The sequence below is a fragment of the Salvelinus alpinus genome, chromosome 24, assembly GCF_045679555.1.
Source record: "Salvelinus alpinus chromosome 24, SLU_Salpinus.1, whole genome shotgun sequence".
In the NCBI taxonomy this organism is placed as follows: Eukaryota; Metazoa; Chordata; class Actinopteri; order Salmoniformes; family Salmonidae; genus Salvelinus; species Salvelinus alpinus.
In genome coordinates this window covers 31,474,104-31,543,777 of record NC_092109.1, presented here as the reverse complement: position 1 = coordinate 31,543,777, position 69,674 = coordinate 31,474,104, and the positions used below count along the sequence as shown (strand labels likewise).

General features: G+C 41.6%; 6 protein-coding genes, 1 long non-coding RNA gene and 1 other non-coding gene across 15 annotated transcripts; 4 read left to right on the top strand and 4 right to left on the bottom strand.

Annotated features, from left to right (window-relative positions):
- Positions 1-4,341: 4,341 nt before the first annotated feature.
- On the top strand, positions 4,342-11,548 carry LOC139551800 (serine/arginine repetitive matrix protein 1). Of its 4 annotated transcripts, XM_071363152.1 has the most exons (10): positions 4,343-4,603; positions 4,747-4,785; positions 5,493-5,554; positions 5,738-6,442; positions 6,759-7,412; positions 9,703-9,833; positions 9,984-10,089; positions 10,312-10,375; positions 10,591-10,692; positions 10,880-11,548. In XM_071363152.1, exons 3-10 carry the CDS (start codon positions 5,505-5,507, stop codon positions 11,015-11,017), a joined length of 1,950 nt encoding a protein of 649 aa, XP_071219253.1. In that variant the 5' UTR covers positions 4,343-4,603; positions 4,747-4,785; positions 5,493-5,504; the 3' UTR covers positions 11,018-11,548. The 4 variants fall into 4 exon arrangements, with proteins under 4 accessions (XP_071219255.1, XP_071219257.1, XP_071219253.1 ...); XM_071363154.1 differs by lacking the exon at positions 4,747-4,785 and having other exon boundaries at positions 4,342-4,603; XM_071363156.1 differs by lacking the exon at positions 5,493-5,554 and having other exon boundaries at positions 4,342-4,603.
- A 4,612-nt stretch (positions 11,549-16,160) lies between these two features.
- LOC139552630 (lipase member H-like) lies at positions 16,161-36,829 on the bottom strand. Of its 4 annotated transcripts, none has more exons than XM_071364519.1 (13): positions 35,745-36,822; positions 33,599-35,338; positions 33,369-33,457; positions 30,866-30,929; positions 30,224-30,594; positions 30,007-30,115; positions 29,755-29,856; positions 29,566-29,655; positions 29,251-29,418; positions 28,827-28,916; positions 28,408-28,516; positions 28,121-28,294; positions 16,161-18,858 (listed from the first exon to the last, which is right to left on the bottom strand). In XM_071364519.1, exons 4-13 carry the CDS (start codon positions 30,921-30,923, stop codon positions 18,774-18,776), a joined length of 1,356 nt encoding a protein of 451 aa, XP_071220620.1. In that variant the 5' UTR covers positions 30,924-30,929; positions 33,369-33,457; positions 33,599-35,338; positions 35,745-36,822; the 3' UTR covers positions 16,161-18,773. The 4 variants fall into 4 exon arrangements, with proteins under 4 accessions (XP_071220620.1, XP_071220621.1, XP_071220622.1 ...); XM_071364520.1 differs by having other exon boundaries at positions 34,014-35,338; XM_071364521.1 differs by having other exon boundaries at positions 34,235-35,338.
- Positions 36,830-42,857: 6,028 nt separating this feature from the next.
- On the top strand, positions 42,858-48,939 carry LOC139552626 (protein O-glucosyltransferase 3-like). The gene is made up of 8 exons (XM_071364515.1): positions 42,858-43,199; positions 44,505-44,702; positions 45,087-45,370; positions 45,577-45,793; positions 45,891-46,087; positions 46,247-46,441; positions 48,245-48,349; positions 48,476-48,939. Exons 1-8 carry the CDS (start codon positions 42,965-42,967, stop codon positions 48,617-48,619), a joined length of 1,575 nt encoding a protein of 524 aa, XP_071220616.1. The 5' UTR covers positions 42,858-42,964; the 3' UTR covers positions 48,620-48,939.
- A 730-nt stretch (positions 48,940-49,669) lies between these two features.
- Positions 49,670-49,741, bottom strand: trnac-gca (transfer RNA cysteine (anticodon GCA)). Its single transcript has one exon. It is a non-coding gene; the product is annotated as a tRNA-Cys (tRNA).
- Positions 49,742-49,871: 130 nt separating this feature from the next.
- Positions 49,872-52,031, top strand: LOC139552629 (uncharacterized). Of its 2 annotated transcripts, none has more exons than XR_011670459.1 (3): positions 49,872-50,129; positions 50,810-51,003; positions 51,304-52,031. It is a non-coding gene; the product is annotated as an uncharacterized lncRNA (long non-coding RNA). The 2 variants fall into 2 exon arrangements; XR_011670458.1 differs by having other exon boundaries at positions 50,114-50,265.
- LOC139552627 (coiled-coil domain-containing protein 82-like) lies at positions 51,483-54,864 on the bottom strand. The gene is made up of 7 exons (XM_071364517.1): positions 54,024-54,864; positions 53,632-53,857; positions 53,445-53,537; positions 53,221-53,345; positions 52,895-53,065; positions 52,448-52,636; positions 51,483-52,165 (listed from the first exon to the last, which is right to left on the bottom strand). The coding sequence occupies exons 1-7, from the start codon at positions 54,543-54,545 to the stop codon at positions 52,100-52,102; spliced, it is 1,392 nt and encodes a 463-aa protein (XP_071220618.1). The 5' UTR covers positions 54,546-54,864; the 3' UTR covers positions 51,483-52,099.
- Positions 54,865-55,153: 289 nt separating this feature from the next.
- LOC139552625 (sperm-associated antigen 16 protein) lies at positions 55,154-57,214 on the bottom strand. The gene has a single exon (XM_071364514.1). The coding sequence runs from the start codon at positions 57,148-57,150 to the stop codon at positions 55,252-55,254; it is 1,899 nt and encodes a 632-aa protein (XP_071220615.1). The 5' UTR covers positions 57,151-57,214; the 3' UTR covers positions 55,154-55,251.
- A 745-nt stretch (positions 57,215-57,959) lies between these two features.
- Positions 57,960-61,875, top strand: LOC139552628 (aristaless-related homeobox protein-like). The gene is made up of 5 exons (XM_071364518.1): positions 57,960-58,257; positions 58,826-59,360; positions 60,348-60,393; positions 61,064-61,368; positions 61,527-61,875. The coding sequence occupies exons 1-5, from the start codon at positions 58,077-58,079 to the stop codon at positions 61,750-61,752; spliced, it is 1,293 nt and encodes a 430-aa protein (XP_071220619.1). The 5' UTR covers positions 57,960-58,076; the 3' UTR covers positions 61,753-61,875.
- Positions 61,876-69,674: the final 7,799 nt, after the last annotated feature.

Here is a 69,674-nt window from a genome sequence, read left to right as displayed (position 1 = left end):
TGCAGGCTATGGTTAAATCTAGACTTGGTTTCCTCTATCGTTATCGCTCCTCTTTCACTCCAGCTGCCAAACTAACCCTGATTCAGATGACCATCCTACCCATGCTAGATTATGGAGATGTAATTTATAGATCGGCAGGTGAGGGTGCTCTCGAACGGCTAGATGTTCTTTACCATTCGGCCATCAGATTTGCCACCAATGCTCCTTATAGGACACATCACTGCACTCTATACTCCTCTGTAAACATCTCTGTATACCTGTTGCAAGACTCACTGGTTGATGCTTATTTATAAAACCCTCTTAGGCCTCACTCCTCGATATCTGAGATACCTACTGCAGCCATCATCCTCCACATACAACACCCGTTCTGCCAGTCACATTCTGTTAAAGGTCCCCAAAGCACACACATCCTTGGGTCGCTCCTCTTTACAGTTCGCTGCAGCTAGCAACTGGAACGAGCTGCAAAAAACACTCAAACTGGACCGTTTTATCAATTCAATTTCAATTCAATTCAATTCAATTCAAGGGGCTTTATTGGCATGGGAAACATGTGTTAACATTGCCAAAGCAAGTGAGGTAGATAATATACAAAAGTCAAATAAACAATAAAAATGAACAGTAAACATTACACATACAGACGTTTCAAAACAATAAAGACATTACAAATGTCATATTATATATATGCAGTGTTGTAACAATGTACAAATGGTTAAAGCACACTAGTTAAAATAAATAAACATAAATATGGGTTGTATTTACAATGGTGTTTGTTCTTCACTGGTTGCCCTTTTCTTGTGGCAACAGGTCACAAATCTTGCTGCTGTGATGGCACACTGTGGAATTTCACCCAGTAGATATGGGAGTTTATCAAAATTGGATTTGTTTTTGAATTCTTTGTGGATCTGTGTAATCTGAGGGAAATATGTCTCTCTAATATGGTCATACATTGGGCAGGAGGTTAGGAAGTGCAGTTTCCACCTCATTTTGTGGGCAGTGAGCACATAGCCTGTCTTCTCTTGAGAGCCATGTCTGCCTACGGCGGCCTTTCTCAATAGCAAGGCTATGCTCACTGAGTCTGTACATAGTCAAAGCTTTCCTTAAGTTTGGGTCAGTCACAGTGGTTAGGTATTCTGCCACTGTATACTCTCTGTTTAGGGCCAAATAGCATTCTAGTTTGCTCTGTTTTTTTGTTAATTCTTTCCAATGTGTCAAGTAATTATCTTTTTGTTTTCTCATGATTTGGTTGGGTCTAATTGTGCTGTTGTCCTGGGGCTCTGTGGGGTGTGTTTGTGTTTGTGAACAGAGCCCTAGGACCAGCTTGCTTAGGGGACTCTTCTCCAGGTTCATCTCTCTGTAGGTGATGGCTTTGTTATGGAAGGTTTGGGAATCGCTTCCTTTTAGGTGGTTGTAGAATTTAACGGCTCTTTTCTGGATTTTGATAATTAGTGGGTATCGGCCTAATTCTGCTCTGCATGCATTATTTGGTGTTCTACGTTGTACACGGAGGATATTTTTGCAGAATTCTGCATGCAGAGTCTCAATTTGGTGTTTGTCCCATTTTGTGAAATCTTGGTTGGTGAGCGGACCCCAGACCTCACAACCATAAAGGGCAATGGGCTCTATGACTGATTCAAGTATTTTTAGCCAGATCCTAATTGGTATGTTGAAATTTATGTTCCTTTTGATGGCATAGAATGCCCTTCTTGCCTTGTCTCTCAGATCGTTCACAGCTCTGTGGAAGCTACCTGTGGTGCTGATGTTTAGGCCGAGGTATGTATAGTTTTTTGTGTGCTCTAGGGCAACGGTGTCTAGATGGAATTTGTGGTCCTGGCGACTGGACCTTTTTTGGAACACCATTATTTTGGTCTTACTGAGATTTACTGTCAGGGCCCAGGTCTGACAGAATCTGTGCAGAAGATCTAGGTGCTGCTGTAGGCCCTCCTTGGTTGGTGACAGAAGCACCAGATCATCAGCAAACAGTAGACATTTGACTTCGGATTCTAGTAGGGTGAGACCGGGTGCTGCAGACTGTTCTAGTGCCCGCGCCAATTCGTTGATATATATGTTGAAGAGGGTGGGGCTTAAGCTGCATCCCTGTCTCACCCCACGACCCTGTGTGAAGAAATGTGTGTGTTTTTTGCCAATTATAACCGCACACTTGTTGTTTGTGTACATGGATTTTATGATGTCGTATGTTTTACCCCCAACACCACTTTCCATCAATTTGTATAGCAGACCCTCATGCCAAATTGAGTCGAAGGCTTTTTTGAAATCAACAAAGCATGAGAAGACTTTGCCTTTGTTTTGGTTTGTTTGGTTGTCAATTAGGGTGTGCAGGGTGAATACATGGTCTGTTGTACGGTAATTTGGTAAAAAGCCAATTTGACATTTGCTCAGTACATTGTTTTCATTGAGGAAATGTACGAGTCTGCTGTTAATGATAATGCAGAGTATTTTCCCAAGGTTACTGTTGACGCATATTCCACGGTAGTTATTGGGGTCAAATTTGTCTCCACTTTTGTGGATTGGGGTGATCAGTCCTTGGTTCCAAATATTGGGGAAGATGCCAGAGCTAAGGACGATGTTAAAGAGTTTTAATATAGCCAATTGGAATTTGTTGTCTGTATATTTGATCATTTCATTAAGGATACCATCAACACCACAGGCCTTTTTGGGTTGGAGGGTTTTTATTTTGTCCTGTAACTCATTCAAGGTAATTGGAGAATCCAGTGGGTTCTGGTAGTCTTTAATAGTTGATTCTAGGATTTGTATTTGATCATGTATATGTTTTTGCTCTTTATTCTTTGTTATAGAGCCAAAAAGATTGGAGAAGTGGTTTACCCATACATCTCCATTTTGGATAGATAATTCTTCGTGTTGTTGTTTGTTTAGTGTTTTCCAATTTTTCCAGAATTGGTTAGAGTCTATGGATTCTTCAATTACATTGAGCTGATTTCTGACGTGCTGTTCCTTCTTTTTCCGTAGTGTATTTCTGTATTGTTTTAGTGATTCACCATAGTGAAGGCGTAGACTCAGGTTTTCCGGGTCTCTATGTTTTTGGTTGGACAGGTTTCTCAATTTATTTCTTAGATTTTTGCATTCTTTATCAAACCATTTGTCATTGTTGTTCATTTTCTTCGGTTTTCTATTTGAGATTTTTAGATTTGATAGGGAAGCTGAGAGGTCAAATATACTGTTAAGATTTTCTACTGCCAAGTTTACACCTTCACTATTGCAGTGGAACGTTTTACCCAGGAAGTTGTCTAAAAGGGATTGAATTTGCTGTTGCCTAATTGTTTTTTGGTAGGTTTCCAAACTGCATTCCTTCCATCTATAGCATTTCTTAATGTTACTCAGTTCCTTTGGCTTTGATGCCTCATGATTGAGTATTGCTCTGTTCAAGTAGACTGTGATTTTGCTGTGGTCTGATAGGGGTGTCAGTGGGCTGACTGTGAACGCTCTGAGAGACTCTGGGTTGAGGTCAGTGATAAAGTAGTCTACAGTGCTACTGCCAAGAGATGAGCTATAGGTGTACCTACCATAGGAGTCCCATCTCTTCATTCAAAGACTCAATCATGGACACTCTTACTCAACAGTTGTGGCTGCTTCGTGTGATGTATTGTTGTCTCTACCTTCTTGCCCTTTGTGCTGTTGTCTGTGCCCAATAATGTTTGTACCATGTTGTAGTGCTGCCATGTTGTGTTGCTACCATGTTGTTGTCATATTGTGTTGCTACCATGCTGTGTTGTCATGTGTTGCTGTCTTAGGTCTCTCTTTATGTACTGTTGTGGTGTGTCTCTCTTGTCGTGATGTGTGTTTTGTCCTATATATATATATTTTTTTAATCCCACCCCCTGTCCCCGCAGGAGGCCTTTTGGTAGGCCATCATAAATAAGAATTTGTTCTTAACTGACTTGCCTAGGTAAATAAAGGTAAACTAAAATAAAAGTGACTTGAATTGGAAGGTGACTAGTGTGGGATGCATTTTTTTATGTGTGTATTTTTTATGATGTCAGCTTTTCCCACTTTTTATTTCAATGGATATTTTTTCTATAGGACCGCCATAACACCATAGAAGAAGAAAGTTTCTGAGTGACCGTTAACGCAAAGATGTTTAACTAAACCAAGACAACCCATCGTTTCAAATGGGAACAAGTGAGTCAGAGTGGGCGGAACAAGCAAGGAGGTTGGCAATGCAAAATCACAAGTTAGCGAGATGCTATTGGAGTATTTCCGTTAGGGGACGCCTACTCTGAAGTGCGCGTGTGCAATAACTCAATTCGCCTTTGCACTCCTATACAATGCAATTAGTTTTTTTTTACTTTGGCAAAGGGTAAATTGTACAAAACTTAGTCCACTGTTCGTTATATATTTTAGTTTTGGGAACTGAAAACTGTATTAACATCAAATGTTTAATCGATGAGAAAATTAGCAGGATGTCGGCCAAAATTCATCTCGTTCCATCTTCTCCCACTACCAGCCACTGGGCTTCTTCTCACTACCATAATTTGGTAGTGAGTGTAAACGCCAAGCGGATTGCTTCACATCTGGTGAAATATGTCTCATTGTTCTAACTGTGCCTCAAGCGTTTGCAGCACTGAGGGTTAGTTATACAAATATTTGACCGGGTATAATAAGGTTTGCAGCGGCACACCCTCCACCAAATCTTTTTTTTGTTTATTGCACATTTCTATGTCATCATTTAACTTTAGCACAGTGTTTTCGTTTCGACGGACCTGACTGTAGAAGAACGAAGGCGTTTAGTGTCGGTTACAAAATTGAAAGGTAAATTACTATTAAAATGTCCCATTACAAACAACTAGTTTTACGTGGTGGTATGCAAGTCAACTTTATAGAGACGTCGCTAGCTGGTAGCTAGTTAACGTTAGGCAACACAGGCTTTGGGAGTTTAGCTAGCGAGAACGTACAGTGTAGCACTGGCCTCTTAATTTATATTCAATAACAGATGGCTATTTAATCATGTAAACCGCAACGTTTGTTTATTAACGTGAGCCAACTAACGTTAGTTGATTTAGTTAGCTAGGTGGACTTGTTTTGCGAGACGACATCAAAATATAACGTTACTGATATGGCCTACTATAGTCGAAGTTGTTTGGTACACTACGTTTAGTCATAACATCATCCCACATTTCCCCCACTCGTAAATCTCCATTCCTATCAGATGACGAACTACCTTTTATAGCAACTGTTACATAACGTTACAGTTGTAACTTTAGCTAATTAGCAACCCGGGGTAGCTAACGTTAGCTAACAAACAAGCTACCGGCTAACATGTGCCTTTTTAAAATGGCCGCAAAGGTCGTTATGGTTCAGCTAGGTATTTATCCGAGTGTGTCACGTTAGTAGCTAAATCTGCATAGTGTACATTGGCTAACTAGCTATAGTTTCGCTAAATCGGCTAGCTAATTAGGCATATTTTTACAACTCACTGGCACCTCTGTCAATGCAAAAACGTTATTTCTTGTCTTCAGATTATTCAGTGTATGCCAAAGATGGTCAGACCTTACTCCGGACCTCCTCGGTTCAAACCCAGGTATGTGCAGGATTGTTGCAGAGTTACAACAAAAGGGGCAGTGTATACGAATTAATAATTGGTGATGTCAATTAATTTGGATTTTATTTTACTTGTGTAGACTAGATATGGCTAATGATATAAATAACATGAATTGTGTGGGTGTTTCAAGTTTCTTCAATACTTTTTTTTGTTATTCAACAGGCCTTACTCTGATGGCTACAACATGCCACATGAAGAGAATTACAGCCCCCACCCCAGGAGTCAGAGAGGATTCCGGGGCCACTCAGGAAAGGTCCCTCCAAGCTGGAGAGGCAGAGGACGTGCTCACTTTGCCAAAAGGCCCCCACTGATGGGAGAACAGAGGCCCCCACTGATGGGAGAACGGAGGGAGCGACCTTTCAATCAGTGGAGGTCCCAAAACCAGGATTCCTTCAACACATACCCCTCCCAAACGGAACCCCATCGTGGCCACAGGAGGCCTTCCCCTTCCAGGCCAAACCGTCCCCCCCCAGCTCAGCATAGGTCCTCCCCGCATACTCCTGGACAAGGGCCCCAGGGCCAGAGGGGTGCACTTATCCATGGAAACCACTCAGGTTACAGATCCCCCTCACCACGCCATTATCATAACCAACCTCCTGACAGGAGGCCACCACCCTCACAGTCCCCCCACAGTTCCTTCAGGGGCCCTCACAACCGCCCAAGTCCGTCCCACGAAGAGGACAGGAGCTGGGGTGCCCGGCTGCCTTATAGTCCCAGGGAGAGGCAGTTTGAGCGCCCAGGTCGTGGGGGGATGCGCTGGAATGGGCCAGGGCCCATTCCCCGACCACACAATGGTGAACGTGGGCCCTCTGGCTCCCCCCAGAGAAAGCCACGGGAGTTTCATGGCAGAGGTCCTTATCCAGAGAGGTACAGGAGTGAAGATACAGTATGGGCTGGGTAAATGGAGGGGGAAAAGTGTAAACCCACGTAGTCCTCTGCGTCAGAGGTCTAAATTATCGTTCAGTATTACAATGCTGATAAACAGTTAAATGCAGTGATCTGATGTTATTACACTACTAGTCACCTGCCACTGGAAAGTATATGCTCTCAAGGTTTTACTCTCCTACCTGTATCATGGCATAATGGTGAAGGGGCAGCATAAAGGAAAGCTAAACCTCCGTTTCACACGATAATGGATCTTCCAATGTAATCATTTTTTGTATTGTTTGTGATGGATGTGCAGGTGGTCTGCTGAGCGAGATCCCAGGCAGCAGCATGGAGTGGTGGGAAGGGAGAGGGAGGGCAGCGGACGCCGCAGTGCTGAGTGGGCACAGGAAGGCAGCCCTCACCACCCTCCCCACAGATCCCCCACATGGAAAGGAAGTTGGTCGTCGTCCTCGTCCTCTTTCCACGAGAACAGCCCCCAGGCAAGGCCAAGTGGACCACCACACAAGCGGAAGTTCCAGGAGCGCGGGATCCCTCCTGCAGGCCCTGATGTGGAGCATGGTCACCCAAAGCGCCCTCGCAGAGAGATTCCACATTACTTCAACGCCCCTAGGGGATTTGGCGGCCGTCCCTTGTCATTCAGGGACAAGAGTCGTTTGCTGAAGGGGCGTAAAATGAGAGCGGAGTCGGTGATGAGGCTCAAAGCACCTCCACCTCAGCCCCAAGGAGCAGAGATCCATGAAGAGGAAGTGCCTCATACGTCCAGGGGAAATGCGCCATCCAAGTTTGCTCTTCGGAGGGAGCGTTTCCAAGCAAACGCTGGCCCACTGAGGAAGAGGCCGATGCCCCATCAATCACCTCCCAACCCAGAAGCCAATTCAACCAAGTCTTCCAGGGACTCAGAGTCACAGAAGGAACAAGTGGAGTCTCAGCGAGCCTTGAGCACACACAGGTACGGTATCTTCCTTCTCACTCTGGGAGCAGGGGCGTGATGATGTTTAGAAGGTCAATCTTCAAAGATATCTGAATATGAAGGGAATGCCAAGTTACAGCCATTTTCCTGTGATGGAGGTAATGGAGTTACAGTGATGTCCTGTATCAGTTAAGTTTTGAAATCAAATATCCAAAGACCTCTGGGGTTGCACTTTCAAGTGTGCTGGCAGTGTACAAAATAATTCACAAGGGATTTTTCTGGGCGCCAGTCATTCAAAGTTGAATTAATATCTGCCTATTCGATACTATGTCATTGAAAGATACTAGAACATCTCTGTGTTGCGAGGCTTGTCCCTCTGTGGTGCTATTGGGGTCTGAAGCTAGAGGTGCTCTGAGGAGCTTCTAGAGGTGCTCTTCTCTGACCAAGTGGAAAAGTTGAAGAAACATGCTCACGATGCCAGACGCAACGTAACCCCCTGACACAACAGAAGTTCAGAAGAGCAGTTCATACATGAAGAGGACTGCTGATAAGAGAACTGGGGTCATGCCCTTTAAATCAGCTGAAATGCCACAGTCGTTGCACACCAACATGCATGACTCATAGGAAAGCAGGAGATTGATGTTGATCACCATATAGAAGACTCTGAAACTGGAAGCTGTCATACTGGTTCAGGTTACACAATCTGTCAGTTTGAGCAATAACATTCAGCAATAACATTCAGCAATGACATTCAAATGGCAAATTAATATGCACCAGCTTCCATGAAGATGATGTCCAGAGGAACTTTGGGGATAATGCATGATACTACCACTGGCAACAACAGGAAAAGCAGCAAGAGGAGAGGACGGTTCCATATTTTTTTTTTTTTTTTTTTACAACAACAAAAAACATTTGAATAATTTAGCAGACTCCTATCCAGTAATTTACAGTAGTGAGTGCATAAATTGTCATACTTTTTCATACTGGTCCCCCATGGGAATCAAACCCACAACCCTGGCCAAGTGCCACGCGCTACCAACTGAGACACATATAATACATAGATCATACAATACTACTTTTAATTCTTAGACACAGAATGCAGACGTGCAGTTGACTCAATATCTAAAAATGATGAATTACTCCCCAAATGAACAATTTGATCTTCAAGAAGCAAACCGATGACTGAAGAGATAATGGACCACACCTCTGTACGTTAACAGCACACTGAACTTCATCTGGCTAGGCCAGTGAACAGTGGACCTTTTCTGCATGCAAGAATACATAAAATCTGTGTCTATACAGAACATATGCAGTGGACTACAGTTCTCTACACTACATAGTGGATCTAGTCTACACAGCAAGTTTTGCAGAGGATGGCAGCCTTACAAGTACAACAATTGGAATGTTTACAAGCGAACAATGGATTCCATTCATACAAAGTGCAAGCTGCTTTACAACAATTGCTCTGTATATGGCTTGTTTATTCAAGCGTACAAAGTTTTGACTGAAGATGTACAAGTTGAACACTGACCGTACACTGACCATCTCGAGCTGAATTCGTCACACTACTTTCACCAGACAGGACGCAAGATTACAAGATCATCCCCCTTTGAAATTGAATGCCGAGGGTTTGAAGAGGAGTTTAGATTTGGAAGGTGAGACTGACCTTAACGAAGACTAGTAAGGATGAACTAAAGATCAACAGGGAAATCATGGATAGATGGACCATTTGGCTGAACAGATTAGACGCTCGTCTCCCTTTGTCATCATTATTTCAATAGTAAGTGGAGAGAATTGACAGCCTTTTGAGTCCAGCTTCAAGTGAAAATCTGGACAGCAAGAGACCAGTTCCTCAGAGCTTTCGGCAACACTTTTCCATTCATGCGTGTCGATTTTCACTCTGAATTTGTGAGGAGCGCTACTGGGAGGTCAGGTGGATTCGGGGTTCAGTGACAATACAGCGTTAAGAAAACATGGACATTACGTGCTCTTTGTAAGTACCTGAGTGATGATCAGCTTATAATTCTTTTTATTCCACATGTAGACCAATGGTCTTTCCTGAGTAATTATGTGAATGTAGCCTTTCCAACAGAACTCTCCTTTCTGTCCATTTTTTGAGATAAATTATTTTATTCTGTAGAACAAAAAAAATGTACATTTTCCAAGGCATTATTTAGACTGATGGAATTTTCACTTACAGGGCAACGTCTAAAGATGATGCTAGTAGTAGTAATGTTCTGCTCCGCTGCTTACCAAACCTGGCCTCACAGGCTCCACTGATGGGATGCTCATCACTTGTAATTCTCTGTCTTGGCTGGTCCCGCTCCAGCCCTTCCTCTATAGACAAACGGCTGGCTCGTGACCTAGTCGTTGTGTCCCAGTGGCAGGCACCTGGGACTAACTCAAGCTCAAAGGACAGCCCCCCAAGGGATAGAAGTAGGACACCAAAAAACAAAACTGGCAAGTGGCCCCTGATTTGGTTTGGTCTCATTTTGTCTGTTGGCTAACAGTTTGATGCTCAACGGGAATGCTATGTCTTTTGGTGAATTTAAGATTATTCATTATGAGAATGATACCTCTTTTACTCACTCTCACCTCCTGACTTTTCAGAGCGGTATTACAATTCAGATGAACAACTTACACTGAATGAACGCTTCTCTAAAATTCATGACTCCAGTCCTTCCCCTTCACCAAGAGACCGGCGATATGCGGAAAGGTAATCCACCAATATGAGAATCAATATAAAAGATTTGATGTGAAGTGACTCTTATGATTGTATTGCATGGAATATAACAATTTTATTTGTTTAAATCTCGGAGCCTAGTGGTTATGGGTACTTGGTAATGATGTTTCACACGATGGGTGTGGCTTCACACCAATAACTAGTTTCATTCAAGGTTATTTAGTCAGATAATTCACTTTTTACTTGTGATTTTAGGCCAACAAACGTGCCACAGGAGAACCACAGACCAGAAAGACCCTTCAGGAGACCAGGACCACAGGTGAGAACTTCCTGATGGCTGGGTTCTTTGAAAGCTGAGTGTTCATAGCTTTAGTCTTGGGAGTGGTAACGTGTTTACTGTAATGAGTAGGCCGCCCAGGGATACAATATGTTGAATGTTGCCTCCCATACATTTTGGCAACCTCTGAGCAATTAAATTTCTCGATAAACTCCATTCCACCATGTATGCACATGCTTTACTCGTATGTCCCACAGAGATCGAGCTTCCGTCCCACTCGCCCAAATCGCAAACCAGGTCCTCCTCCCCAGAGAAGACCAGGCCCTGAACCACCTGGTCCCTTTAGGAAGCCACTCATGGTATGTTGCCTTTTTGAGCAGCTCTTATTATAACTTGTGGCCAGTAGGTCTTGTCTTAGCCCACTGACTGTGTTCATGTGCCTCTTGGCCTTTTGAAAATGGAGGTAGTAATATCACAGGGATGAAGCTGTAGGTCACAAACTGCATTTCTGACCAGTTTGGTTAAATTTCTTTCCCCCCTCTGTAGGGAGGCTTTGTACCACGTCCTTTCTCTCAAAGGCCTGTGTTCAGGAAGAGCCAGAGCGTCCTGTCCAAATACCGTAACATGCCGACGATGCGTCAACATGTACCCCCCAACAGAGGGTCTAATTATCGTCGCTGGTGATCAAACTAGAGGGACCAAGGGCACAGTTCAGGGTTACACACCCTTTCCCCCTTGGCCTTGGGTTGCATCTTTGTCCTGGAGATGGTCCCCCAATGGAACTCTCCCTGTCGTCAGAGTACATCAGAAAATGACAGATGCACTGTTTATTTTTTATTTTTTGACTGTTTGCATAAGATGTGTTTAAATATACAGAATAGGCTATCAGTTTCTAGTCTTCCAGACTAGTTATTATGGACACTGTTTTTTGATTTCACAACCATGTTACACCTCTCATATGATGTAAATTATGAAGATTTTACCTTTTTATAGTTACCAGTACCACTTTTTTGTTTTCCCCCAGTGCTTAGAGAAACAAACTTTTTGCTGTAAAGTAGAAGCAGTCTTCAAGACGATTCCCCAAGGGCTGTTAAATATGATGCTCAGTCTAATTCTCAACCTGTAAAAACTACTGATGCCATCTTCATGTCCTGCTCATTTCATCCTATGTACATTGTTTTGTTTAAGATATTGCAAATAAATGGCTCAACATGCCTTGTGTGGAATTGTCTGTTGTGGAGTAGGATACACAATAGAATTGTATCTATTGGATGTGTTTTCATAAGGACTGGGGAGATCTAGTTAGCATTTCACATTGCGTGTCACCAATTTCATAATGTGAAATAGATGCTTTATTACTAGTTCCCTTTACTCCAATAGAAGCTTAAAAGAAAAAGCTGTAATCAGAATATAGCTGGGAAATTCAATAGACTGATTCGTATTTATGAATACAATGATGTAGCTGATTTATGTAAATCAAGTCTTGTTGAATATCATACAGTATGAAAGTATCTTCACATCAGATCTCTTTCAGAGCCTAGTGTTTTGAGTGTTGGGCCAGTAACCGAAAGGTTGCTGGATAGAGTCCCCGAGCTGACAAGGTAAAAATCTGTCGTTCTGCACCTGAACAAGGCAGTTAACCTACTGTTCCCTGGTATGCTGTTATTGTAAATAAGAATTTGTTCTTAACTGACTTGCCTAGTTTAAGGTAAAAAAAAAAACTGCATGTCTAAATGCAGCTAAGGCAAAACCTTGACAGATGTTAAAGACAAAAATGTACAGAGAAAGAATCAAATAGAAAAATGTGTGAAAGAAGGAAATGCGCTGAAGTGAGAGGTGGAGACAACTGTTCTCTGGGGCGTGCAGTAAATAAATTCCTTGGGGATCACCAGTCTGACGAGCCGTTGGCGCTGTAGTGTTAGCTAGCCATGTCCTTTCCTGTGATTGGTTGTACAATGTCACCATAAAAGGAGAGAACTGCAGGGGACCTTGCTCCTGGCCTTTTCCACTCATCCATCTGTTTTTATGGACAGAAAAGAGCAGAAGCTCTGAGCTATCCGATCGGGCCCATTGTCTATGTTGGACTGGTTGCATCCCAGAAGTGTCAAAGGTTTGACAGCTGAAGGAAGCCCGTGGGAATAACGGGTGTAGACATATAGAAAAGTAAGAATTTAAAGAAAAGGAGACAACGGTACAAATACATTTCTTTACAGATTTGCTACAAAGGTAACATTAGGTAGCAGGAGGGCTACAAGACCACCACCCACTTTTACTCTACAAGAGTTGCCCTTATGAAAAAAGATTGCTTTCAGAGTGCAGTATAACTGCAGAATGCTGAAAATACTCTGTCCAAAATATATGTATTTTTTTTACTGCAGTAATTTTGTAGTGTAACTGTAGTTACAGTGCAGTATTACTGTGCCACATTTTACTGCAGTGACTACTTTTACTGCGGTTTAAAACTGCAATGTTTTTTGTAAGGGTGGAGTTAGTTCCACTTGGAGTGAGAATGGTATAACAAAGGACAGGTTATGGTTAAATATCATTACTTAATATTCTACTCATTTTGGTAGACAGAGAGTCACATATCATCTCTGTGCATAATATACAAAAACTAATGATAAACTGGTTGCACTTCATATTCCAATTCAACATCCAATCCAGCTTCCTCTTGACTTTTTCCATTCAAATTCGAACTCAGATTATGGAACTGACTTGGTATTTTCATGGCATGCTGTATAGATCTCAGCACCCTGCTCTCCCCTCGGGAGATATTGGATAAATGTGTGTGTTCGATGCCCTGTAGTCTGTCCCTTTAAGTACTCCCAAGTCTGTGTCCCTGCAAAGTAGTTGTATCAGACCACCTCTCATCACACTAGCACAATTCACAATGGAACCAGGAGTGAATGGTGTAGAGTTACCATCAATGGAGCTGTATTGCGATAGGAACACTGGCCAAACAAGGTGAATGTGTACAGCAGAACTCCTAACAACACCAGCTAAGATTGCTGTCTTGTCACTCAATCGGTGTCTATTTTCTTGGCTGTAACAAATGGTAACTGCTGACGCTTGGCATTTCTTCTAATGTGCACAGCACTCTGTTCATAGTGTCTGTAATTATGTTATATTTCAAACAACAGTTGAACCTAGTTTATTTTCTTGATAAAGAATGATTCATTAATTATCCTCTTGGCTGTTGATATCTGATAAGTTTGACGCTTTTCAAAATAGGCTTGAACACATGCATGTCTATGTTCTGATTGACTAATGTGCTTAGTTGGAGAAATCCCAAAGACTATCTACTGACTTTACTCACTCCACTCTGTCATAATTTTTAGATAAACATTCTAAGCTTCTGGAGCTCTTTTCTCACTTCCATTTTGACGCTCGACATCACGTTGGCATTCTTCTGTATCACCATGGGCAACTGTAACAGTATAACTTTAGACCGTCCCCTCGCCCCGACACGGGCGCGAACCAGGGACCCTCTGCACACATCAACAACTGACACCCACGAAGCGTCGTTACCCATCGCTCCACAAAAGCCGCGGCCCTTGCAGAGCAAGGGGAAACCCTACTTCAGGTCTCAGAGCAAGTGACGTAACCGATTGAAATGCTATTAGCGCGTACCCGCTAACTAGCTAGCCATTTCACATCCGTTACACTCACCCCCCTTTCAACCTCCTCCTTTTCCGCAGCAACCAGTGATCCGGGTCAACAGCACCAATGTAACAGTATAACTTTAAACCGTCCCCTCGCCCCGACACGGGCGCGAACCAGGGACCCTCTGCACACATCAACAACGGTTGCCCACGAAGCACGGTCGTTACCCATCGCTCCACAAAAGCCGCGGCCCTTGCAGAGCAAGGGGAAACCCTACTTAAGTCTCAGAGCAAGTGACGTAACTGATTGAAATGCTAGTAGCGCGTACCCGCTAACTAGCTAGCCATTTCACATCCGTTACACTCACCCCCCTTTCAACCTCCTCCTTTTCCGCAGCAACCAGTGATCCGGGTCAACAGCACCAATGTAACAGTATAACTTTAGACCGTCCCCTCGCCCCGACACGGGCGCGAACCAGGGACCCTCTGCACACATCAACAACTGACACCCACGAAGCGTCGTTACCCATCGCTCCACAAAAGCCGCGGCCCTTGCAGAGCAAGGGGAAACCCTACTTCAGGTCTCAGAGCAAGTGACGTAACCGATTGAAATGCTATTAGCGCGTACCCGCTAACTAGCTAGCCATTTCACATCCGTTACACAACTATAGCTCTGGCCTTACAGTGGGTAAGACATGTCATCATTCTCAAATCCTTTCTTATGTTCCTTTTAACTCACCTATGATGCTTTAGATGTACCGAACTGTCATCAATGGCAAAACAATTTAGTACTGCCTGACACTCTGTTTTTGACAGCCTGTTGTTTTGCTCCACCATTAATTATGTCTTCAAATCAAGTCAACAATTTGTCTAATGCGTCTGTTGGTTTGTTTTATTTCTCCAAGACAGTGAAGATTTTGAGTCACACAGTGTTTCAGTCACACTGAACCAATTGGCAGCACGTGTGGCGGATGAAAGATTTCAGTCACAGATTTTTTCACTGGTATGTATATTTGTACACTGATGTCTATGGCTATCTGGTTATTATTGTGGAGTAGTGCAGCATGCTAGAGGGTTGTTTATTGTTTCTGAGGAAACTTTTCAACTACTCACTGTGTTCTGTTTGTGTCCCATTTGTCCTTGAGTTAAATTTACCTAATTTGAGCTGGCAAGATGGCAGACAACACAAACGTACATTTGATGTGTGTTAAATTGAAGTATTCCATATACTATAGTCATTAAGGACTACAGATCAAACGACCACAATATTACCATAACTACATGTACATGTAACAGGATATATGTCAATCAAAATAACAAAATCCTTCTTCTATCAATCCTCATGTTTCTGTCTGTGTTTGCTTGTGTCCTCTCAGGCTCCTCAGTCTAACCTTGACTTACAGGAAGAGGTACAGGTAGCCCCTACACAGGTGGGTGAGACGCAAGAGAATGAGAAAGAGGACCTGGACCTCTCCTCTGTCATATCACTCATCAGCAGCCTGGCAGCACCTACAAATACCCCAGTGTTACCTGTAATTCAATTTTCACCTTACTATGCATGCTGCCCAATGTCAATGTGGTCTATAGAGTTGCTTATTCAATCAATATTGTTCCATCAAAACATTTACACCCAAAAGGATCTTCAGCATGCCTCTTGAATTTGTTTGACCAGTTGTGCTGTTGTGATGTGTCGTTGGACAGGTGGTTGAAAAGAAGCCTAACCGGACTTCAAGGCCAACAATGCTCTCCTCCTCATTATCCACTGGTGCCAGTGCTCCACACCCCTTTTCCACACTCATCCCTGGGGCTCTCTCAGCTATCCTGTGTACTACCCTGCCCCCTCACCTTACCTCTGACCCCAAGCCCAGGAGAGAGCCAGGTGCCCAGGGCCAACTGACCCTCGAGCAGCTGCGGACAGAGCTCCAGGACCTAAGGGATGAGGTCGAACTGATGAAGAGCCAACACAAGTAAGTATTTTTTTTATCTGTGTGTGCAACTACAGTAATGTCTTCTATTGTTACAGTATCTCTGTTTGTGCAACTACAGTAATGTATTGTATTGCGTTTTCTAAGTGTGCCACTGATTTAGGATTTCTCTTTATGTGTTAGCAAAGAGATTCAACTGCTGAAGAATGAGCTGGATGAGGAGAAAAGGATTCGCTTGTCATTACTGTAACGGTATTCGTCGTCTGAAGAAGAGGAATCATCGGACCAAAGCGCAGCGTGGAAGGTGTTCATGCTTGTTTTATTAAAACTGAACACTATAACACAAATAAACAAGAGAATAACCGAAACAGTCCTGTAAGGTGAAAACACTAAGCAGAAATTAACTACCCACAAAAACCATGTGGGAAAAAGATACCTAAGTATGGTTCCCAATCAGAGACAACGATAGACAGCTGTCCCTGATTGAGAACCATACCCGGCCAAAACAAAGAAATAGAAAAAAGAACATAGAATGCCCACCCAAATCACACCCTGACCAAACCAAAATAGAGACATAAAAAGCTCTCTACGGTCAGGGCGTGACAATTAGAGGTACTGTAGGTCTGTCGGTAGACGTCTGCATATGATCCAAGTACTGAATACATCACTCTATCAGATATGTACCTAACAGAGATTAGGGGTGTACCTCCACATTGTATTAGTGATACATTTTATTACATTAACTTTTCCTGACTTACAGGACCAATGCAGTTTTTTTTACATCAATATTAAATAATTTCTGGGTAACAATATAGTACCTTACTGTAAGTTTTCCATTAAATGTACAAAAATAGCAATAATTTAGCTAGGACTGTCTGGGAGTGGTCTGAGTGGGGAGGGGGGAATCTGAAAGCTAGCTCTCGGCAGAGTGGTTTGTAACTCTCTTTGTTATTAGTTTATTAACCAATTTACCACCTGGTGATGTCACCAGGTAAGTTGAAACTCCCGCCCAGGCAAACCTGCTGATTAGAAGGTCCTGTTTAGATTGTATTTTCAACCAGAATAACACTAATCAGCTGTTGTGCAATATGATACAAAACACAGACAAAACTGAATTTTGACTGTACTGGGCTTTTAAGACAAATTTCTGTTTATTACAAGTCAGATTGATTTCTTATCACGGTACAGTGCTAGCTTGCTCTTGTGTCCACTTGATGTTACCTCTGGGTCTCATGTCTGCGTGTTGTCTTGTGTCCCAGATGGACGTGGCACAGATGAAGAAACACAAGTCTAAATAAGCACAAACAGCATGACATCACCAACAATGCCAGAACAAGTGGTAATCTGTCTCTTAGAATCTTCTCTCAAAATTAAGTATCAATGAAATCCAGGAATTTGCCTTATAGTATCAATCATTTATGAAACAACAGAAAAACTATAGTGAATATTTTTTAAATATAATTAATAATGAACAATCTTTGTTGTCTATTTGAGAAAAGTTGATGTAACGTATGTAACAAAAAAAAACGAATGAGCATCTTGTACAAAAACATTTTATATTTGCTTATTATGTGACATTTTTTATAAAATAAAAACAAGCATGTTCTTTAAGTCAAGTGGTTTAAAGTACATTTTCAATTGTATTGGGGTCATTCCACCAATTTGGTGTAACTTGGTCAAATTTCTTTTTGATTTCACCTAACTTTAAGTGCCAAATTAAGTAACAGGGTTGATCATAACAGGGTGGGGCTTTACAATGAGGGTGGAAACTTGGAGAAATGTTGGGGTCAAGTCAGTTAAAATCTTCCAAGAAGTCACAGAGGGTGCACAGAGGGAGCACAGAGGAACATGTCAAAATGCTTAATTTTGGCACTTTAGCAAGTCTTTATATATATAAAAAATCTGTATTGAATTCTCCACGTGATGTTTAAAAAATATATGTATTTAACCCCTTATTTTTGGCACTAAACAGTCTAAGCCCTGACTAAGTGTGTGTGGGGGGGGGGGGGGGGGGGGGGTTCTACTAAGCTATATGGAATCATTTTAAGGTCATACTAAGGATCATTTAGATATTAGATTTAGAATATTGTAAAAAATATTTAAAACAATTATTTGATGAACATTTTTATTTGGCCTTACTGCTATTAGCCCATACAAATGCATTGAATAACCAATTCACTACACGGGGAAAAACAGACAGCCCCCCCCCCCCCCCCAAAAAAGAATCTAAAGGAAGTTTGTTCTTAAATGTCTGTCGTATATCTAAGAGATATAAGAAAGAGCAGGGAACATGTATTTAACCCTTATTTTTGGCACTAAACAGTCTCAGTATATACTTCCATAAAATAAATTCAACTGGTACCGGGGGACCTTCAGACAAGTCTTGTGAGGTCCTAGAGCAAAACAACTGATATTTACTGACAGACGAGTCCCAAGACACTTGTGGGGGTCGTAGAGCAAAACGGAGAACACAATCGTGTTCGAGAGAGTCATCTTTCCGTAGAGGGGTTAAGATATCAAAGGGATACAAAATGCACTCTTTTTGTGTAATGACCCATTGACGTGGCTCTCATTCCACATGTATTCAAATGTATTTACGTTAATAAAATATGTATGTAGTAGTGGTTTCCCAGAGATATTATACCACACAGTGGTCTCAGTGATACAGACACAATCATCATAGTACTTTTTAAGAATTAATAAATGAATACAATATATCATTCATTAAAATCATCATACTTGCATGCATTTACAATGCTCTGGACTCATACTAGACTTCATCCACTGAATACAAGGACCAGAGGGTGAGTAGCATGTAGGCTACCTGGGTCAACCGCCTCACTCCATTTACCCAGAGAGCCATCAAATGGCCACTGATGACTCTCTACATCATACTGTGTATCTGTTATTGTCTCAGAAGTTGGACTCCTTACAGGGGATGGATCTGAAGGTCACCTCTCTGTTGTCCTCCAGGAGAACGTCATAGCGGCAGAGAGGCCTGTGTGTGAGAGAGGGTGACATGGATGATTTAGTAAAAGGTACGAGAAGTAAGATGAGAGGTGAAAATGTTATGCAAAATGCAGAGAGGAAACAGTGTTTTCACATATTGTTAAAGCTACTATATCTCTCCTCTCGCGAATCGGTACTCAACCCGGACCTGCCTATCTCACAGCAGTCAGTTATTCCTTGTCCCTGATCCCAAGAGGCCTGTAAAAAGGCTTCTTTGCCTTGACAACAGACTGGTCACAGCTTGGGTCTGGACTAAGCCTCGGTGCCAAGGGCCTTACCGAATAGCGAGCGATCCTACCTCACCCTCTTGTGAGCAGGGCTTCTACCGTAAACATTAAGTACCAACCTCTCCTTGCCTGGCTAGGACTAGATTGAGATACTATACAGACTCCTACTAATGCTTTACCTTTGACAGCTGGGTGTGGAACCATTTCTAGAAACCAGGACTCTTAACGCCTCCAGCCAGAACTGTCAATAGGCTAACTGAAATGTTTTGTTGTTTTAAGAGGGTCTTTGAGATTCTTGCTGTAATTAAAAGCGCTATACAAATTAAATCTTATTATTAATATTATTTATTATTATTATAAAATCCTCAATCAACTAACTAGAACAAAAGTCCTGAGTAAAACGACATGCACTTGTCTGACTCTTTAATTTAATGGAAACAGGTTTGGAAATAATAAAACAAGTTAATTAAAGGTTTCACAACAGGTTTAAGAAGTCCATGTGGTTACATTTATTCACATGTACATGACAAATGCAGTATTTATTTGACAATACATAATGCTTTTGGCGCCTTTAACTACATCTCTTTAGGCATTTTTTTATTGTGTTGACTGTGTTTCTGAATGTTTAATACACTACATGACCAAAAGTATGTGTACTCTTACTTGTCGAACATCTCATTCCAAAATCATGGGCATTAATATGGAGTTGTATTTATTATGGATCCCCTGCCAAGGCAGCAGCTACTCTTCCTGGTGTCCAGCAAAATTAAGGCAGTTCATACTATTTTAAAAACATAACAATACATTCACAGATTTCACAACATACTGTGTGCCCTCAGGTCCCTACTCCACCACTACCACATATCTACAGTACAAAATCCATATGTTTGTATAGTGTGCGTGGTATCGTGTGTGTGTGTGTGTGTGTGTGTGTGTGTGTGTGTGTGTGTGTGTGTGTGTGTGTGTGTGTGTGTGTGTGTGTGTGTGTGTGTGTGTGTGTGTGTGTGTGTGTGTGTGTGTGTGTGTGTGTGTGTGTGTGTGTGTGTGTGTGTGTGTGTCTGTGTGTGTGTGTGTGTGTGTGTGTGTGTCTGTGTCTGTGCCTATGTTTGTGCTGCATCATAGTCCCTGCTGTTCCATAAGGTGTATTTTAATCTGTTTTTTTAATCTAATTTTACTGCTTGCATCAGTTACTTGATGTGGAATAGAGTTCCATGGGTCTATGTAGTACTGTGCGCCTCCCATAGTCTGTTCGGGACTTGGGGACTGTGAAGAGACCTCTTGTGGCATGTCTTGTGGTGTATTCAACATGTCAATACCTCTCATAAAAACAAGTAGTGATGAAGTCAATCTCTCTGTACATCCAAGGGCCAGCCGTGCTGCCCTGTTTTGAGCCAATTGCAACTTTCCTGTCCTTTTTTGTGGCACCTGACCACACGACTGAACAGTAGTCCAGGTGTGACAAAACCAGGGCCTGTAGGACCTGCGTTGTTGATAGTGCTGTTACGAAGGTAGAGCAGCGCTTTATTATTGATTTACTTCTCCCCATCTTAGCTACTGTTGTATCAATATGTTTTGACCTTTTGCTACTATAACAGCCTCCACTCTTCTGGCAAGGCTTTCGACTAGATGATGGAACACTGTTGCGGGGACTTGCTTCGATTCAGCCACAATAGCATTAGTGAGGTCGGGCACTGATGTTGTGCGATTAGGCCTGGCTCGCAGTCGGCATTCCAATTTCTCCCAAAGGTGTATGATGGGGTTGAGGTCAGGGCCCTTTCCAGGCCAGTCAAGTTCTTCCACACCGATCTGGATAAACCATTTCTGTATGGAGGTCGCTTTGTCCACAGGTGCATTGTCACAATGAAACAGGAAGGGGCCTTCCCCAAACTGTTGCCACAATGTTGGAAGCACAGAATCGTCTAGAATGGCATTGTATGCTAAAGCCTAGCCCGAACCATTAAAAAAAGCCCCAGACTATTATTCCTCCACCACCAAACTTTACAGTTGGCACTATGCATTCGGGCAGGTAGTGTTCTCCTGGTATCCGCCAAACCCAGATTCGTCCGTCGGATTGCCAGATGGTGAAGTGTGATTCATCCCTCCAGAGAACGCGTTTCCACTGCTCCAGAGTCCAATGGCGGCGAGCTTTACACCACTCCAGCCGACGCTCAGCATTGCTCATGGTGATCTTAGGCTTGTGTACGGCTGCTCGGCCATGGAAACCCATTTCATGAAGCTTCCCGACAAACAGTTCTTGTGCTTACGTTGCTTTCAGAGGCAGATTGGAACTCTGTAGTAAGTGTTGCAACCGAGGACAGATTATTTTTACGTGCTTCGGCACTCAGTGGTCCCGTTCTGTGAGCTTGTGTGGCCTACCACTTTGCGGCTGAGCCGTTGTTGCTGCTAGACGTTTCCATTTCACAATAACAGCACTTACAGTTGACCAGGGCAGTTCTAGCAGGGCAGAAAAGGTGGCATCCTATGATGGTCCCACGTTGAAAGCCACTGAGCTCTTCAGTATGGGCCATTCTACTACCAATGTTTGTCTATGGAGATTGCATGGATGTGTGCTGAATTTAATACAGCTGTCAGCAACGGGTGTGGCTGAAATAGCCGAATCCACAAATTTGAAGGGGTGTCCACATATATATATATAATAGTGCATTTTCCTAGAATAATTACGGACCATAGCCCTTTGTCCTTTATGTTTAAGCTCAAAAGCAAAAACATAGCAATTTAACACAATGTTACTCAACACAGAAAGACATGTTTTTGGAAAAACATTTATACAATGAAGTATGCCCAACTATTGTCTGGGAATCTGTTAAAGCAAGAGACTGTATCATGTCTTACTCTTAACATGAGAAAAAGAAGACCCATATAGAATAATAGAACAGAAAATCCACGACTTAGAAAGAAAACACAATTTGGATAGAAAAGTTGAAACCCTTCAACAGTTGGAACACTTTGAAGCTTGAATATAACACAATAAGCACCCGATCTGCAGAGATTGCTGCCATCAAATCCAATAAGTTAAGAAAGAGGAAGAGGAAGAGGAACGTCCCATCTACTGTATAACATTCAAACCAAAGATGGTAGTATAACAATGGATCCTTCTAAAATGAACTCGGTCTTAAAAACATTCTATCACAAACTGTATCAATTTGAAAAACAAAAGTTCATAGGAGGATATAGTCAATTTCCTTAAGGCTGTTTTACCAATTATAAGTGCACCAGAGAAAATGTATATGGATAGAAACATTACCCCATGTGAACTATTGGAGGCCATCAATAATCTACAAATTGGGAAATCTCCTGGTAATGATGAATTCCCAGTGGAGTTTTATAGACATTTTTGTCCCAAATTATTAAAGCCAATGTTACTTATGCTCACAGTAGCACTAGAAAAAAAATGAACTTCCCCAGTCACTATGTTTGGCTACAATCCTGCTACTTAAAAATAAAGTAATGCAGAGCCTTCCGCCCAGTATCAATTTCGAATGTGGATTACAAAATCATTGCTAAAGTATTGGCTTTTCGCAAAGAAAAACATTTTTAGTTGATTCACTCAGGTCAAATAGGGTTTTCAGACAATCGCTGCAGTTTTTTCAATATAAATACATTTACATTTTAGTCATTTAGCAGATGCTCTTATCTAGAGCGACTTACACTTACAGTAGTGAGTGCACACATTTTCGTACTTTATAATTCGTACTTTATAATCCATCATTCCATATGGTGTAATGTGCATATTTGGTGGCTGTCTTAAAAATGTTTGGTTTTGGTCCGGTTTTTATTTAGTGGATTGAACTATTGTACAAATTTCGCCAAAGTGTCTATACAAACAAATGGACAGATGTCTAAATCATTTAAGTTATCAAGAGGGACAAGACAGGGATGACATTTGTATAGTTATTTATTTTCTCTAGCCACAGAACCCCTAGCATCAATAATTAGAAATCATGGCTCAATCTGGGGCATAGAGATTGGTGGAGGTCAACATGTGATATCATCGTATGCAGATTACATTTTACTTTATTTATCTGAACTAGAACATTCTCTGTCATTTATTTTCCTACTGTTGGACACCTATGGTGGTGTATCAGGATTCAAAGTGAATTGGGAGAAAACTGAAATAATATATATTTCTACTTCTCAAGCTTAGAAAGTACATTTAAGTGGAAATGGACAAACACACATATGCAATACCTGGGTGTACTTATACCAAGCAATCTGGAGGAGGCATATAAAATCAATTACTCTCCTTTAATAGATAGGTTTGAATCTGATGTCCAGCGATGGAGATCAATTCCATCCAACCTTTTAAATAGAATAAATGGCCTGCTCTCCAACTTTATTTGGAATGGAAAACCTCAAGAGTCAAATTGACTGTTTTAAGCTTACCCTATAAAGCTGGAGGTCTTGGACTACCTCATATGAAGATGTATTACTGCACAACTGCGTTCAAAGGACAGCAGACTATCCTTGTGCATGGAGCAGTATCGAAGCCACAAATGTAATACTGTATGATCTAAAATATACTTACTACTTCGGGTCCATGGCGTTGAAGAAAAAAACAGACAATCCAACAATCAATAAGACTGTTGAACAATTAGGCTAATTGACATCATTTGAGTCAAGTGGAGGTGTACCTGTGGATGTATTTCAAGGCCTACCTACAAACTCAGTGCCTCTTTGCTCGACATCATGGGAAAATCAAAAGAAATCAGCCAAGACCTCAGAAAAAAAATTGTAGACTTCCGCAAGTCTGGTTCACCCTTGGGAGCAATTTCCAAACGCCTGAAGGTACCACGTTCATCTGTACAAACAATGGTAAGCAAGTATAAACACCATGGGACCACGCAGCCGTTATACCGCTCAGGAAGGAGACGCGTTCTTTCTCCTAGAGATGAACGTACTTCGGTGCGAAAAGTGAAAATCAATCCCAGAACTACAGCAAAGGACCTTGCGATGATGCTGGAGGAAACAGGTACAAAAGTATCTATATCCACAGTAAAACGAGTCTATATCGACAAAACCTGAAAGGCCGCTCAGCAAGGAAGAAGACACTGCTCCAAAACCGCCATAAAAAAGCCAGACTACGGTTTGCAACTGCTCATGGGGACAAAGATCGTACTTTTTGGAGAAATGTCCTCTGGTCTGATGAAACAAAAATATAACTGTTTGGCCATAATGACCGTTGTTATGTTTGGAGGAAAAAGGGGGAGGCTTGCAAGCTGAAGAACACCATCCCAACCGTGAAGCATGGGGGTGGCAGCATCATGTTGTGGGGGTGCTTTCCTGCAGGTGAGACTGGTGCACTTCACAAAATAGATGGCATCATAAAGAAGGAAAATTATGTGGATATATTGAAGCAACATCTCATGACATCAGTCAGGAAGTTAAAGCTTGGTCGCAAATGGGTCTTCCAAATGGACAATGACCCCAAGCATACTTCCAAAGTAGTGGCAAAATGGCTTAAGGACAACAAAGTCAAGGTATTGGAGTGGCCATCACAAAGCCCTGACCTCATTCCTATATAAAATTTGTGGGCAGAACTGAAAAAGCGTGTGCGAGCAAGGACGCCTACAAACCTGACTCAGTTACACCAGCTCTGTCAGGAGGAATGGGTCAAAATTCACCCAATTTATTGGGGGAAGCTTGTGGAAGGCTACCCAAACGTTTGACCCAAGTTAAGCAATTTAAAGGCAATGCTACCAAATACTAATTGATGGTTGTGTGTAAACTTCTGACCCACTGGGAATGTGATGAAAGAAATAGAAGCTGAAATAAATCTTTCTCTCTACTATTATTCTGACATTTCACATTCTTAAAATAAAGTGGTGAATTTTTACTAGGATTAAATGTCTGGAATTGTGAAAAACTGAGTTTAAATGTATTTGGCTAAGGTGTATGTAAACCTCCGACTTGAACTGTATGCATAGTCACTTTACCCCTACCTACTTGTACCAATTACCTAGACTAACCTGTACCCCCGCACATTGACTCGGTACCGGTACTCCTGGTATATAGCCCCGTTATTGTTACTTTTTATAATTTTTTACTTTTGTTTATTTGGTAAATATTTTCTTAACTCTTTCTTGAATTGCATTGTTGGTTAAGGGCTTGTAAGTAAGATTTTCATGGTAAGGTCTACACCTGTTGTATTCGGCGCATGTGACAAATAAAGTTTGATTTGATTCTCAATACCATTAGTATTTGGGAAAATGTACATGAATTCATGAAGTGGATAAAACCAATATAGCCAGGTACCACTATTTGGAATAACCCCACCTTACATCCAGTGTTTAATGACAACACCTTTAAGTTCTGGTTCCAAAGTGGCATCGTGAATTTTTTAAATCTCTACTGCCATTCAGTCAATATCAAAAAAGAGTTGTATTATTCAAGGGAAATTTCTTTAAGTTCTTACAACTCTGGCATCTAGCACAGAAAAAATACTGAAAGAAGCTGCTACAACAAAGAAGTTGATTGAAGTTATATTAAGGGTTTATTAAAACTCTACCTGATGGTTCAGAACATATAAGGGAAAAATGGGAAACAGATCTAAAGAAAGAAATTGAGGAGAACCATTGGTCACAGATATGTGAAAATGTTCATACCTGCCCTACAACCTAAAAGATAAACTAATGCAATTTAAGATAAGCTATAGGACTTACTTCACTCCTGCCAGAAAGCATGTAATGCACCAAGAAATGTCACATCTCTGTTAGAGATTCAAAAAGCACAAAGGAAATCTATTACATATATTGTGACAAACTGACACCATTTTGAGATAATGTATGTCAGGGATCATAAACTAGATTCAGCCACAGGCCAATTTTTTTTCTTGAGCAGATGGTCTGGGGGCTGGAACATAATTACAAATCATTTGTAGACTGCAAATCGACTGCAACAGTTATAATATAATTTGATTAAAACAATCATTTCAAACCTTGCGTACATTTGTATACGATCACGTGCTTTCTATTATGCATCGGAATACTTGGCCACAGATTAACAAAATTAAAATAAATTGGAGCTGATTTCCTGGTGTTTTTACAGTCTTTTATGTCCAACAACTAAAAAAAATATATATTTATTTATACAGTATATACAGTACCAGTCAAAAGTTTGGACACACCTACTCATTCCAGAGTTTCTTTATTTTCACTATTTTCTACATTGTAGAATAATACTGAAGACATCAAAACTATGAAATAACGCATGGAATCATGTAACCAAAAAAGTGCTAAACAAATCAAAATATATTTCATATTTGATATTCTTCAAAGTACCCACCATTTGCCTTGATGACAGCTTTCCACAGTCTTGGCCATGAGAAACAAGATTCTCTGATTTGATGAAATCAAGATTGAACTCTTTGGCCTGAATGCCAAGCATCACTTCTGGAGGAAACCTGGCACCATCCCTACAGTGAAGCAAGGTGGTAGTAGCATCATGCTGATATTTTTTCAGTGGCAGGGTCTAGTCAGGATCGAGGCAAAGATGAACAGATCAAAATACAGAGAGATCCTTCATGAAAACTTGCTCCAGAGCACTCAAGACCTCAGCCTGGGGTGAAGGTTCACCTTCCAACAGGACATCAACCCTAAGCACACAGCCAAGACAACGCAGGAGTGGCTTCGGGACTAGTCTCTGAATGTCTTTGAGTGGCCCAGCCAGAGCCCGGACTTGAACCTGATCGAACATCTCTGGAGAGACCTGAAAATAGCTGTGCAGCAATGCTCCCAATCCAACCTGGCAGAGCTTGAGAGGATCTACTGAGAAGAATGGGAGAAACTCCCCATATACAGGTGTGCCAAGCTTGTAGCGTCATAGCCAAGAAGGCTCGATGCTGTAATCGCTGCCAAAGGTGCTTCAACAAAGTACTGAGTCTGATACTTTTTGCTAATAAATTAGCAAACATTTCTAAAAACCTGTTTTTCATTTGTCAGTATGTGGTATTGTGTGTAGATTGATGAGGGGGGAAAAACAACTTAATCAATTTTATAATAAGGCTGTAACGTAACAAAATGTGGAAAAAGTCAAGGGGTCTGAATATTTTCCGAAGGCACTGTATGGAGACTGTTTAGTTAGATACCTTTTTTTTTAACATGTATTTTTCTTATCTCTTAGATATAGGATAGACACTTCAGAACAAACTTCCTTAACATTTTTGGGGTGGGACTATCTGTTGTTCCATGTAGTGAATCTGTCATTCAATGCATTTGTATGGGCTAACAGGGCTTAGACTGTTAAGTGATAAATAAGGAGTTAAATACATGAACAAAAAAAAACATGTTTCCTGATCTTTCTGGTATCGCTCAGATATAGGACAGACAAGACTTCTCTTAACCCTAACAGCTAGGGCTAGCTAATGTTAGCGTTAGCCACCTAGCCACTTAGCTAACGTTAGCCACAACAAATTGGAATTCGTAACATGTCATACGTTTAGCAAATTCGTAACATATTGTACGTTGTGCAAATTTGTAACTTATCATACTAAATGGATTAATACATACCATACGAAACAGCACTGTACGTACAGCACCATTCTCAGAAAGTCCTCAACAGTACAGAACTCCAAATGGACCAATTTTGGATGGGTGCACTTACTGTATACAATGATTTATGTGTGTCTCTAAGTGTGCATATGCTATCTCCCTGGGTATAAAACCTTGCTCCTTTTTTAACATACGCTGCTTTTCAAATGGAACATATAACATTTCTATAGTATACCTCAAACTGCAGATACACAGGATGTCATTATCTAAGTATAATTTCCTGTTGCAACAACAGACTTTTAATCTTCTCTCAACCCCAAAAGATCCCTTGCATTGGCAGTATTCACATTTTACTTCACACAAGGTTTATTTAACATTTCCAATTTTAATCAAATTATAATTGCTATCAACCTTTTCCAACAACACGAAAGGGAAAAGTAAAAGAAAAGGTGCCACGTAGAAAATAGGTGACACGTGATAGAAGCTTTAGAGGAAAGAGGATGTGACGAACACTGACCTGTCTTTGCGCTCCAGGTGTGTGAGACGGATGCGGAGCACCCGTAGTTTGTACTTAGGTTTAAATGCATTCACCCTGGAGAATTTGATTGAGATCTTGTGGACTTTCTGAAGGTCTTTTTCAAACTGGGCCAGTAATCGGGTCTCTGAGTACTTCTTAAAACTGGATGCTTTACTGAAGAAGGAGAGCATATGAGATGTTAATGAGATTCCCCAGAGTGTATATCTATACTGTATGTACAGTATGTGTTGTTTTGGTAATGATACAGTGAGTAAATAGTTACTTACTGGTTTATTGTTGCCTCTGTCACCTCACTACCATTGTGTAGTTTTATGGTGATGTAGCCCCAGCGAGTATCACGGTTCCATGTTACAATGTCCACCCAATAGTTTGTCTCTGAGAGAGAGAGGTAAAAAAGTACATACATTCATTTGATTTCCTCTGACCAATGACCTAGTTACAGATCTCTGTACGTTTCCATTCATTGAATAGGCACAGCAACATATTTTTTAACAACTTTGACAGAGCTCTTGTTAGTCTTGCTATACTGTACGTTTTGCCTGATCATTTAAAATAAGCCAGGCATGCAAAGCTAGACCAGGAAGACCATCACAGAAAAATGACTGGCCATTATGTACAACAGTATTCCCGGCAAATCTCTCTTTAGAGGTCAAATGTGTGTGCAAGCTGATGATTATCCTCTTACTGCAGTATGGTGTCTGTTTATTGGTGGTGAAGAAAGCCTTGGTTTGCCGCAGAGGCACCAGAGACTCCTTCCACTCTATGATGTCATAACCTGAAACAACAGATAAAACAGCCATGTTATGTCTACGTGAAGGGACACTGCATTCCAAAACAGATTGCGTTTCACATTGAAGAACTATGGTTGCTATTGGACAGGCATGTGAAAAGATCTGATGTGATTGGTCAAAATAGCAACTAGTGTGATTTAAAAAAAATCAGAATTGGGCTGCATGTGTAAGTGCAGCCTATGTGTGATTCAGTAATGTACATTCGCTTAATTAAGGCCTTGATTTTGGCGAGTAGGTAAACTATCACATCTTTACGTGATTAAAAAAAGCTTTTAATGAGATGAAACTCATGAATCTAAGGGGAGTTAGAGGGCCCACCAAATACAGGGCATCCGGCAGGTTTGAATTGATCACAGTCCATGCAAAGTCCGTCCAGGAAGTCAGTGTAGGAGGTGCAGGGGAAGGCCCTGATGTTACAGGTCCGGTTCAGGGAACCCAGATAGAGGAGCACTGATCTCTGGTGGTCACACTTAAAATAGCTGGACCCTGGGAGAGTAGGAAGGGGAGAACTGAGGATGGATTTAGAGGACATCAGTGATGTATTTACCATTACAGGAATAAACTATGTGATACACATGTTGAATTCATATCTTATGTATCAATCGAAGGACGGTCTCTTACTAAGCGACTTACCTGATAAGATGGTCAGTGGACAGCCAGGCTGGTCGGCTCCACCGTTAGCATAGAAATCAATGTGGCCCAAAGGCTTCCTGAAACCAAATGCTGGTAACGCACAATGAACACGTGACAGAACAGGAAACACATCACATGACTACATGATTCCCATTGTATTAAACCAAACAGGCAAGCAGAGGCACATACCGTCCATGTCTGTGTGCACAACGTCCACAAACTGTGCATCTGTAGGGTCCAGACGATCCTCAGGGGGTTTCCCGTTGAACTGAGGCCCCGCTGGATCTACAGCTGATCAGGTCAATATCAGATCAGTACAGATGTAGGATCTTCATTTTATCACTCTTTGCAAACTTGTAGTGTATTCAAGGTTTAAAAAGGCTTCTAAAGTTTGTATCCATAATAAAAACGACAAAGAAGAAACAGAAAATCTATTCTAACCTGTGATCCTCCCAATTTTGCCATTGAACTTGGCTCCAACAAAGCCTGTGATGTGAGCTCCTAGACTGAGCCCAATCATATGGATGGAACTAAGAGAGGCCCCATTCTCCTGACACAGACAAAACAGGCAAAAGAGATACTACACTGTTAGTACAAAGTAATACATTTGGCCCTCATCAAATATGTTCGGTATTCAGACTAAGCACCCATTCTTAACCTGCATGTTTCGGATGAAGGCAGTGAGGTTGTCCGCTGTATCTCGTGAGTAGGTCACAACTTTCAGGTAGTTGATATTGGCAGCTCCGTGGTTCCAGTCCACCACCAGGACATTCATGTCTCCGCGGGCCAACAGCTGCTCTATGATGTTATTCAACCAGTTGGGCGGAGCGCCCGTAGGACGGTAGCCATGAACGACAAAAGTGGTGGGCTTGGTGAGGTTGAACTGGGGCTGGGCTGACAGGTTATGGTGGGACAGCTCCTGACCACAGGTCAGATTAGCTCTGGTGTACAGCAACAGCTTCACATACAGACTGGTTCCAATGATAGCGTGATAAAGGTCCAGATAAGTGAACACATCACATTCATGGGCTAGAGACAGGGTTAGTCAAGGGGAAAGAGAGAGAGTCAGAAAGAAGAAATCACCATCATTGCTGATTGGGAAGTAACATAAGCAGCCTTTCCTTTAAGTGACTGCTTACACAGCCTGTTTATGTGATGATTTAAAGTTTCCAAATGGTCGGCCAATAGCTGGGGGGGTATTATTTGATGTCCCCACCCTATGTGTAGCACAGTTAAACGGCACTTAATCAAGTGTGTATGTATGTGTGTGTGTGCATGCGTGTGTGTAAGGTCACCATACCTCTATATATTTCAACAGATCCCAGCAGCAGTGCCAGGAACCACCAAAAGATCATCATTCAGTTCTGCAATGGTTACAAAATGCCATAAAACAGGGTGAATCCCTTTTTCCAACTATTGTAAAGTAACACTATTTGATTGTACATTAACATGGTGAGACCAGTTGACTGAGCTGGATAGCTCTGTCCCTCTCGCTTACATTGTGTGATTATGGTGAATTTGTGTACTACTGGGCATGCCGTGGTGCTGCATTTGCTTCACCGCATCAATAATGGCATGTGTAAGCTTGTAAAGTAGGCAAAAGAGGGAAGATTTCAAAAAGCGTAAGTTCTCTAAAGCTAGTGAGCTATTTTTGATTGCAATTGAGAAGTATCCCCCAATTGTCACTGGAGAGTCACTCTGTCATCAGAACAGCTCATGGACATAGGTTGATACTGAAGCAGCACTCTGGTCATGTAAATGTAATGACAGATCAGCACTAGGTAATTTACTAGGTAGTTTTCTAATCATGATTCTGCAGTGTGTGGCTTTCTTCATTGTTACAATAAAATTAATGAGGAGATAGGAAGACATTCTTCCTGACTGATCCTGCATTCAACTCGAATAGTGATAGGCATTACTGATGGTCATTGATATGGCAAGTATCAGATGCATTTTTTCTAACAGATGTCAATATCACATTGGTTTGAATGAATAACATTGTGTGGACTGTGTGGGCTTCACTTCAAAGGCTTGTGAAATTCAGACAACTGCTTGCTGATTGCCCATTGGGTCAGGTATGAGTGTTCTGGGGTCCTAACCTTCCCAGTCAGTTTGAATACAATGGGAAGGCATCAGCAGGCAGTTAAGTATGCTAAACTGAGAGCTGGTGAGAGGGTTTGTGATGGCCGGAACAGTCATGTATGCTCTCTTACATAAAAGTGTAGGTTAACAGCAAGGATAAAACAATATCTTGATATGCCTTGCTCAAACAATAATGATATCATATTGCATTATTGATATTGGTGCTCACCACTAAGACAGCACAGACACCTTCTTAATTAGTAGCACAGATATAAGCACATTATCATTGCATTCTTTGGAACTCAAGTGACAGTAACTTCCAAAGTTGCCTCACCCTCCCGGCTACAGTTTCACTTCCTGTTTGTATGACAAAGGGATCCAATCTTTGTCTTAGTACAGTTTTTAATAAAAACATATTCCTAGGAAACGTGTAAGCCTATAGCATGCATAAAAGTAAGTGTGTGTATGTGTGTGAGAGAGAATGAGAGAGAGATAATAAAAAAGGAATTTGGTAAAAGCCCGTCTGGATTACTGCAACTCGCTGTTGGCTGGGCTCCCTGCCTGTGCCATTAAACCCCTACAACTCATCCAGAACGCCGCAGCCCGTCTGGTGTTCAACCTTCCCAAGTTCTCTCACGTCACCCCGCTCCTCCGCTCTCTCCACTGGCTTCCAGTTGAAGCTCGCATCCGCCACAAGACCATGGTGCTTGCCTACGGAGCTGTGAGGGGAACGGCACCTCAGTACCTTCAGGCTCTGATCAGGCCCTACACCCAAACAAGGGCACTGCGTTCATCCACCTCTGGCCTGCTCGCCTCCCTACCACTGAGGAAGTACAGTTCCCGCTCAGCCCAGTCAAAACTGTTCGCTGCTCTGGCACCCCAATGGTGGAACAAACTCCCTCACGACGCCAGGACAGCGGAGTCAATCACCACCTTCCGGAGACACCTGAAACCCCACCTCTTCAAGGAATACCTAGGATAGGATAAAGTAATCCTTCTGACCCCCCCCCCCCCCTTAAAAGATTTAGATGCACTATTGTAAAGTGGTTGTTCCACTGGATGTCATAAGGTGAATGCACCAATTTGTAAGTCGCTCTGGATAAGAGCGTCTGCTAAATGACTTAAATGTAAATGTAAATGTAAAAGGAAAAAAATGGTTTCAGACCACCATAACCTAATGCAGTAATAACACCTTTGATCTCCCCTGTGACAACGACACTGCTTGGCCATCAGTGTGAAACCTTGTGGTTAATCCTTGTGGTTGTGTTCAAAACTTCTTGGATGTGGTCATGTACTGAGCTGGATTGTCGTCAAAACACAAAGCTAATAATCCACACAACCGGGAGCCGGTTAGATGACTGAATGTAATGTAAATGTTGAATGGCTTCAGTGCAGGTAGATTGTAGGTTTTAATATTCAGTAATTAGAAGGGGGGAAAAGGTTAAAAGTAATCCACACAATCAGAAGAACAACGCCTGTACATGTTGCTCACAGACAACGTGTTTTATTTATATTATTAGACCTCACATGTTTACAGTAATAAAAACCCTGCTGTAATGCCATTCTCCATAGTGTACATGCTGTAGTCTGCTCTGCCAACAATCTACTCTATTATAGAATAATAATACTGCTGAAGAAGCTTTAAAACCTGATTCAGGGAGAAATATAGGGAGTATGAGAGAGATAAGCAGAGAGGAATTGAGACATTGTGGAAGTCTTACCTTGTTGTTACCTTGGGAGCACTGGTTCCCTGGGCTCAGTGTGTCAAGAGATCCAGAGCCCTCTATTCATGTCTGCGTGTCTGTGTTCACTAGAGAAAGTAAGAGGTGAGACCACAGAGCGATATAAACTCCCACTGTTCTAGCCTGGCCACACCCCCCTGCCCAAGGACATAATTTGACACATTCCTACTCAGGTTGCTGAGATAGCTATCTAGCCCTTTCACACGTACCATCATACATGGTGTGATCGTTCTACAGTGGTCCCTGAAGCATACGATCACACCCCGTGTGATTAGAACACTCATTTAGAACGGCCAGTTTCGAATAACGCAACAATCAGCATTTGAGCTGGCCACACTTTTTTCAGAAACTATTTACACAAACACTGTCGTCACAAAGTTATGTCCCGAATGTGAGCAGTTTATTTTTGGATGCAATGTTCAGTTATTCACAAAAGTGTATATATAGCATAACACAATCATCCTAAACGGAAAAATGTAGGCTACATTTGTCCTAGCGCTAACTGAGGAAAGATTGAGCAACACAAGCGGTCATATTTTCTAACTCTCGGCTGACATAAACTACAATATGAATTAGCTAATAGCAATTACTATGTATAATTAATCACATCAAGCGTGAGCTCACTGTTGATCAAAATATTTGAGTAAAACACTTTCTAGAAATCGAAAGTAATCCGACGATTAGTTTCAGCACGCAGCCAGGCTTTTTCCCCTCACAGAAATCAAAGATAAGACAAGATGAGTTTGGTCTGTTTATAGTATGCATGTTGAAGGTGTATGTCGTCTACCATCGTTCACATCCCACATTCACTTCCTGAAGTTCTCAAAAAACGAGTGAACCCTTACTCATTTTGCTATAGCATCTTTGGTCCGACAGACGATCAAGTGAAACCCAGAATGCATTGTATGTCAACAAACATGGCTCCACACACATAGCTGGAATTAGCTTAGCTCATCATAATCAGTACAACCTTCCAAAACATTATTTTACACACATACTATGTGCCCATTACAATCTATGCAAAAATAATCGGAATGCATGATTTATCACCGGTAATTGAAAAACGTGAATGAAATAGTAAATAGTAAATATATCAATAATACCACACAAACATTTTCTGATAGTGATTTATTGATACAAGTGGCGCGTGCTGGCAGTCAACCACGTAACCTCCCACTCTGAGCCATTCAGTGTTGTTATGTATGTAGCTAGTGAGCTAAGCTGTAGCATTAGCAATGTCTTTCAAAAGGAGACAACTCACAAATAAAGAAATTCTGGAGATTAAAAAAAAAATCTGACAATGAGTCTGAAAGTCAGGAATCAGATTCTGACAGTGACAGAGGACCCCTTGTCCACTGACAAAGTCCCAGTTCCATTAGAAGATGCTGGTGGTGATGGTGGCAGACTGACAGTGGATGAAGTACAGGAGTTCTATGGTAGCTGGAAGGCTGCCAGCCATTTCACCCCTCCTGGCCCTGCTGATTGTGTAGATGAGTCCCAGTCTGTAGTGCAACGCCCCTTGCCATTTCCATCAGAGGCAGAGTGCTTCAAGTTGTTTCTGACAGAGGAGCTGGTGGGAAACATAGTAGAGACCAATCGCTATGCCTTGGAGCTACAGGATAAGAGAGAGCAAGGAGTGGGGGGACAACCACAATTAGTGAAATGTATACATTCCTGGTGACAGTAAAGAAGAACTCCCTAAGAGAATACTGAAGCAGAGATCCCATTTTTGCAACTCCTTTCTTTGCCACCCTCTTTTCCCAAGACTGCTTTCTAGTTCTGCTGCTATGACTGCATTTCATCAACAACGCTACTACCATCCTAAATGACCCGTTATACAAAACAAGAAATGTTAACAGCTGGCAGTAAAGTGCCATGACAAACGAGACGTCCATGTCCTCTCCACTGTCCATACAGCAACCATGTCGGCCACAGGGAAGGTGGACCACCTGACGGGAGAGAGAAACAAACCAGACAGAGAAACATCAAACCAGACTGCGTGCTTGACTATTACCTCAAAATGGGGGCAGTGGATAAGGCTGACATGATAGACAGCTTTGTGGAATGCACTCAGAAAACGACCAAGTGGTATAAGATATTTTTCCAGGGTAGCGTCAAAATACAACATGCCAATACTTCTGACGCATTTAGCATTGTTTTACAGAGCTAATAGAATAATGTAACTAGCTACATAAGCACGATTGAATATAACACCATAAAAGGTGAGTAACGTTACCTAGCGTGTCCGCGGTTATAAGGAATATACACAAATATATTATGCTCCATACACACAGTGAGCTACAGTAGAAACGGGTTAACACGACACAAACTATTATAACGTAATTAGGCACTTACTTTGATAGAAACGCAGTCTGGATTTGAAGATGGGTGTCTGTAGTGACGCCTCTAGCACTGAGACGCTGTGCCACTTGAGTCATAAAGCCAGGGTAGCTTCAAAATACAACACATGCTAATACTTCCCTGACGCAATTAGCATTGTTTTCCAGAGCTAATAGAATAATGTAGCTAGATACCTAAGCGTTGAGTATAACACCATAAATGTTATGAAATGAGTAACGTTACATCGCGTGTCCGCGGTTATAAGGAATATACACAAAAACATGATGCTACAGTGGAAACGACATAACACGACATGCAGAAACTATTATAACGTAATAAGGCACTTTGATAGAAACGCACACATTTCCAAAGTTATTATTGGTAACGAAAACAACTTTGATTGCGATGCAGGCGACAGGTGGAAAATATGAACACGTGTATGCAGGACGGCAGATGAGTAAATGACTTGGCTGGAGATCACTCTGTCATGCTGATTGAGTTCGAATAACAGACTGGAAGCTTCAAAAGGAGGGTGGTACTTGGAATCATGGTTCTTCCTCTGTCAATCATGGTTACCTGCAAGGAAACACGTGCTGTCATCATTGCTTTGCACAAAAAGGGCTTCACAGGCAAGGATATTGCACCTAAAGATTGCACCTAAATCAACCATTTATCGGATCATCAAGAACTTCAAGGAGAGCGGTTCAATTGTCGTGAAGAAGGCTTCAGTGCGCCCAAGAAAGTCCAGCAAGCGCCAGGATCGTCTCCTAAAGTTGATTCAGCTGCGGGATCGGGGTACCACCAGTACAGAGCTTGCTCAGGAATGGCAGCAGGCATGTGTGAGTGCATCTGCACGCACAGTGAGGCAAAGACTTTTGGAGGATGGCCTGGTGTCAAGAAGGGCAGCAAAGAAGCCACTTCTCTCCAGGAAAAACATCAGGGACAGAATGATATTCTACAAACGGTACAGGGATTGGACTGCCGAGGACTGGGGTAAAGTCATTTTCTCTGATGAATCCCCTTTCCGATTGTTTGGGGCATCCGGAAAAAAGCTTGTCCGGAGAAGACAAGGTGAGCGCTACCATCAGTCCTGTGTCATGCCAACAGTAAAGCATCCTGAGACCATTCATGTGTGTGGTTGCTTCTCAGCCAAGGGAGTGGGCCCACTCACAATTTTGCCTAAGAACACAGCCATGAATAAAGAATGGTACCAACACATCCTCCGAGAGCAACTTCTCCCAACCCTCCAGGAACAGTTTGGTGACGAACAATGCCTTTTCCAGCATGATGGAGCACCTTGCCATAAGGCAAAAGTGATAACTAAGTGGCTCGGGGAACAAAACATCGATATTTTGGGTCCTTGGCCAGGAAACTCCCCAGACCTTAATCCCATTGAGAACTTGTGGTCAATCCTCAAGAGGCGGGTGGACAAACAAAAAACCACAAATTCGGACAAATTCCAAGCATTGATTATGCAAGAATGGGCTGCCATCAGTCAGGATGTGGCCCAGAAGTTAATTGACAGCATGCCAGAGCGGATTGCAGAGGTCTTGAAAAAGAAGGGTCAATACTGCAAATATGGACTCTTTGCATCAACTTCATGTAATTGTCAATAAAAGCTTTGACACTTATGAAATGCTTGTAATTATACTTTTGACAAAAATATCTAAAGACACTGAAGCAGCAAACTTTGTGAAAATTAATATTTGTATCATGCTCAAAACTTTTGGCCACGACTGTACATCTGGAGTTGTAATTTTTCTACAGTAATCATATCAAAAACATTTACTTTTGATCAATAAAATGTAATCCGATGACTGTATATGGTAGTCTAATCTAATGTCTCTGATAGCCGTAGGACAAACTTTTGGTCTCTGATGAATTTTCACTCCTAAAATGAGCAGCATAGGAGCTTTCAAAAAGCAACATTTTTTGTGTTAAACGCTCTGCAACAAAGCTTTCTTAGTGTCCAACAAGCTTTCTCTGCCCTTGACCTTGTTCTGAACACCTCTAAAACAAAGGTCATGTGGTTTGGTAAGACGAATGCCCCTCTCCCCACCTGTGTAATTACTACCTCTGAGGGTTTAGAGCTTGAGGTAGTCACCTCATACAAGTACTTGGGAGTATGGCTAGATGGTACACTGTCCTTCTCTCAGCACATATCAAAGCTGAAGGCTAAAGTTAAATCTAGACTTGGTTTCCACTATCGTAATCACTCCTCTTTCACCCCAGCTGCCAAACTAACCCTGATTCAGATGACCATCCTACTCATATTAGATTATGGAGACGTAATCTATAGATCAGCAGGTGAGGGTGCTCTCGAGTGGCTAGATGTTCTTTACCATTCGGCCGTCAGATTTGCCACCAATGCTCCTTATAGGACACATCACTGCACTCTATACTCCTCTGTAAACTGGTCATCTCTGTATACCCTTCGCACTGGTTGATGCTTATTTATAAAACTATCTTAGGCCTCACTCCCCCCTATCTGAGATACCTACTGTACTGCAGCTCTCATCCTCCACATACAACACCCGTTCTGCCAGTCATGTTCTGTTAAAAGTCCCCAAAGCACACACATCCCTGGGTCACTCCTCTTTTCAGTTCTCTGCAGCTAGCGACTGGAACGAGCTGCAAAAAACACTCAAACTGGACCGTTTTATCTCCATCTCTTCATTCAAAGACTCAATCATGGACACTCTTACTCACAGTTGTGTCTGCTTCGCGTGATGTATTGTTGTCTCTACTAGAGGTCAACCGATTAATCGGCATGGATGAGTAATTAAGGCCGATTTCAAGTTTTCATAACAAACGGTAATCTGCCTTTTTGGACGCCGATTACATTGCAATCCACGAGGAGACTGCATGGCAGGCTGACCACCTGTTACGCGAGTGCAGCATCAAAAAGACCTTGTGGCTGCAAGGCGCCAAAGTAAGTTGCTGCTAGCATTAAACTTATCTTATAAAAAAACTATCTTCACATAATCACTAGTTAACTACATATGGTTGATGATATTACTAGGTTAACTAGCTTGTTCTGCGTTGCATATAATCAATACGGTGCCTATTACTTTATCATCGAATCACAGCCTACTTCAGCTTCGCCAAACGGATGATGATTTAACAAAAGCGCATTCGCAAAAAAAACACAATCGTTGCAATAATGTACCTAACCATAAACATCAATGCCTTTCTTAAAATCAATACACAAGTATTGATTTTTAAACCTGCATAGGTAGTTCAAAAAATTCATGTTAGCAGGCAATATTAACTAGGGAAATTGTGTCACATCACTTGCGTTCAGTGCAAGCAGTCAGGGTATATGCAACAGTTTGGGCCGCCTGGCTCATTGCGAACTGTTGAAAGGCCATTTATTCCTAACAGAGATCGTAATTAATTTGCCAGAATTTTACATAATTATGACATAACATTGAAGGTTGTGCAACGTAACAGTAATATTTAGACTTAGGGTTGCCACCCGTTCGATAAAATACAGAACGGTTCCGTATTTCACTGAAATAATAAACGCTTTGTTTTCGAAATGATCGTTTCCGGATTTGACTATATTAATGACCAAAGGCTTGTATTTGTGTGTTTATTATATTATAATTAAGTATATGATATGATATTTGATAGAGCAGTCTGACTGAGCGGTGGTAGGCAGCAGCAGGCTCGTAAGCATTCATTCAAACAGCAGCTCTTAGCAATGCTTGAGGCACAGCGCTGTTTATGACTTCAAACCTATCAACTCCCGAGATTAGGCTGGCAATACTAAAGTGTCTATAAGAACATCCAATAGTCAAAGGTATATGAAATACAAATGATATAGAGAGAAATAGTCCTATAATAATTACAACCTAACACTTAACTGGGAATATTGAAGACTCATGTTAAAAGGAACCACCAGCTTTCATATATTCTCATGTTCTGAGCAAGGAACTTAAACGTTAGCTTTTTTTACATGGCACATGCTGCACTTTTACTTTCTTCTCCAACACTGTGTTTTTACATTATAAAAACCAAATTGAACATGTTTCATTATTTATTTGAGACTACATTTATTTTATTTATGTATTATATGAAGTTAAAATAAGTGTTCATTGTTCATACAGTATTGTTGTAATTGTCATTTATTACACACATATACAGTGGGGAGAACAAGTATTTGATACACTGCCGATTTTGCAGGTTTTCCTACTTACAAAGCATGTAGAGGTCTGTAATTTTTATCATAGGTACACTTCAACTGTGAGACGGAATCTAAAGCAAAAATCCAGAAAATCACATTGTATGATTTTTAAGTAATTAATTAGCATTTTATTGCATGACATAAGTATTTGATCACCTACCAACCAGTAAGAATTCCGGCTCTCACAGACTTGTTAGTTTTTCTTTAAGAAGCCCTCCTGTTCTCCACTCATTACCTGTATTAACTGCACCTGTTTGAACTCGTTACCTGTATAAAAGACACCTGTCCACACACTCAATCAAACAGACTCCAACCTCTCCACAATGGCCAAGACCAGAGAGCTGTGTAAGGACATCAGAGATAAAATTGTAGACCTGCACAAGGCTGGGATGGGCTACAGGACAATAGGCAAGCAGCTTGGTGAGAAGGCAACAACTGTTGGCGCAATTATTAGAAAATGGAAGAAGTTCAAGATGACAGTCAATCACCCTCGGTCTGGGGCTCCATGCAAGATCTCACCTCGGGGGGCATCAATGATCATGAGGAAGGTGAGGGATCAGCCCAGAACTACACGGCAGGACCTGGTCAATGACCTGAAGAGAGCTGGGACCACAGTCTCAAAGAAAACCATTAGTAACACACTACGCCGTCATGGATTAAAATTCTGCAGCGCACGCAAGGTCCCCCTGCTCAAACCAGTGCATGTCCAGGCCCGTCTGAAGTTTGCCAATGACCATCTGGATGACCCAGAGGAGGAATGGGAGAAGGTCATGTGGTCTGGACAAAAATAGAGCTTTTTGGTCTAAACTCCACTCGCCGTGTTTGGAGGAAGAAGAAGGATGAGTACAACTCCAAGAACACCATCCCAACCGTGAAACATGGAGGTGGAAACATCATTCTTTGGGGATGCTTTTCTGCAAAGGGGACAGGATGACTGCACCGTATTGAGCGGAGGATGGATGGGGCCATGTATCGCGAGATCCTGGCCAACAACCTCCTTCCCTCAGTAAGAGCATTGAAGATGGGTCGTGGCTGGGTATTGCCCAGCGACAGCCCTGAAACCTGAAGGATCTGGAGAAGGTCTGTATGGAGGAGTGGGCTAAAATCCCTGCTGCAGTGTGTGCAAACCTGGTCAAGAACTACAGGAAACATATATGATCTCTGTAATTACAAACAAAGGTTTCTGTACCAAATATTAAGTTCTGCTTTTCTGATGTATCAAAAACTTATGTCATGCAATAAAATGCAAATTAATTACTTAAAAATCATACAATGTGATTTTCTGGATTTTTGTTTTAGATTTCGTCTCACAGTTGAAGTGTACCTATGATAAAAATTACAGACCTCTACATGCTTTGTAAGTAGGAAAACCTGCAAAATCTGGCAGTGTATCAAATACTTGTTCTCCCCACTGTATATATACACTGCTCAAAAACATAAGGGAACACTTAAACAACACAATGTAACTCCAAGTCAATCACACTTCTGTGAAATCAAACTGTCCACGTAGGAAGCAACACTGATTGACAATAAATTTCACATGCTGTTGTGCAAATGGAATAGACAAAAGGTGGAAATTATAGGCAATTAGCAAGACACCCCCAATAAAGGAGTGGTTCTGCAGGTGGTGACCACAGACCACTTCTCAGTTCCTATGCTTCCTGGCTGATGTTTTGGTCACTTTTGAATGCTGGCGGTGCTTTCACTCTAGTGTTAGCATGAGACGGAGTCTACAACCCATACAAGTGGCTCAGGTAGTGCAGCTCATCCAGGATGGCACATCAATGCGAGCTGTGGCAAGAAGGTTTGCTGTGTCTGTCAGCGTAGTGTCCAGAGCATGGAGGCGCTACCAGGAGACAGGCCAGTACATCAGGAGATGTGGAGGAGGCCGTAGGAGGGCAACAACCCAGCAGCAGGACCGCTACCTCCGCCTTTGTGCAAGGAGGAGCACTGCCAGAGCCCTGCAAAATGACCTCCTTGCATACTGAGCCAGAGAACCTATGTTAGTCGAAATAGAACAGACCGCATCCTAAGCTCTAAGAGCCTGACATTGCCCCGGCCTCTACGGTTCAATGAGTCATCAATTTTGCCCACAGAGATTTCAAATTCACTTATCATTGATCAGACGTCACAGGTCCAGTTTGTCAGACTTTGAGGAGTATGACTCAGATACCACTACAGATGGAGAGTACTACTTGAGCAGTGGTGATTGGGAGAAAGAGTCAATACTCTAGCAAAGGGGGGATGTTTTGAGTAACATTGTGCAAATATTTTTATTTAGCAATTCACATTTTTGTGAAAATTATTTCTTACAGGCCTCTGTATTGTTGAAAAACATGACTAAAACGGGACTAAATCTATGCATTAATTGAATTCATATTTTAGGCAACAATCACATCTCTACTGTTGCAGGGCTCTATGCTTTTTTACAAGTTGAAAAATGTTTGCAAACACAAATAAATTGAAGAGCACAATGAAAAATATTTGAGGTAATAAAACTAGAATCTTACATTTTTCTAGTTTCACTGGTGCTCCTAAATAAAAATTCCAGGTCGCACAGCTAGATGTTTAAGCGCATATGCGAGTAAAATGCTCGCACCGTAGAGCCCTGCGTTGCACATATAAGCACAGTTAATATTTTTGTTTAAATATTTTTTGTTAAGCCTATGTACTGTTGCTTTGCGTAAGCGGAACTAAAGTATGGATCCCAGTGGACTACACCGAGGATATTTTCATGGTACATTCACAGTCTGGAAAAAAGTTCGAGTGACATTAAACGAATCTTGTTTAATTAAAAGCGTGTAATATACGGTATTCTTCTGTAATATCCAATCGATAATTGGTCTGTGTAAACAAATGCTTTTTCCTGTGCGTATTTCATCAAAATTCCTCAATACCCACGAGTCCATACATCGTCCAATCACACTCCGCCAAATCAAAACTTCACCCCCCGATCTCCACCCTTTTCTGAAGACGAGATGCTGCCTGCATAATTGGTACCCTAAAAATATATATTAGTTTGCTAGTCTACTTTTAGAAATTAACTATGACGCGTAAAGATAATCTACTCATCCCTATACGGAGTTTATTTCCGTTAGTTTGTATAGTTTTAATATTATCCACATGTTGTAGTGACTTTCCGTGTTGTCAAGCTAGTGAAGTCGGTCCTGAAAAATGTCTTGTTTGGGGTCCAGGGCTCGACCCAAAAGTCGTTTTGCCCGTCCGATACTTCATCATCCAGACTGTCAACTCAGCTGGGGAAAACTTCACCCTCTCTCCAGGTAAGTGTTGATAAACTGCAGAATTACCTCAAATCAATGGGCGCAACCGACTGAAGACGAAAGTTGAGTGACGTCGGGGGAGGTGCATCTGCGACAGCCGAAAGTAATGTGGTTTTCCAAAGCAAGGCTCAGATCAATATTTTATTTAACTAGGCAAGTCAGTTAAGAACAAATTCTTATTTTTAAGACAGATTTTTACCTTGGGATTCAATCTAGCAACCTTTCGGTCACTGGCCCAACGCCCCAACCACTAGGCTACCTGCCGCCTCAAGAAATGCAGTGTTGTCATTGTTTATGGCAGCGTTGCCATTGTTTATAAAATGTTTTCTTTATGTCGAAAAAACATTTATCCAACACCAATATCACACACTCGCAACCTGGAATCACATGTGTGCAATCAATTAGTGAGGGAGAGCCTCAATCACATGTAGCCTCATTCTCTGTAGGCTACACATGAATTGTAGCAAATTGGTTTCTGTTTCTTTCGCGTGGGTCAAGTAAAAACACCCTAATGATTGCTTGACAATAGCGCCTCCCACAATGCAGGTGATGGCTGCAGGATGAAATTGGTGAAGAGCAACTGCAGAAATTTGAAGTCAACTTCATGACCTTTGATCTCATGATTTTTGTAAGGTTCATGCAGTGCATAGTCACTTTAACTCAACCTACATGTACATATTACCTCAGCTAACCGGTGCCCCCTGTATATAGCCTTTCTACTGTTATTTTACTGCTGCTCTTTAATTATTTGTTTTAAAAATGTTTTAACTGATCTGTTTTTTACTTATACTTATTTTTCTTAAAACTGCATTGTTGGTTAATGGCTTGTAAGTAAGCAGTGGACATGTAGACGCAAGTCAGACAATTTTTATCCCAGAATGCAACACACTTTGAAAGGCTGTGAACAACGATAGTCACCGACTTGACAAAAGTGATCCGGTCGAACGCACCCAATTATTTCATATCTGTTGGATGTTCATCCCTTATCAAAGATCTCTTTTGGGAAACTTTTTAGCAACCCATCCTTTTTAAGGCATTTTACCCCAATATCAATTGAGATCTCATATACAATGGGGAGTTTGTCATCTACCAAATACATGTTTTTGTTGCTCTAGCCAATGTTTTATTGCTGCACAAAATCAAACTCTTAAACAGTGTCCATGATTGGGGACCCTTTTATTCCCCCAGTTAGCTTAGTCTTTGCAGACTGAAAATTACTCCATCTCTAATTGACCCTATGGTTACATTATTGTTTCCATTATAGAGGTGATCCATCTAACTAATTTTATTTCTCTTTACATGTAGGTAAAGACTCATTCAGAGTGAAGATTGTCTCACTCTCACAGAAGGAGCATGTCCGCATCCACGTCCCCCTCCCCCTGGACAGAGGAGATGGTTCTTTTCTGATGAGGTACCGTCTGTATGGCAGTATCCTCAAGGGACTGAAGGTCGAAGTACTCTACAGAGACAGTCACGTTGCAAAGTCACCTTACACCCTACAAGGTACCTATATCAGTCAATGGCTAACTTTCACAGATTATTTCAATGAAAGCAGATTAGTGTGATCATTTGACAGAAATTACAAGTGAACTCCTCATCAGAGTATGCCTGTATGAATAATATAGGCTAGATCAGTGTATCCTCCAATACCCCCAACAGCACACATTTTTATTGTAGCCCCAGACAAAAATACCTAATTTAACTTGTCAAGGGCTTGATGATTAGTTGACAAGTAGAATCAGGTGTGCTTGTCCAGGGCCATAACAAAAATATGTACTGTTGGGGGGACTGGAGCTGGGAAACACTTGATTAGATGGCAGTATGTTGTAAATTTTATCTATTCTCACTGCTTCCACATGATGCATCCCTTTGGTTGTATATACTCAGGCCCAGTCTATCATGAGTACTGTGACTGCCCAGAGCATGATGTTCCCACCTGGCAGAGCATTATGCAGTGTCCTGCTGAGGAACCCCAGATCCAGAGGGACTTCAATGCCTTCCCCTCCATTGACCTGCAGCGCCTCCTACAGGAAGTTCCCCGCCGGTTCTCCAACAGAGGAGGTCTCATTCACTATGCTGTCATCAACAACCAGGTGTACCGTCGCTCGCTGGGAAAATACACTGACTTCAAGATGTTCTCTGATGAGATGTTACTATCCCTAGCCAGGAAGGTAAAGAGTTGCTTTGTGGGGGGTTTTGTGTGCAGGTCTCTGTCCTTTCATCAAGAAGTATGATCATGTTCCTTTCTGAACTGTTTTGTGATACTTTGTCCCTTGCCTGAAACTCTCCTAATACCGTATTTTCAATATAATTGTTTAGTTCATTGTTCTGCATAAACTGAGCTCCCATGTCTTTGTCTCTGAATTTGAATTGAAAGGTGAGGCTGCCTGATGTGGAATTTTACATCAATGTAGGAGACTGGCCAATGGAAACAAGGAAAGCAGATGACGATCCTGGGCCTGTTCCAATCATCTCCTGGTGTGGCTCCACAGACACCCGAGACATCATCCTGCCCACCTACGACATCACTCACTCAACCCTGGAGACCATGAGGGGCGTTTCCAATGACCTACTGTCAGTCCAAGGCAACACAGGTAAGATGTATAACCTCATACACTATCCCTTAACCTCATTCTGCTTACTTACACCTCATTACTCACAATAACCTTATTCTGTTTCCTTGGTGTCTAGGTCCCCCTTGGGCCAACAAAACGGAACAGGCCTTCTTCCGTGGCCGGGACAGTCGTGAAGAGCGCCTTCACCTAGTCACTCTGTCCAAGAAAAACCCAGAGCTGCTAGACGCCGGGATCACTGGCTGGTTCTTTTTCAGGGAAAGGGAGAAGGATCTGGGGAAAGCAAATCTTGTTGGATTCTTTGACTTCTTCAAGGTGAGGGAACATTCTGAACACTCCAATCACCCAAAGCCAGCAGTTTCCCATTTGAAAACTGATTTTACCTGTGTGAGAAGATAAAGAAATGTTAGCCGTTGTTGATTTAATTTATTTATTCAGAACTGTGACACCTTGAGTTCCCTCTCCCATTTATAGTATAAGTATCAGGTGAACGTGGATGGCACAGTGGCAGCTTACAGGTTCCCTTACCTAATGCTGGGGAACAGTTTGGTGCTGAAGCAGATCTCACCATATTATGAGCATTTCTACACCCATCTGAAGCCAGGCACCCACTACATCCCTGTGAAGAGGAGTCTCTCTGACCTCATCCAAAAGATTGAGTGGGCTAAGGTAAGAAGGGAGAGAGTCAAATCCCCCCCCAAAATTGTCACTTGTTACGTAAACAATATGGGGGAAACTAATAGTGAAATGCTTACTTACGGGCCCCTCCCAACAATGCAGAGAGAAAAAATAATAGAAAGATAACATGAGGAATAAATACACAATGAGTAATGATAATTTGGTAATATACAGTGAATTCGGAAAGTATTCAGACCCCTTCACTTTTTCCACATTTTGTTACTTTACAGCCTTATTCTAAAATTGATTAAATTAATGTTTTCCCTCATCAATCTACACACAATACCCCATAATGACAAAGCGAAAAAGTTTTGACATTTTTGCAAATGTATTGAAAATAAAAAACATACCGTATTCAGACCCTTTGCTACGAGACTCGAAATTGAGCTCAGTTGCATCCTGTTTCCATTGATCATCCTTGAGATTTTCTACAACTTGATTGGAGTCCACCTGTGGTAAATTCAATTGATTGGACATGATTTGGAAAGGCACCTGTCTATATAAGGTGCCACAGTTGACACTGCATGTCAGAGCAAAAACAAAGCCATGAGGTTGATGGAATTGTCCGTAGAGCTCTTGAGACAGGATTGTGTCGAGGCACAGATCTGGGGAAGGGTACCAAAAAATGTCTGGTCACTGAACAGAAACCAATGGCCACTCTGACAGAGTTCTAGAGTTCCTCTGTGGAGATGGGAGAACCTTCCAGAAGGACAACCATCTCTGCAGCACTCCATCAATCAGGCCTTTATGGTAGAGTGGCCAGATGGAAGCCACTCCTGAGTAAAAGGCACATGACAGCCCGCTTGGAGTTTGCCAAAAGGCACCTAAAGGACTCTGACCATGAGATACAAGATTATCTGGCCTGATGAAACCAAGATTGAACTATTTGGCCTGAATGCCAAGCGTAACATCTGGAGGAAGCCAGGCACCATCCCTACGGTGAAGCATGGTGGTGGTGGCAGCATCATGCTGTGGGGATGTTTTTCAGTGGGAGGGACTTGGAGACTGGTCAGGATCGAGGGAAAGATGAACGGAGCAAAGTACAGAGAGATCCTTGATTAAAAACCTGCTCCACTGTGCTCAGGACTTCAGACTGGGGTGAAGGTTCAGCTTCCAGCAGGACAATGACCCTAAGCACACAGCCAAGACAACGAAGGAGTGGCTTCTCTGAATGTCAAATTAAGAATAAGGCTTTAACTTAACAAAATGTGGAAAAAGTCAAGGGGTATGAATACTTTCCGAATGCACTGTAGGTAGGGGTAAAGTGACTAGGCAACAGGATAGATAATAAGCAGTAGTAGCAGCGTATGTGATGAGTCAAAAGAGTTAGTGCAAAGGGGGTCAATGCAGATAGGTTTGGTTAACTATTTAGCAGTCTTATGGCTTGGGGTAGGTAGAAGCTGTTCAGGGCCCTGTTGGTTCCAAACTTGGTGCATCAGTACTGCTTGGCATGCAGTAGCAGCGAGAACAGTATGACTTGGGTGGCTGGAGTCTTTGACAATTTTTAGGGCCTTCCTCTGACACTGCCTGGTATAGAGGTCCTGGATGGCAGGGAGCTCAGCTCCAGTGATGTACTCGCACTACCCTCTGTAACGCCTTGCGTCGTATGCCAAGCAGTAAGTGCATGTTAAAGAAGGACATGCAAAGGAGTGCTTGTCAATGTTTGTCAATATGCATTGCTACCATTTGTATGTTTGTCTGCTTGCAATGCGAATGCATTTTTTTACCATTAGGATTTAGCTGTTTTTTTGTGGATATTTGATTAAGATAGTAATGTCTTTATTTTCCCTGCAGGAGAATGATGCTGAAGCACAGGCAATCGCTAAAGCAGGCCAGGCAATTGTAAGAGAGCTGGTACAACCGAACAGACTGTACTGTTACTATTATAGTGTGCTACAGGTAATTGCCTCCTGGGAGTGTTTTTATGCTATGCTTGCCAATGCTAAATCAGCTCATATATTAAGGTAGCATTCTTATCATTGATAAAAGAAACCCGGCTGAGGAAGTTCTTTCCTGTCATAACAGATGTACTCTGAGCGTCAGACAAGCCGGCCGACACAACATCCAGATATGGAGCTGGTGCCCCAGCCTTCAGACCAGAGTGCCCTTTGCAGCTGTCAGCGAGAGCCTCAAATAGATGATCCCAGCCGGAAAAAGGATGAACTCTGATCAAAACACTGTGAAAGGAAAGGGGAGAGACCCTAGCTATTTCAATACAGAAAGTGCTTATTAAAGGAAGAATTACTGCTATGATCAGGACTGCTAGCTAAGTGGATGTACCAACATTCATATAGAGAAATATTCCATTTGGAATATGACGTCACAGCTCACTTTGCTGAGCCTGGAATATGACTGCTTTATTGACAAGACCATTATGCAAACATCTATTTCCACTGTTTTCACTGTCCTCTGTGATATTTTGTACTGCATTTTGTAATTGTATGATGGTCATCATGATTACATTTTTATAAAAATGTATATATTTTTTATATTTTCTTATATTGCCTTTGATGTTGTTAACCTCCTGATTGACCAAGATCATGTCCTTTGCCTTGGTTATTTATTTTTTATTTTATATAACCTTTATTTATTAACTAGGCAAGTCAGTTATAAACACATTCTTATTTACAATGATGGCCTACCAAAAGACCCGCTACAGGGATGGGGGCTGGGATTAAAAATAAAAAAATAAAAAAATTGGACAAATCACATCACGACAAATGAGACAAAACAACACTACATAAAGAGAAACCTAAGACGACAACATAGCATGGCAGCAATGTCCATTACTATAGATATTCCTTGGATGGGGACAATATAAAACAATTTGTTGGCATGATATACTATAGATTGATTGCTTTTTGGACTCTTCTAAAGCAGGTTAGCGTTTTTCGGCATAAATGTTGGTCTGGAAGAGGCTCTGCAGAGTGGTCACTAGCTGGCACAGCCACAAAGTCATCAAATCTGCTAACTGCTAACCATAATGCCTAACCTTAAATTAAGACCAAAAAGCGAAATGTTTTCATGAATTTGTACAATATAGCTACGTTTCACTTTGCGGTTCAACCATCTAGCGGAAATCGCTAAATTCTGCCTTCAGAGCAAGACTCGTGACAATAACCTATGATTGTGCAATTAAACTACATATTTGCCTCATAGTTACTGTTGCTTGTGGTCCATCAGTCTTGTCTATAACTAAGACTAAAAATCTGAAAAATGAGGGGACACCCGGATTTGAACCGGGGACCTCTTGATCTGCAGTCAAATGCTCTACCACTGAGCTATACCCCCTGCGCGTGTAAATGAAGGAATATTTTAACATATATAACTACTTATTGAACAGCACATAGATGACTATGCGTATATTGTTACATTTACGTAGGGTATGCTTTAGTACTAATAGCTACTCGTTCAACAGCACAGATGGCTATGCTTAGATTGTAAAGCTTACGTAGAGTATTACAACATTGACTTCACTTTGGACTGCTTGTGGTTTTATTTCCTAGATAATTTAAATGTTTTGACTAAAGTCTATCGCTACAGTTTTGATACAAACCAAGTATATTTTTCTAGTAGTAGCTCGACGCTATCTAGTTGTGGTGATGTGTGTTTTGTCCTACATTTTTATTTTTATTTTTAATCCCAGCCCTCGTCCCCGCAGGAGGCCGTTTTCCTTTTGGTAGGCCATCATTGTAAATAAGAATTTGTTCTTACCTAACTTGTCCAGTTAAATAAAATAAATATAAAGTTTCAGAGCCTACACCGGAAGTAGGCAGTCAGTATTTGTTCATTTGAATGACAAGACAGCAGCCATGGTGAGCATTTTGAGTAGTTTGCTAGCCAGCTTTGTAACAATTTCTTATAACCCAGTATCATATAGCATATTACTCTAGAAAAGCTTTTCATACTGATCCCATTTCGAGAGGTCAAAAACAATGACCCTCTTGACCTAAAATCCAAGCCGATCCTTTTTCACCTTTGATTCCTATCCTTGTGACCGACTGGTATTCAAAATCATTACAAATGATTTTACTCTTTACCAACCAAGTCTAGTTAATATCTTACAATCACCTTCATCCTAACTATCTAGATAAGTAGCTAGCTGACGTTAGCTAACCATTTACCGGTATAGTAGCCAGCTAGCTTTGTTTGGTCCATCCATACCAATGATCCATCATACTAGCTAGTTAGCCAGTTTTCTAGGAATTTGCTAGCTAGCTAGTTACCTTGCTAAATGTACTAAGCTAACAAAATGATTGTACATTTAATTGCTATCTAGTTAGTTTTCAGTGTCTTTGATTGTGTACTACACAGGCATCTGTCTTTCCCACACTTTATTACACTGTCATCTTATCCTAGGAGACTCGGCGCTTGACTTCCTACAAAGGGTGTGTTCGTAAATTCACTCTGGCTATCAACTCCAATTTCAGTGCACTCTCGTCTAAGTGTGCCAGATTGCAGAATAACTTAGGAATTCCTACAAAGTTCCAACCTTGCCCTAGACACACTCAGTGGGAGTGATGAGAGCATCTGGTTTGAGGATGTTCTTAATGGTGAGTATTTGAATACTATAAAAAAAAAAAAGTTGCACACACTAATCAATTATGCCCCTGATCATTTAATGGGTGTAGCACCCAACGTTTTGGCACACAGTGGCTTCTTCAATCCTGAAGAAAGAACAACACTGCATGCCGAAACGTTGGTTGCTACACCCATTAAATGTTTTGGCGCATAATTAGTATGCAACTTTATTTGTATAGTTTACTGTTTACTAGAGTATTTGAAAACTGCCATCATTCAGCTGTTTTACAAAGGGGTGTGACTAATGTGGTCATATTTATATTTTCTTGCAGATCCAGCTCAATGTGAATTGATGGGAGAGCCACATCTCAGGATGGAGTACAAGTTGGGACTGATGTAAGTCTCCCAACTAGTGTTACATTTGTCTGTGGGTTTATTTCTGTATTTAAGTTTCTTACATGCCAGATACATTCATATTTCACACTGCAATTGTATGAGGATGGACAACATGTTGTTTAATGTAGTTTTTATTATTGGTTTGTGTTACGAAGCAGCACACAGGCGTTTTTAATAGAAAATAAGCAACTCACAAGAGTCGTACCTTCCTATACTGCAGTCCACAGAGAACATTACTCATGTTTATATAGTCAATTCATTTGAGTTCATCTGTTGTAGCAAACTCCATTTGACATTATCTTAACTATTAGGACAACACTGCTTCAACTTAGTAGGGAAGGTAACTAGGACAGTTTAAAGAAAACACTCAGTGGTAGCATTTATTTGATTTACAGCAGTACCAGAGTATTCTGCTTCATCTTTGCACATACAGTATATAACATATGTCTGCACTAAATGTTTTGGTTGCTTATGAGCATTTACTGATATAAAATGGTTGATAAAATACAGGTACAATAGATGTCTTTGTATAGGGTAACGACTAAAGGAGGAAAATAGTTATTAAAAAGCTTTCAGTACAATCTTAAATGTTTACATTGAATGAAAGTCAAAAAATGTCTATATGAATAAAACACTTTTTTCCTAACAATGTGCAGAATAAACAGTAAAACTTAAATGGATGCCGATAATATGATGTAGATATGGATCCATGATCCTGTCTGTTGTAAACCTTCAGTCTAGCTTCTCCTCCTGGAAGTAGTCTGCCTCATTGAGATGGTCCTGGAACTTCTCATATTCCTAAGAGAGAGACATGGGAGTGAAACAGCGAGTGATGGTCAGTAAAGAAAATCAGAGAGCATTGCTTTCTATTCTACACATGTGGAGTTTGGGGGAACAAGTAAAGAGGGTTTACTGAAACAGGCATTAGATAACTCTTTCTTGAACTGTTGGTTAAGAGGTTGTAAGTAGGCATTACACGGTAAGGTCTACACTTGTTGTATTCGGCGCATGTGACAAAGTTTGATTTGATGATTCAATGAGGAGTACTGTCATTTTATGGAGAGTAAGTGGGGTATATACCTCTGAGATCCAGCCACTCTCCTCCAGTTTTGTGAACACCCTTTTCACAGTTTCCTTCACCGGCTCCTCCTCGGCATTCTTTTCCTCCTCCATCACTGTCCGGCAGTGTTGAAACAAGTGGTACTTGAAGTGTTTCAGAGCATGATACACCTCTGTTCGGCTGGCACAAACAGAGCCCACACTGAAAGCCTGTAATTTAGGAAAGACATGCAAGGTAAACCCGTTGTGGAAAACCCTCTCAGACAAACTGCAAACCTGACATTTCACAAAAGGTTAAATTGGTGCAAGGATAAGGATACATAATTATTTGATCTGATGTTGATCTGTTGTGATGTACTTTTTGTTAGGGTGGATTTTATGGGATGCCAACATCACGTACTAAATATGTTCATCTGGGGACAGCGATGGATAAAACAAAGACTGTTGATTTCTTCTCAGATGTAGTACCTGTGTGTCACTGGGCATGAGTTGGTCCTCTTGGAGGCTGTTGAGGTCATACAGTTGCCCCGAGAGACTCACACTGAAACTGCACTGTCGCTGGAGCTTGCATGCCTCACAAACACTCCCATGCAATCCTAACTTCATCAGCTGGACCTTGGGGTAACACTCCACCCGCTCCTGTACATGGACACAAAAACACATACCTCAGTTTGCATATATTGTTTTTTTCAATGGAATGGAAGTCTTAGCCAAAGTACAAGCATAGATGTATACAGATCAGTGAATATGCAGCCAATGTTGAATGACTTAAGTTCTCTGAAATGTTTCTTCACCTTGTACCGGTCAGTCCAGCGGCTCCTCTGTTTTAGGTTCTCCAGGCGAGGGAGGATCATCCGCTCATCAAAGTGGAACAGCGACGCCATCATCTCCTGAGCATATCGCTTTGTCCGATCACCGCCTGCTCACAGTGATCAACCAATTAGATTCCCTACACTTGGATGATACAGTCAATTGGGGATGGTGTTAAAGACCCATTATTGTTTAAAAAAACACTTACCATAAAGAGACTTGAGAAAGGTTTCATCCAGGACGTTGATCATAAGGGATTTGACGACCACTTGAAAGTGATTGAGCTGAGACCCAGTGATGACTAGCAAAAAGAGGAAAATTAATCATAACACATATAGTAGTGGTGATTTCAGGTGTAAACATTGACCCATGATATAGTGTCAGCTAAGACTCACACTGGCGTGGAAGAGAAACAGCCTTTTCATCTGACGACGACTCCTTGTCCCCTGTCTTTTTCTTATCCTCAACTATGAAGTCCTTCTGACTGTCGCTGTCATCTGCCGCCTCTTCTTCACTACTGCCCACCAATAATTCAGGGGCATCATCATTGTGGTCATCATCCTCATCACCACTAGCATCTTTCGCTTCTTTACCTTTCTCTTCTTCACCCGAATCCTGAATCTTTACAAGCGAACAAAACATTGGTTGTAAAACAATGTTAAACATTTCCTCAGTACCTTATGGACATTTTGTGGGTGTATGTGACATGAATTTGCACAATGGATCAACACTTAAAGATACTGCATGTTATGTTATGTCGTTTACATTATATATGGTGATAAGATACCTCCAACGTGCCCCTGCGTTTCGGGACGCGGGACTTCATCTTCTTGGATAATGCCAGGAGTTGAGACTGGCGTTGCTTTCGTTTAGCTGCGGTCTCTTTGGCTTCAGCAAATTGTTTGGCATTTTGTGCAGCACTCTGGTCCTCCGAATCAGAATCTTGACTTTGCTGTTTAATGCGTTTTTTGGGAACGACTCTCCGTTTGGGTTTGGTTCCTACGTCGCTGTCAGAGTCGCTGGAACTGTCAGCGAGGACGCGCTTCCGACGAGGACGGGATCTACCTTCGCTGGAGCTACTACCTTCACTCTGTTCTCCACTGGCAGGTGTACTTTCGCTCCCGCTGTCCGAATTCTGATACTCACTCTCTGAGTCTGAGGCGCTGATGCTGGTCGTGCTCGCGCATGACTCCTCGTCACTGTCATCAAGGATAGACGACGGCAGACCGATTTGAGCCCTTTTCTTCTTTGCTTCAGCTTTATTTTTTCGCATCGTCGCGAACACTTGACGCTTGTACAGGCTTTCCATAGTTGCTTACACAGTGCTGCTAAGTTAACAGACCAAATAAAAGTTAAATAAGGTTACCAACCCTGGCTCCCTGGCTGGCTGGCTGGCTGACGTTAGCAATTAGCTAGCTAATGTGAGATGCAGAACATGCTCATTTGTGTAAAATGTCGCCTACAAAACATTATCTATGCGAGCAACCATATGTAAACAACGTTACTCTAAGTTGATACCAAGCTTTAATCTCGGTGAACCTTAAAAAAATGAAACATCCAATTGTATCTCGTGTGCACGTTTTGTTTTGTTTTTGTAGATGTTGTCTGCTTCTTCCCACTTCCGCTCTCCACTCAAAAAAAGGGCTACTAAAATCATAGCGCCGCACCTGGGCATTCTAGAGAGAAACGACTAGGTTTTCCCTTACTGGCAGACATACTACTTGTGTCAATTAAATTAGTCATTTGTATTAATCATAGGCATAGCTAATGTGAATCATGCAAATAAGGTCATTAAAACCTTATTCATGCTTCAATTCAGAAATAAATTAGTAAATTATAAAACATCTTTAAAATATCTTATTTTATTCAGGAAAAATGGTAACTGTTCTTCAAAAATAAGATAATTGGAGAACAGAATTCTGTGCAAGAATCAAATAATGTAACACATGTCAGCAATTAGAAGTCTATTTTACATTTAATAATCAGCTAAAAATCATTTTAAGCATTTATTAATTTCATGACCAGATGAGAATGGCACCATCTGACCCAGCTGATAATAAGTACTCCCCCTTGTGATCAAAGACTACACTCTGGACAGCATCATCATGGCCCAATAAACTGGACACCTGAGTAGATGCCAGCTCCACCAGCTTAACTGAGCCATCATTACTGGCGATAGCCAGTGTTCGGCCTGACGGGCTAAAGGCCATTTGGTTGCTGGGATGTGGCCCAGTGTCCATGGTTATCATGGCTGCTACTTTCCTCACATCCCATAGTTTGACCACTCCATATGAATCACAGGAGGCAACAGTGTTGCCCAGTGCATTAAAGGTGGCATGGTTGCAGGAGTGCTGGTGGCCATAGAAGGTCTGTGCACACAGGCCAATCCTGGCGTCCCACAAAGACAGGGTTTTATCAGCTGAACACGTAAGAAGAGTGTTGGAAAAGGGCAGGAAAGTAACACTGTTGACCGAGTCAACGTGGCCACGCAGCGTGCTACGACAGCGCTCGCTCTGCAGGTCCCACACCTTTGTAGTGTTGTCCATTGAGCAGGAGGCCACAAAGTCCCCACATGAGTGGAAGGAGCAGCCCCAAGTGGCATGGGTGTGACCATCCAGAGTCAGGATGCAGCGGCCTTGGGAGAAATCCCAGATCTTTACTGTTGTGTCTCCACTGGTGGTGGCCAGGCTACCACCATTTGGGTGAAAGCTGCAGCCAGAGAGCCAATCACTATGACCCTCTCCAGTCATGATCATGTCCCCCATGGGCATACCCCACAACCTCCAGAGCTGATCGTCACTGGAGGAGGCTACAATAAACTTGCGGGGGTGCAGGGCGAGACAGCTTATTGGCAGGGTATGGGCCTTCAGTGAGTTGGTGAAGCGGAATCCAGATGCTTTGGGGCAGTGTGAGGCCAGGGCTTTAATTTGGCCTAAGTAGGGGTTCACACGGCTGCTGACAGGAAACTCTGAGTCTTTCGGGTGTTTCTGAGCTGTGTTTTTAGTTGGGTCTTTGTCTTGGTCATAGAGGGCAATTCCATCATTCTGTAGCTGGACTCCTTTCCCAGACTTACTCTGATATTTCTCCTGTTGTGGGGGCAGACCTGTGTCTCTGTTGGCTGAGCGGATTGTAGATGAGGAATGTACATTACACAGGGTGGCTTCCAGGCTGTTGGCCTGGCCACATGCTCTGTCCCTCTCTAAACTGATGAGCATCTTCTGTTTCAGCGCCACTTGGTACTTATCACTCAACTGCTTCAGTGCAGGCTCATATGACCCATAGTGCTTCTTCAGTCGTTTGATGTCTTCAACAAGCCTGTTCTTTTCTTGGACAACACGCTTATGCTGCAGACGATGGAAATCCCTCTCTTTCTGAAGCTTGACCAGTGTTTCGCTAGCTTTGGAAGCTGCCTGCCTGTAGCTGTCCCGCTCTCTCTGTACATTCTTCAGCTCGTTGTCTAGAAGTTGGTTGTGTGTATACGCGTCAGGCACAAACTCCACTAGCTCGGTTTTCAACAACCCCCTCTGCTCCATTTCGTACCACTCTGCTTGGAAACAATCCAAAGTTCTGCTCATGCCCATTTTGACAAGGAAGTTGCGGAGAAAGTCGTCCACCACTTCTGGAATGTGGGAGACGGGTTGCTTAGCTGAGCTGAGCCTCTGTAACACTGACCCCGTTCCATCTGAAGCATCGCGCAATGCTCTTACCGCGGCCTCCAAATCCTCATCATCCCCCTCTGCCATGCTCCTTTCTTCATCGGCCAGAACTTCCTCATATTGATAATCGTCGTCTGAGTCATCTGGTATCAACACCTTTTCGAGGTAATATGGCCCATCGACGGATTCTTGCGCTGTTTCATTTTTCGCAGCCATTCTACCAACAACCGCTTTCTTGGTTTGTTTACCCGTCTCCATGGTCACACATTCTCGAACGCTGAGAGTTTAAACATCCTGTTTGCCAAGTGTCTATGAAAATTGATAAGCCATTCAAACCTACAGGCCAGAGAAATGTGAGTGATTTTCAATCAAAAAAAAATTTACATCTATTTTTTCCCCCAATCCTTTATTCCTCAACTACAACAATTACGCAGGAGTGCGTAAAATAGACAGAAACACACAATATCTAATGCTATTGCCATTGATTTGAATGCATTCAATGTGATAAAAAAAAGGTAATTATATAGCTAGGCCTACTTGTGTACTTCATGCCAAATTGCCAATAAAGAGAGCGAGAAATAGAAAGGGAGCGAACGAGAGAGAAAACGAAAACTGCGTTCGTTTCCTAACCTGCAATGGCAAAACAATTACAGCAGGTGGCATATTCAATTCACGGTTGACGTTATAGCACTACTCAATGACACACACCTTAGCACTGATCGCTGCACATTAAAACGTCAGTCCCCCTATATAACCTGTCCTATAATAACCTATATCCTACCTATAGGTTATTGTTCTTCCTTACCTAGGTCTATAACACAATTTTATCCATATGTCAAAGTGTCTGATCTAAACGTGCGTAAGAATTTAAATGATAAGGGTTTTAATAGCCTAACATCGAAACGTATGGCAACAGCTCTTTAAAAAAGTAAGCTGTGATCTGGCTGGTTCTTGAAATTGAACTTGACTGACAATCGGGGGCTATTATGCTTATTTTTTCAGCTGGCAACCAATAGGAAGCCTAGAACACGTGGATGCGACAGATTTGGGACTGTGACAAGTAAAGTAGCCTCAGATGTCAGTGTAGACGGGGGATGAGAGAGGGGAGGCAGCGCGGTTGACGAACATACTTTTACGCAGTCAAGCTCAGTCCGGACAAGAGGCTCACCTGTGCGGCGAAAAACATGAGCCATCCAAGTGAGAAAGATGCTTCTGACACAACCGAGAGTAAACCTAAATCCCCCATGCTCTCTTACTGCATCGAAAGCATACTCGGCCGGAGAAGTCCTCTCAAAGTCAGACTCACAGGAATGCAAAGTTTACCAGTGCTGGCTGGGAGAGTGGAGCATAATGCGTCTTTGGAAGGTAATATGTTGTTGGTTGACTTTCTCTGTAACACCTTGCACCCTACTCTGGGCGCAATATGCAATTAAATAATACATGTCCAAATGTAAACATGTCCAACTGTATATTGCATTTGCAGCTAATGGTTAAGATATAGCCCGTGCTTGACTTGGACTGAAATAGATTCCGGTACTCATTTTGGGTGCCGGTAATGTTTATACAGTATTTAGGTGCAGGAGCTCCACGATACGTTTGAGCTAATAGTCTAAAAGAGGAACAGGAGCTCAAGCAGTAAAACCTGAGGTGCCGGTAGGCCTACTCAGCTCCCGCCCATGTCAAGCACTGGATATAGCGTTCAAAACGCATACGAACAAAACAACATGAGACACACAAAAAATAGGTTTGAGTTTTAAGATTAAAACTTGTGCAGCCTGCCCTTTGCATTTAACTTAAATTTCATTAGACCCGCCTATGGGTTTTTAGAGAAGACTAGCCTATACAGGGCTATATAATAGTCTTATTAAACATATTGCATATTACGCTGTTGATTATTTATAAGTTCCTTAAAATAAACGGTCTGCCTTCACAGCCTCTCAGACAGATGCCGACATACACCTGCCCACCAAGTTGTGGCGTCTATATGGCCCAGCGGGGAAGTTCATGGACTCCAGTCGCGGAATTCGCGAGCATGAGGAGCAAAAAGATAGGGAGAGTTCTCTAGACAAAGCCCACGAAATTCTGAAAATCACTCAGGCGCCACAAGTTAACATCAGCCGCAGTAAATCATACAGGGAGAACGCGTCCCACAGTCCGACCGAGGAAGTACAGAACCTCGGGCGAGGGAAAGAGGGGCAGGGTGAACTTGGCGCCCCAAAGTTCGAGGACACTGGCAAGGAGCGCATCTGCGAAGACGTAGAAACGTCCCCAAAGAACGGGGAGAGTTTGCACATCGATGGAGATGTAAAAGATAGCGAGGACAACGTGTGCCTTTCAGCTGGCAGTGACTCAGAGGAGGGGATGCTAAAGCGAAAACAGAGGAGATACAGGACTACGTTTACAAGTTATCAACTTGAGGAGCTGGAGAGAGCTTTCCAGAAGACGCACTACCCGGATGTGTTCACGAGGTAGAATTCTCATGTGCCAGCACTTTTTTTAATCAGTTATTTTAACACTATCAAAATGTTAATCTGTTGCATATATGGCTAGGCCTATGGTTATGAAAATAAAATAAAAATTGAGCTTTCAGTTTGTGATAACCCAAATTGGGAGTCTAGATATGATTCGAAAGTTAGCCTTTTTTAATGGTAAATCCTTGCATTGAGGTGATCAACATATAAATGAACATTGTTTGGCTAAGAAATGTAAGAATATCAAACATTTATTATCATTAATAGTAATATCAGAACAGTAATATTATTTATTAAATTGTTATGAATTATTATATAACAGTCATATTACGCACTATTAGCCTACTTTTTTATTAATAATACTACTACTAATAATAATACGTGTTGTACACTATAATTCACACATAACAAAACGAAATATTAAAAGATGTGTGTGTGCGAGGAATAGAATACCAATTAAATATTATAGAGTAGGCTATTATATTGCTTTAAATATTATATTCCTTTAAACCCATTGTAATGATGATCTGACAGTGACACACAATTTTTAATTATTATTAATTATAATTGTGAAATATTGTGATTTTTTACTCATGATAATTGTGGTTGCAATTTTTTTTTAGCCTAAAATATTGTTCGAATGTGTTTAAATTATTGAGAGGTCAATTGAAGTTGGCTGCTGCAGATAGAAAGGTTTGTTAAATGGTGGAGCTATTTGTTTGCATAATTGCAACATATTTGTGAGACAGGATATCTATTGATTCAAACAGCAGAATTTTGAAGATTGATAGCTATGAATTGTCATTGTTTATTTTCATTATAAGAAGCCTACACAGAAAGTAGGCTAATCCAAACAATATTTCATATTTTATATAATGTAATTTCTATTGTATCTTTAGGCTTGTATTATTGTCATCATTGGATTTGTATGTTTAAAGCGATGATACTGAATATTATTTGCCATTTTTTCTTCTTTCAATTTAGGGAGGAGTTAGCGATGCAGTTGAATCTCACCGAGGCGCGTGTGCAAGTGAGTCTAAATTATTATTAGTTCATATTTTACATCATTATGACCATATTTATTTTCGATAGCATGCAAGAACATTATATGATATCCTATAAGAATGTGCATTATAATACAAGTGTAAAGTCTATGATAGACCTAATTGCATATTATTGGTATTATTATTATTACGTTAAGTAATACAGTTCACTTTAGACAGTGAGAGGGGAAATTATTTAAAAAACACACCAGAAAACGGAATTTGCTTCAGAGCGTTCATGACTTTATCGTGCACTTAATATCAGTTCAAACAGCCAGTATTGACGTAAGTGCCATCCTCGCATAGTGGTGGCGGGTAATGCGGTTTGATTTCCCATCTTCTTATTGTAATAGTCCTGCATTGATATGATGATGTCTCGCACTTCTAGTCAGATAGACGCCGTTATAGGTGCTAGCTACCCTCTGTATGGAGGGGAATCCTCCCTCTCTGTTCTCTTCACTGTCGACAATAATTGTTTTACTTTCAATTTGAACAAAACATGCTTTATTATCATGCCCAAATTACAATTTCAATAAGTAACACATACTAAATAGATAATACTAAGTATGTTACCAAACATTTTGAAATACTAACCATAACATAACTCTAACCCCAACGCTAGGCCTAATCGTTTTTCTTTTCCTCCCTCTATCTAAGGTGTGGTTCCAGAACCGTAGAGCTAAGTGGCGGAAACGAGAGAAATCTGGGGTTCAGACTCACCCCCAGGGCCACCCCATCTCTGAACCCCTGGGTGCAGCACACCACCTAAGCCACTACCTGGAGGGAAGTCCTTTTTCGCCCCACTCTCACCCCTCCCTGGACTGTCCCTGGACAGCTGCTACCACCTCATTCCAGGGTCTAACCCACCCCCTCACCAGCTCTTCCTCCCCCCTGGGATTTGGCCCCTTCCTGGGAGCAGCCATGTTTAGACACCCCACCTTTATTAGCCCCTCATTTGGAAGGTGAGCACCATCAGCACCTCTATTAGTAAGGCTTCATCTGATTGAAGTGGTTACTTTGGACTATATGTATAATTAATTATTTCTCACTTCTCTCCTTCCCTGACATCTTCTGTATCTATCTCTTCCAACCTTCCCTATCGCTCTTCTTCCATTGACAGACTCTTCTCCAGCATGGGTCCCCTGACACTCTTACGCCAGCCCATACCTGCAGTAGAGGCCCCAGTCCAGCCCCCAACGGCCTTGTCAGAGGCCTCCCCCTCCTCGCCTGTGGACCGCCGGGCCTCCAGTATCGCAGCACTGCGCCTCAAAGCCAAAGAGCACTCAGCTCAGCTGACACAACTCAACATCCTACCTTCCAGCACCACTGGGAAGGAGGTGTGTTGAGAGACAATAAACCCCCTCCAATTCCCTCTACATGGAGCAGGAGTCATGACCAAAGGAATAGCAGCTTTGAAGTGGTAGGCTATAGCACAACAAGGCCTCATCTTTCCCAGTTAGTTGTCCCAATGTTCTGTTACTCCAGACTGTCCACAACATGCTTTCCTCATAAACTGAGGAAGAGAGAAGAAATACAAATAGTGAACTCCCTGCCCTTTGACCCTCAGGAATGACCCATTAGCAGCCTCGCACAGGGTGCTACAAGCCACCAAAGGAACAGCTCTAGGCCCTGGAGAGGTTTAAAAGGAGAGCAATGCTGTAGATCATATAAGCCTAATGTATATTTAATGTATTGATGATATGGTGCTTGTTGATAGATAGATTTTCGCAGTCTAATTAAATTACTTGGGTAATCAAGTTATTATTTATGATCAATCATGTATGAGCCAGAAGCAAGTTTTCAGGAGGAACATTTTTACATATATATATATATATATAAAATTAAGTTTTCTTTCCTGGTTTCAGATGAATCAGTTGACAAAAAACTGTCAAATGGAAAACTTTGCACCGTTGCTTGCTTTTAACTGTGTTGAAATGAAAAATGCTAAATGAAATCATTCTGAGGACAGAATTGAGAGGTGTATTCAACAGCATGAAACAGTATTAACAAGCATGCAAAAGAGAAACAGATGTGTCTCCAAAAATACTCTTGCCCAGTATGGATTGATGTAGCCTAGTTTATTGTCCCACTGATGGATCTCAAGAGCTGGATTCAACTCTTAAACAGGGACAAAGGTGTAGATTAAGGGATTTATATGGTCATATTTATTTTGCAACAAAACGTAGACCGGCATTAAAAGACATTAAAAAAATACAGAATTTATTTTCATATGTGGTGCCGAAGCCTACCAACTCATTAGATTTAGTTTTTCCTCTTGATCTCACGTCTTAATTCGGGAGCCCTACCATTGGCTATTAACTCGATAGCAGTTACCGCGCCTTTTTAAAATATATTTTAACCTTTATTTAACTCTTCTGCTCAATTTGACCCCGTCCATGCTGCTGAACCAAATCGCGTGAAATTACCTCTCGGATTAATTTATCTTTTTATTGAAAATCCCTCGCGTCTTTTACTTACTAATCTCGTCTAATTTAAACGACACGATAAAGCGATTTTTAGATTAAAGGGTCACTGGAAGTAGCTTTATTTCTGTTTTCACCAGCTGGATTCCCTTTAGTATAGGGGCATTGTTACAAGGGCTAACTCATTCCCAACTATCTTTCCAAGTGTTTTCCAAGCGTTTACATCTATGTGTATGTGTGCGCGCATACCCAAAGAAACAGTTCGAAAAATATTTTAAAATGTAACATTGTTTTCATGATACCGCATTTCGTCGGCATCTCAAGAACGCATCTTTAAAAATGGACAATAACCCGATTAGTGAAGCCTGTTCCAGGATGAATAAACCTTAAAAATCGACGGGAGATAACGTTGAATGACTGATCGATTTTGAAAAGCAAAGAATGACTGAAGTATGGCACTCATTGTGCGACTTGCGTTAATTCCCTTGCAGCTCATTCTCCTTCATCCAATTAGAAGACTTTATTTATTAAGCGGTTTGTCATCTCATAGCTTTCCATTCAGAGCAACAAGGAAATCACGTTGTTAAAAGGCTGGGGGTTCCATTATTCCCTGAGGCAGGCTACTTACATATTCGACAATGTCATGAATAATGGCGAGAGAATAATAGTCCAGGATAGGCCTACACCAATCCCCCTTCAAAGGACTATCAGCAACACAGTAAATTGAATTTCATTGAGTAGGCTAATCCAGGCATTACAAGGAAACCCAGAGGCAAGAAGAAAACAAGGAACAGCCAAACACCTGTCATATTGTGATGGGTGGTTGAGAGGCTTTGGTATATAAGCCCCAAAGAGGGAAACAGGCCATGCTGAAACACTCCTCTGAATGCCAAGATGTTTTTGAACACATTTGACCACACACAAGTTGTTTAATCAGACTAAAGAACAACAGCACATGCAGGCAATGAAACAATAAAGGCCAACAAGTTATAATTTGGATAAACAGAGGCAAAAAATTAGTAGCCACCAATTTTAAGTTGTCACTGTGCAACGCCTCAAATGCCAGGCATTTTGTTGGATCACAAATTAGTCCATCAATAAGATAAAAATAAACTCACTGAGAGAGAGAGAGAGAGTGAGTGAGTTTACCCACTCTGTAGATGGCATATTGACTTTTCCCTCCAGGTTGGAGAAAGGGGACTATTTACTCCACCTCACAGCTGTAGGGGAGTTACAACCAAACTTTGACTTACTGCCATGTGGGCAGAGAAGGAGGAGAGAGGGAGAGAAAGGAAGAGGAAGGTGGACATTGGGGAGCTGGCTCGGAGATAGAGAGAAGTGTACAAAATATCATAACAAATTATATTCTATTATAGAAAAACATTTTCATTTTCAATAAACTTTCAAATGGCAAACTTTGCACCTATCCTTGCTTTTAACTGTGTTGCAATGAAATGAATAATGAAATCATTCTGAGGACATAATTGAGATGTGTATTCAACAGCATGAACAGTACAGAGAGCACGTGAGAGAGAGAAAAAGTTTACCCACTCTGTAGATGGGTTATTGACTTATACAAATATATATCAGAACAAATTAGAGCTCTATTATTGAATAAACATTTTCCGAAATTTGTATTTAGAAATAATTTAAAACCTTCCCATTTACGTATTCTGAATGTACAAATTTGATGATATCAACAAACAGAGGGGGAAATGAGGTGAATCTAAGGAAAGAGGAAAATATGTAAAGAGGAAAATACATTTGGAAAGAGGGAAGAATAATTGAATAGGGATAAGCATGAATTTAAAACATAATAATCAGTTTAGCAATTAGTTTATATTAAAAATATATACTTAAAAAAAATCCTTTCAAGCGCCTTATAACGCCCATACCTTGGTGACAGGGCTTGTGACAATGGCCATCACACAGCCAGGCCTCATTCCAAGCATTGGACAAATACTGCTCAACTGGCACAGATTGAGAGTCATGGGGGAAACTCTGAGAGATGAGCACATGATGATATCACAAAACAACCCAATACAAGAGAAAGTAAAGAGAAAACAGGGAAGATAAAGAGGAACATTAAAGGTAATCAAAACAAAAGCAATCATGCCATCAATTGTTCAAGATTAGATTTTTTATCTTTCTGATTTGTATTTGAACAATCTGAGGAGTGGAGAGGTAGATAGATCATTCTAAAGCGATGGAGACTGTATGAGGCATCTTTTTCCCTTGAACACATTCACCTGAAAGCACCACTGGGGCACAGCAGGAGCACAGCAGGAGCCATATCACAAGTCAAATGGCATGCCTTACAGCATGAATAAGAAAGATGGAGAGGAGAGAGAAAGGCTGAGGAAAGAGAGTACATTATTTTGAAAATGAGAGCTAAAATGACTTGTAGAAAAGAGAGTAGAAAATAGCAAAACAGAAAGATAGAGAGAGAAGAGGAAAGAGAGCGATAGAGAGAGAGAGAGAGAGAGAGATGACGAAAGAGAGCGAGAGAGAGAGATGCTGTGATAATCTCTTCTACAGGCTGTACAGCCAGTCACAAAGTGTGTCAGCTTCAGTGAGTGCTAACAAGGTGTAAATACAATAACAAGCATGTAATTAAGTGAGCATGATGAAGCTAATGGAGATAACACATTCCATTTGAGCTGCTTATGAATATTCTGTTAGATGTTATTAGGCAGCTGGAATAGCTGTTAATTTAATCATCACTCCGAGCAGAGAAAAGTTCTTTGTGCGATTGTAATTGCAGAGAATTAATAATTGGTTTGACAATTGTGCCAGTGGATTCACAATGGTGCAGGGCTCAGGGGGTGGGCTGAGTGAGTCCCAGCAAGACATGGAGCCTGAGAGAAAATGAGCAGAGCAGATTAAGGACCATTTTAGGTTATCAATGTGGTAAATGACATGTAAATATGCATGTAATCGCACAGACCACATGATAGGACATGAGTATGAGGAGTTACAGATACAGGGCATGAGAGAGCGCGGTAGCCGGAGGGGGAATGAAAAGTTGTTCACAAGAGAATACAATCAAAGTCGACAGAGAATCTGTTGATATTAGACATTCAATCGTCTGCGTTTTTTACGTTTCACCAAATAGCTCACACTGTGTTTTAAATTGCCTCCACATTTAACTTGATAGACACCAATCAGGCAGAGAGGATTGTGGTCTACATGTAGATTAGCTGTGAGCGCCATCCCCCTGAATCTCCATCCTCTCCTCCTTCTGACATTTCTCTCTTCATTTCTCTCTTCATCCCTCTCTTCATCCCTCTCTCTTCGCTGTTGCCTGTCCTATTCAGAAATCAGAGCTTATTCCTGAGCTATTGAGTTTAAAGAGGAAAAGGGAACAAATGTGCCTGAATGATTAAGGGGAAAATGGGTTTAAAAGGTTGCCATGCATTGCGGGTGAGAGAACACATCTGTGTGGTATCTATGCTTTTGCAGGTCTGTTCTCAGATGACCAGCAGCCAAATCTGTTAGGAACTAAATGACAGAGGTCTGATCAGTGAACCACAGAACAGAGGCCAATCATTAGGTTCTCTGGTCTCATCTCAACAGCATTGGCAGAGATATTCATAGGGAAGAATAAATTAAATGTCCAATTGGGTCACCTTTCATGTTGGAACAAGTTGTGCATTCCATTTTGAGTGTAGGAATGCACATGTAGTTTAATTACTTTTAGCCTAGCTGCTTAAAGTGTTGGGTGCTACATGACTAGAAGGTATTGCAATAAGGTATTGCATACTTTCAGCTATGTGGAAATGTATGAGTGAATCAGTACAAGTCTAATTGAAGGGTGGGAAACGCCATGGAGTTTAACATGCAAATGCATTTTCTAAATCAGTAGAGGTGTGTGTTTATTCGTCTTGATGTGTGTATGTCTGTGTGTGTGTTTTCTCAGAATTATACGTCTGAACTGTTGCGTGCTGCTGAACGGTGGCCCTTGAATCAGGGGGAATATAAATAAATTGATGAATAAATATATACAGCTAACCTTGAATGCCTAAGTGGTGTCTGAAGAACAGAGGACGGAGAAAGAATCATGTTAGCCTCTCCCCCGGAGTCCGGCCTAGACAGATGAGCGTTCATCTATTGATTACACATCTAACCAGCCTCCCTGCCTTTCGCTACAAACTCCCAAAGTGTTCACTAACATTTAAACAAATCCATTCTAAGAGGGTCCCCTTTTTCAATCAAGTGACATCAATCATGGCAACGTGTGATGATAACGATCCTTTAGGCCTCTCAGTGCTCCGGCCCCAGATGAAAAAACCAGGCCTGAAGCTCGTCTTGAGCGTTCCAAACGAGGCCTAGCTGGCCAGCTCAAACACATGCTCCATGTCCCATTATTTATGAAGGGCTATCCTTTTGCCCTCTCATCAATTACTCTCCCTATCATTTCCCAGAGTCTGAAGACTGTTTTCAATCAACACGGGCCATCCAGGCAGTGTGATGGCGCCCTCTTTCCCGCTGTCTCCTTATCCTGCTCCTAGGACAGTGATTGGTCCAATTTGCATTGTGGATGCGTTCTGATTGCGACCACTGTAAAGTGAGGGCTGTCAAAATGTCCTGACCCGAGAGGAATATATAGGCGCATCATTTATTCTCCTCCCCAAAATGACCACCACTTGAGAAAACATTTCAACTGGCTGCATTGGACAAAATGGACAGTCTGAGGGGTCAGGAATTGTAAGAATGGATTCTACAGAAATGACTGGATGAATAGCTGAGCTGCTATCAGAGCTATTCTCAACCTATATAAGTGTTCTATCATCAAAATGGTTAAAGTCCTTTTGTGATAGGCTTAGCATATTCCAGCCATCAACAAATGAGCTGGACCAGAAGCTTATTCCAAAAGCCACAGAGGAGCTCATTACAAATTGATCATGATAAATATTGTTATGAAGGAGCAGAGAGATGGATCCTGTGATGTTCCCTATGAGAGCAGGGGAGACCTGTGAAAACCTTTTGTTTTGTTTGTAAATCCCTCCGTAATTGCCATAACTCAACTCAACACCTGCCACTGTTGTTCCAGTCATACACATGAGCGATGGAGAAAAGCAGAGAAATGACCTCCTTCATAATAATTTGTTTTGATAAGATATTGTGTGAGAAGCTGATGAGCAGTGACTGTCAATTTGATTCGCCATTATTCTTTCTGCTAATTGTCATTATTGGGCCTGCGCCGTTGTGTCCCCATAGTAGTCATGCAATTCTTGCATGAATAACACTTTAGGGGAATTAGGAAGAGGTGTGAATGGTTTTAATACTCTTGTTTGGCTTGGCAACTGTTGACCCACGAACTGTAGCCTGTCAGTTCAGCAATGCACTATTAATGAACCCTTCCCCTCCATCTCCAACACACATTATCACATTCCATGACTCCTATTTGCTGATCTGTTGTAAGCCTAAAAGCTCTTTTCACAGCAAAGTTGCAGATTTTTCAGCTTGAGCAACGCTGGACTTAACCATCTGTGAAATTACTTCTTTATCAGAGCAATCCAATGTTCCCCCTCCTTTGGCAACAAGCCCCTAAAAGTGCCACTCACATTCCAGGAACTTTCAATAAATTCCCTGATTTTCCAGAAATCCAGGGTTGGATTTCCTGCTTATTCCCTCCTCATTCCGGCAATGCCAACAGGGATTTTGGGACTACCAAACAGGATTTTGGGACTACCAAACAGGATATTGGGACCACCAAACAGGATTTTGGGACTACCAAACAGGATTTTGGGACTACCAAACAGGATTTTGGGACAACCAGGGAATTTATTGAACCCTACACACCCACATGGATGCATTCCCATTACACCATCACATCCATGTTGTAAACTGTTTACCAACACAATGGCCAAGATTGAAAACAAACCTTAAAACTTCTGTGCAATACCAAGCATTATTCAGTCCACATTGGTATTCAGTCTAATAGTTCAAACAGAATGCTTTGCTACACCTAAAATCAATTGTTGACTAGAGGTCAAGCAGCATGATTCTGGCCACACAACTTCCATTGTAAACACATCAACAGTTATGTCTGCAGCTGCCGTAGAGAAAGAAAATCCTAAACAGGTTTGTTGAAGCTTAACAAAAAGAACCAATTTGAGTTAATTTAATGGGCAAAAACGAGAATGGAAAGTAATCCACAAAGCAGGTCGCCTCCTGAGTCAATATACTGTATGTACATCTTTATAAGGAAAATAAGGAAAAGCAGGGAATTGGGAAACAAAGCAATTTAACTGAAGCACCAGTTGATGTCTCCACTTTTTGTTGCGTGTAATTTGTTCCCATTGAAAGGTATAATTGTCAGCAATTTGAAGATATTCATGCTAAATTTTTGAAATTAATTTCAATTGGAAAATGTAGAAATGTCAGCTCTCGTGAAAGGGATTTGATTTCTATTATCCATCCTCAAAAGACTATGATTCCCAAATACACTTAAGCAAAATCATTTGTGTTCCAGAAATTCAGTGCTTAAAGAGCGATTAGGCGATAAATGGATGCTCTTTGAAATGGAGTGAATGTGCTGGGCTCCATCTGAATGGAGTGAATGTGCTGGGCTCCATCTGAAAGGCACTCAATTATCCCTGATTGCTCCCCTCTATAAAGTATCACAGAGAGATACCTGCTATTGCTGTAATTTGTGGGAGAATTAACATGCTGCAATTTGAACTGGAGAAAATAGGAAACTGTGATGCACATCAATACAACTGAGGAAGAAAAGGGAAAAGTGAGGGGGAGATGAAATAGGGGGAGATATAGGAGGGAGAACAATAAAAAGATGAGGGTGACAATCACTGTCCACAAAACCCCAGTCCTCTTGGACAAAC

What these genes read in the sequence shown, in the direction of transcription:
- LOC139552628 (XM_071364518.1), top strand. Translation starts at nt 58,077, where the DNA reads ATGAGCCATCCAAGTGAGAAAGATGCTTCTGACACAACCGAGAGTAAA. An exon ending in TCACCGAGGCGCGTGTGCAA is followed by an intron (nt 60,394 to 61,063) that starts GTGAGTCTAAAT and finishes CCTCTATCTAAG; the next exon opens with GTGTGGTTCCAGAACCGTAG. An exon ending in ATTAGCCCCTCATTTGGAAG is followed by an intron (nt 61,369 to 61,526) that starts GTGAGCACCATC and finishes TTCCATTGACAG; the next exon opens with ACTCTTCTCCAGCATGGGTC.
- LOC139552627 (XM_071364517.1), bottom strand. Translation starts at nt 54,545, where the DNA reads ATGGAAAGCCTGTACAAGCGTCAAGTGTTCGCGACGATGCGAAAAAAT. An exon ending in TGTTTCTCTTCCACGCCAGT is followed by an intron (nt 53,538 to 53,631) that starts GTGAGTCTTAGC and finishes TCTTTTTGCTAG; the next exon opens with TCATCACTGGGTCTCAGCTC. An exon ending in AGAGTGGCTGGATCTCAGAG is followed by an intron (nt 52,166 to 52,447) that starts GTATATACCCCA and finishes TCTCTCTCTTAG; the next exon opens with GAATATGAGAAGTTCCAGGA.
- LOC139552626 (XM_071364515.1), top strand. Translation starts at nt 42,965, where the DNA reads ATGACGCGTAAAGATAATCTACTCATCCCTATACGGAGTTTATTTCCG. An exon ending in GTCACCTTACACCCTACAAG is followed by an intron (nt 44,703 to 45,086) that starts GTACCTATATCA and finishes GTATATACTCAG; the next exon opens with GCCCAGTCTATCATGAGTAC. An exon ending in GATTCTTTGACTTCTTCAAG is followed by an intron (nt 46,088 to 46,246) that starts GTGAGGGAACAT and finishes TCCCATTTATAG; the next exon opens with TATAAGTATCAGGTGAACGT.
- LOC139551800 (XM_071363154.1), top strand. Translation starts at nt 5,505, where the DNA reads ATGCCAAAGATGGTCAGACCTTACTCCGGACCTCCTCGGTTCAAACCC. An exon ending in AGAGGTCCTTATCCAGAGAG is followed by an intron (nt 6,443 to 6,758) that starts GTACAGGAGTGA and finishes ATGGATGTGCAG; the next exon opens with GTGGTCTGCTGAGCGAGATC. An exon ending in CCTTTAGGAAGCCACTCATG is followed by an intron (nt 10,693 to 10,879) that starts GTATGTTGCCTT and finishes CCCCCTCTGTAG; the next exon opens with GGAGGCTTTGTACCACGTCC.
- LOC139552625 (XM_071364514.1), bottom strand. Translation starts at nt 57,150, where the DNA reads ATGGAGACGGGTAAACAAACCAAGAAAGCGGTTGTTGGTAGAATGGCT.
- LOC139552630 (XM_071364519.1), bottom strand. Translation starts at nt 30,923, where the DNA reads ATGATGATCTTTTGGTGGTTCCTGGCACTGCTGCTGGGATCTGTTGAA. An exon ending in TGTGCACACAGACATGGACG is followed by an intron (nt 29,656 to 29,754) that starts GTATGTGCCTCT and finishes GTGCGTTACCAG; the next exon opens with CATTTGGTTTCAGGAAGCCT. An exon ending in CACCTGGAGCGCAAAGACAG is followed by an intron (nt 18,859 to 28,120) that starts GTCAGTGTTCGT and finishes TCTCACACACAG; the next exon opens with GCCTCTCTGCCGCTATGACG.